General features: G+C 33.2%; 4 protein-coding genes and 4 non-coding genes across 9 annotated transcripts in view; 5 read left to right on the top strand and 3 right to left on the bottom strand.

The window, feature by feature from the left end:
• Window positions 1-2,317, bottom strand: part of LOC131596589 (uncharacterized membrane protein At1g75140) — a 2,400-nt gene extending 83 nt beyond the window's left edge. The window contains exon 1 of the mRNA XM_058869294.1: window positions 1-2,317. This exon is cut by the window's left edge and continues 83 nt beyond it. Coding sequence (XP_058725277.1) covers window positions 107-2,065 — 1,959 coding nt within the window. The 5' untranslated portion in view covers window positions 2,066-2,317 and the 3' untranslated portion in view covers window positions 1-106.
• A 6,495-nt stretch (window positions 2,318-8,812) lies between these two features.
• Window positions 8,813-10,866, bottom strand: LOC131596590 (outer envelope pore protein 24, chloroplastic). The gene is made up of 3 exons (XM_058869295.1): window positions 10,560-10,866; window positions 10,103-10,462; window positions 8,813-9,150 (listed from the first exon to the last, which is right to left on the bottom strand). Exons 1-3 carry the CDS (start codon window positions 10,758-10,760, stop codon window positions 9,070-9,072), a joined length of 642 nt encoding a protein of 213 aa, XP_058725278.1. The 5' UTR covers window positions 10,761-10,866; the 3' UTR covers window positions 8,813-9,069.
• A 4,756-nt stretch (window positions 10,867-15,622) lies between these two features.
• LOC131598624 (uncharacterized) lies at window positions 15,623-16,030 on the bottom strand. The gene has a single exon (XM_058871206.1). It carries the CDS (start codon window positions 16,028-16,030, stop codon window positions 15,623-15,625), a length of 408 nt encoding a protein of 135 aa, XP_058727189.1.
• A 3,417-nt stretch (window positions 16,031-19,447) lies between these two features.
• On the top strand, window positions 19,448-23,680 carry LOC131594184 (uncharacterized). 2 transcript variants are annotated; one of them, XM_058866270.1, is made up of 3 exons: window positions 19,448-19,975; window positions 21,154-21,492; window positions 22,340-23,679. In XM_058866270.1, the coding sequence occupies exons 1-3, from the start codon at window positions 19,688-19,690 to the stop codon at window positions 22,844-22,846; spliced, it is 1,134 nt and encodes a 377-aa protein (XP_058722253.1). In that variant the 5' UTR covers window positions 19,448-19,687; the 3' UTR covers window positions 22,847-23,679. The 2 variants fall into 2 exon arrangements, with proteins under 2 accessions (XP_058722253.1, XP_058722254.1); XM_058866271.1 differs by having other exon boundaries at window positions 19,732-19,940; window positions 22,340-23,680.
• Window positions 23,681-32,451: 8,771 nt separating this feature from the next.
• On the top strand, window positions 32,452-32,532 carry LOC131600902 (small nucleolar RNA R16). The gene has a single exon (XR_009283504.1). It is a non-coding gene; the product is annotated as a small nucleolar RNA R16 (small nucleolar RNA).
• A 68-nt stretch (window positions 32,533-32,600) lies between these two features.
• On the top strand, window positions 32,601-32,689 carry LOC131600899 (small nucleolar RNA R16). The gene has a single exon (XR_009283501.1). It is a non-coding gene; the product is annotated as a small nucleolar RNA R16 (small nucleolar RNA).
• Window positions 32,690-33,229: 540 nt separating this feature from the next.
• Window positions 33,230-33,315, top strand: LOC131600919 (small nucleolar RNA snoR20a). Its single transcript, XR_009283521.1, has one exon. It is a non-coding gene; the product is annotated as a small nucleolar RNA snoR20a (small nucleolar RNA).
• Window positions 33,316-33,393: 78 nt separating this feature from the next.
• LOC131600898 (small nucleolar RNA R38) lies at window positions 33,394-33,480 on the top strand. The gene has a single exon (XR_009283500.1). It is a non-coding gene; the product is annotated as a small nucleolar RNA R38 (small nucleolar RNA).
• The last annotated feature ends 17,769 nt before the right edge of the window (window positions 33,481-51,249 follow it).

Raw genomic sequence — 51,249 nt, forward strand, 5'->3', positions numbered from 1 at the left:
ATTGAAGCTTCTCATTAAAATTTATTTCCCTTGAAAGCTAAACACTGAGACATCAAAGGATTAAAAACTAAGGAAATCTCTTGAACTAGTTAGAGAAAAGCGCCGCTCAACTGCGATCATTTACAACTTGATTTCCTACAAACATGCCATCTCTTCTTTTCGGGAAACCGGGAGGATCCATAGTTGATGCCCTATATTTAAGCTCGGACGCTGCTCGAAAATCGGGATCAACTGAAGCTGGTCTAGGATTGTGATCAGCAGTGCCAAGTCTATAGTTACTTGCTGCTCCACCAGGAAACCTTGTAGGAGAGCCGTACCTTCTAGGCGCTGGTGGACCTCTGAGAGCTCCACTTCTAAGATCCATAACATCAGCAGAAGTTCTCGAAGAAGAATCGACAAAAGATCTTTCGGTTGAACTAGATGCCAAGGGAGCACCGGATGCTGCTGCTAAGGGATCATCTGGTCCCCATGATGTAAGTGCTTCCTTCTTCTTGGAGAAAAAATGCCATGCCCCGAAAAGGAAAAGTACGAAGAACAATACCGGACTAGTCCATAACATGGTATTGAATTCGCCTTTAAAGATAGGAAGATTGGAATGATACATTCCGACATAACCGCCTCCAAGTCCAACAATAACAAGCTTTTCGCGGTCACTAGCTATCAACGGTATCATCACTTTTGTTTCGTCATCCAAACTCGGGGAAGGATTATTCAAGAATGAGGATCTAAGTTCATCGATGCTTGAGGAGAAAATCGGCCGAGGCACCCCGACTCTCACATAATGAGGAGACGAAACATTAAACACGAAAACCTTTTTAGGGTTAACAATTAGCAAGTACCCTTTAATTACCTGCATGGCAAGAGGCTCCTCCATTTCAAACTTCTTCTTATACCTAACCCTGCATTTGAAGTTCATTACATCTCCAAGCAACAAGATATAAATCAAATCGCCGTCAGACGTAAACCCATAAGCCTTAGAACGCTCCGTGGCATCAAACACATAACCTCTAGCAAGAGAATGGTTCAACCCTTCACATTCAGATTCTCGTATTTTCATGCCCCTTAAATCAATAGATCCCGCACCAGTTTCTGTCAAAAACATTAGCCTTTGCTTCAAGAAAACCAACGGCTTACTACTCGGCGTAACAGAACCATAAAACAAACCGCTTTCCTTAAAAACCTTAATCTTCCCACTAGTATCGGCCGATAGAATGTACTTCATCCTCCTTACAAAATGAACTTCCAACAAAGTTATAGCCAAACCATTCTCATGATTTTCAGGTGACACACACTTGCCAACATTTTCCATGAACAACGAACTCCAATCTTCGCCACTCGATCCCTCCCAAACTCTATGTATCAACATCCCCCCATTTTCATGACCAGTTACAACAAAACTCTCATTCTTAAAAGCAGAAGTATACGAAACCATAGCCGTAATAGGCGAATCCAATAAAGTATCAAACTCAACCAACACATCACCATTTCTCAAAAACACATAAACCCTTCCCTTTTCATCACTAACTGCTACATACTTACTCAACCCTTCATGATCCTTAAAAGGCAAAACATTTATACAAGTTGCATCAGAATCCAATTTCACAGCAGATGCAAATTGAAACCTCTCTGACCAAAAAGGAGTATACTTGGTCACAGACATTCCCTTACCTCTCTCACCATTCTGAGTTTTCCCCTCAAATTCACCACCATCTTCAACAACTACTTTACCATTACTTGATCTCCCATCCTCACCACCACCCTTCACCTGAGTAAACCTACTTTTCTCTTGAGCAACCTTAGGAAGCTCATGCTGCAGTTGCTTTGATTCTAATCTTGCAACTATATCACTCAAATTTCTCACTAACTCTTCAAGCTTATTCAACAAAACTTGTTGATTCAATTGATCATTAGTTGTTTTGTATTCAGAAACAGATTCATCGTCATTGGAAGGTGATTGTATTGAACATGATTCAGGACTATTATTAGGGTTACTAGAAACATGAACAGAAGAGAAAAAGATAAACAAACAGAAGATAAAAAACCTGCCTTTTTGTTGAACCGCCATTGAATTTGAAGAGTGGTGTTGAGCTGTTGTTGGATCTGAAAAATATGGAATTTAGCAGAAGTCTATGTTAGATTTGGGAAATCTGAAGAAAGGGTATTGAATTGGATTTGACTTGGGTTGAAATTAGGGTTAAAAAACACGAATGGATTAACAAAGACATGTAACTGAGTTGGAGTTGAAGTGTGTAACATAGGATATGATCTGGTCAGATCGGTGTTTGATATATCTTTGTCAAATAATCTTAAAAGACAATGACCAATTTTATTAATGTCCTAGACTAGATTCATGCTCCTACCAAAATTTTATATTTTTCTAATATTCTATTTCTTTTCTAGGCAAAAAATAATTTATTGTCATGGACACTTGGTTTTTACTTTTTATTATTACTAGTAAAGGACTCGTGCGTTCGCACGGGTCACGCAAAGTCGATATAAATAATAATTAAATATATAATTATAGTTAATAAATACATATAAAAGATATACAAATTAAAAATAAAAAATATTTTAAATTATAATTGTCATATAAATATTAATTTAATCTAATTAAAAATATATACTCCCTCCGTCCCAAAATATAAGAGAAAAAGATGCATTTTTCTTGTCCCAAAATATAAGAGAAAAATCCATCTTTCATTTCTTTCAAGATAAAATTAAATGTAAATTGCATTTAACTTACATTCTCTCTCATCATTTCCATAACCAACAACCAATTAGAATTTTTTTAAAATTTTCTAAAACACTTTATTTCAAAAAAATCATAAATCAAATGAGTGTGTTATTACTTTTCTTAATAAGCGTGATTTTGTTTTTTTCTCTTATAATTTGGGACGGAGGGAGTACTTTAGTAGAAAAAATAAATGAAATAATTAAGTAGTCATCTACCTGCGTTCGCACGCATCATACAATATTGTTATAATATATGTGATTATACTTATTTAAATTGGTAACAAATACCAAACTTTTTTGTCCAAATTTTGTTTATTGTCATTCATACACCTATCTTATTATAAGTATTTGAAATCTTTTTCACTTATTTTAAATAGAAATTTCAATATATTAGATGTATTTTTTCAAAAATATAGTTAGAGATTAATATGTTCATATAAAAAAAGAAATAATTAAGTAGTTATCTATCAGTAGTAAATAAATATAATATAGTGATGGTTAAAAATGTAAATAAAATATATACAGATTAAGTAGCTTTGACTCGTCGAAAAATGTATATTTTAGTAGAAGAAAAATAAAATAATAAAGAAATCATTTACCCGTGCGTTCGCACGGTTCGTACAATGTCGTTATAAATAGTAAATTAGTATAAAATGGTGATAATAAATTAGTATAATATGATAACACTTATTTTTGTTATACCTATTTTATAGGCTTTTTTTTATTCGTTATTTTATTCGTCAGAAGAAGTATTTGGGATTGTAATTAATGTTGGTTAAAGAAAAAATTAAAATATTTATAACATTCAAATCAATTTGAATTAAGAAAATTAATGCTGCAATAAATTGTGATTTGTTTTTCATCAAGAGATTCATATATTTCCCTTATTTATCTCAACTACTTATTCTCTTTTTCTTTATTATTAATTTATTAATTATGATAAATTGTTTTTTCATCTTGCCTAGGAAGAGATTCATATATTTCCCGCCTCGGAGTATTATTAATTATTAATTAAATAATAGAGAAATTCTAAAGGTCGAGAATAGAGTTGAAAAGGAAATTATTAATTACATATATAGTTAATAGGTAAGGAAATTATGATAATATTGGAAATTGAAAAAAAACAATTAGGAGTTGGGAGAATTGATAAAGATTATTGTCATTAATTATGAAAGAATTCAATAATTATTGATGCCAGACAATAAATAGAGGTATGATTTAGGGGTTCGGAGAATTGAAAAATAATAGTTAATGATTGAATCAATTTAAAAAAAATTCCCATTCTAGGTCAAAGTAAATTGTAAAAAATAAAATAAAATTGAACTTGATAAGCAAATTAATTAATTAACTTTCTAAATTCCTTGTTCTTGTTGTGACTCTCTTAAATAATAAATTTAACTTTTTAAATTTATTTATAAAAGGATAAGTAAAATTTCAATTATATAAAATCTTACACTTTAATATGTATGTGTCACTATTATGCAACTTTCATATTTTAGCCTTTAACTTTGTGAATTATTGACACCTTTTAAGCGTAAATTTTTTTAAAAATAAATAAATCCGTTTATAATATTTTAGGATGATAAAAAATACATTAATGAAATTTGTTTCATTTTTAACTCTAAGAAATGTTTTGACGATATACATAAATAATAATAATAATAATAATAATAATAATAATAATAATAATAAAAATAAACAATAAATAAATAAATATTGTTTAATTTTATAATAATGGTCATTGATTTTATAATCAATTTAAAAGATGTAATTTTTTTTATTAAATACAAAACATTGAAATGACTAACTTTTGTTGGTAGATACAATCCACGTTGGTAAATGGAAACGCTATTTAATACAGTAAATGAAAAAGTAAATTTCAACATTATATTAAAAACTGACTTTTAATTATATAGATCTTATAGTTATAAGAATACTCAAAAGAAATTAAAAAAATCTGATAATTAATAATAATATTAATTACATAAAAAGTATTTAATTAAAAACACAATCAAATTGAATTTAATTAAATAAATAGTAAACTATAATATCACAATAAAAAGTATTTTTGATATTAATTACATAAAATTCATTAAAAACACAATCAAATTGAATTTAATTAAAAAAATTCATTAAACATACAGGTTAAATTGGAATATAAATTACAATATATAAATTATCCCGTTTAAATATATAAATTAATGTTTAAATTGGAATACAAATTATCATAAAAACTTTCTATTTGCATTTTTACATAAAATATAAATTACATGTAATTTAGCCAGAAAAATTAGAATATATATTAAATTATAATATCACAATAAAAAAAATTGTGAAAATTATTTCTTAATTGTTAGATAAAATTGAATTTGAATCAATCCAACTATAAATATATAATCCAATTATAAATACATAAGTTGAAAAATATTTAAAACTTATTTATGGGTGCTATTGATTAATATTAAAAGTTGAAAGGGTGGGATGATTGAAAGTTGTGTATTTTCAAAAAGAGTGGGTGTAGTTGAAAACCGTGTGCCTGCTAGTGTGAAGATTATGGCTGCCGTTTCAGTTTTCACGTTCCAATTCCAATGTGTAACATAAATGCATACAATAAATAGTGATAAGTAAAATAGAATTTTAGGGTTAATTAATGAATAGTAGAGGAATAATATTATTATTAATATTAAGATTTAAATTTAAATTAAATAAAAATTATTGAAATGAATTTGGTGTTGACACATAAGCATTATTTATTGCCAAAATAATGAGCACTTTAATTTTAATAGATGTATATTAGATAATTAGATTAGATAGTCACCATTTATCTATTTTTTTTTTTACCATGGTTTCAAATTCGTGGAGCTTATTCCTCCCCGTCTAATTAACAAATCCCCTCCTATATTTAATTTAATTTTTTAATGTATATTTTGTGTAATATTTACATATATTTAAATTTTACTTTATCCCCAATTTCTCTATCCCAGTTTATAAACCTGCTTTGCAGCAAATTTTTAACAGCAAGTGACTGACACTATAATGAGCAACCACTAACCTTTGAGAGAATAAAATCAACCAACCATATCAAACAATTAAATTAATGATATGTGAAAACCCTCATGAATTGGTATTAAAAAGCTCCGACCACTAACAGTAGCATAACTTGAAAATTAAAACAAAATACTAACCGTGAATCAAAAACACACTAATATGAATTTCTTCTAATAACAGTTAATATGAATAAATTTAAAATTAGAGACATTATTACAACGGAAATGAAAGTCACATAAATTTTTACTCCTTGCAATGAATATGTATATACTATGTAAAAGGAAAACAGATTAACAATATTGAAAACAAAAATCTAAAATTGAAAAATGAAAACATCGAAATCAAAATTGGATAAAGAATTATGGGAAATCAATTTGAATACTGATATATTGTAGTAGAAAGGTTTCAGAGAGAAAATTAGAATCGTAGATATGCAGAAAATTGATCTTCGTATTGGAATTAGAAGAAGAATTGGAGAGGTTGTAAGGAATTGAAATTGTTATGGTAAGAGAAAGATAAAGATGAAAATGGTGGTTTTGAAAATGTTATAGATTTAAGACATTGAATGGTGGTATCACGCTTCACTTTTTCTTTCTTGATCTACTTCAACTCATCTTAAAAACAACCATAAAAATAATGGGGATGGGATATAGAGATGAAAAAGAAGAAAACTATGAGGGATGGAGATTAAAGGGGAATTTGATTGTGCTAGCATGCTGCAAATTTAAGAAGACGAAGATCGATATATGCCGTTGCAGATAATAAGAAAAACATGGAAAAAAAATCGATGGAAAACATTCAAGACGAACAACAACAATATTGTAATGAAGGAATGGTTGAACATAATTTTGGATCTGGGTCGAAATCATATGCCATAATATATAGATTAATGAGAGATTAATGAGAGTATAATTTGAAGGGTTTTGAAGAATAGAAATTGTTTTTTGCAGTTCCAATGTGGTTTATGAAAAAGCATGCTGCTCTTTGATTCTTTCCAAAGAGTGTTTGGGTGGCTAAAGTAATGACTCTACAAATTCATTCTTTCCAAAGAGTGTTAGGGTGGCCGAAATAATGACCCTAGTAATAATAGGGTAGTTTAAAATTAAGAATAATTAGGGAGATGCAATTACCGTTATGTCCCCGATTATCACCCTCAAATTGGTGATTAGAGGGATAATAATAGGATTTCATATGTATTCTACTTTATTATATTAAAAGTAGATAAATAAATTATCATAATTATTTACTTTTATAGTTAAAATAATTTCCTAGAATATCTTATTGGGCCATTATTTTTTAATTTGTTTTTTTATATTTCTTAAAGACTAGATGCGCGTTATGTCGTACGTCATGCATGAAAAGAGTTATGGTGTGTTATACTTTAATTTTAATTTTTTTAACCAATTTAAATTTAACCTTACATTAATCAAATGATAATATCATACATTTCTCATGTCATATATATATATATATATATATATATATATATATATATATATATATATATATATATATATATATATATATATATATATATATATAAATATATATATATATATATATATATATATATATATATATATATATATATATATATATATATATATATATATATATATATATGTCATTCATAAGTCTTAAATCCATTAAAAAAGTATATGCGGCTTACTTATGTTCTTACCTTATGTATGATTTAATTTAAGTCTTAAATCCATTAAAAAGATATAAGCGGTTTACTTATGTCTTATATTATGTATGATTTAATTTAAATCTTAAATCCATTAGAAAAGTCTCTGCAGTTTATTTATGTCTTACATTAAATATGATTTAATTTAAGTCTTAAATCCAATAAAAATGTATATGCTAATATTATAAATCTTTCATGTCATATCTATATCTCTCTCTTGTAAAGACTGAAGTGTGAGACCTACTATGCATATTTTAATTTTAATTTTGAATCATCAAATTCATATGATATTACTATACATCCTTCGTGTCATATCCATATCATTCTCTTAATCATTCTATGTCATTCAATGTCAATATTTTTTGCGACACTTCAAACTCAAAATTCTTTTACGAATCCTTTGTAGTTTTTCTCCATTAGAGTAATATATATTGAATTTTGAAAATTGTCACCTTTAAACAAACAAATTTTTTTTCCAATACATTCTCCATTAACTTCATCTCAAATCAATTTTTAGTTATAGCACACAATAACCATCTTTGGATGGAGAATTGTATTAAAATTAAAATATTCCTCGATCTAAGAAGAAAAATTTATCAATTAACAATACATAACACATATAACACTTTGATTTGGATCGATTTTAAAAAAATCAATTTGAAATCCAACTTAACGTAAGAAATCCAAACACATCCAAAATTACTCATAAATTGTTTTTATGAGTTTGCCTGGATCGGCATGGATTAGAATATTCAAAAAGTAATCGTTGAAGTATATACAATTTTATATTTAATTGGTTTGGCATCAAAATATATTTCTCTTTGTTGATTAGAACCATTCAAAAAAAAAAAAACAACATTAGGTTTTATTATATTTATTTATAGCATGATTATCGTTGAACACGTTCCTTGCACTCCACCATTTGCATTTTATCGAGGAAAAAATGGTTTGAGAATGTTTCATGGCATCAATGGGAAAACTAATTCTATAGTTAATAATAAACACAACCAACATATCACAAAATAATGTGATTGAGGCTTCCTTAAGATTTCTTTTTTATAATTCTTGCAATATATTTCTCTTGCACTCAATAAAAAAAGTATGTGTCATGCTATAAAAAGTTAAATGTAATTAAATATACTCAAATCATATTTAAAATTTCGACACATTGAATGCACGTGTTCCAAAAAAAATATTTCTATAAATAACTTATTAATATGTACCTATAGTCATATTTTAAACTTCAAAAACTAGATAACCCCATGATTTTTCCAACTAGAACAAGCAATCCTTCCAATCATTCTAATGTCCATAGAGAAAAGAATGGCAACACATAATAACTAAATGAGAATAGAAGTGCCCAAAATATAGGCAATCCATTACAGGATTCTTCATTATGAGGGAAGTATCAGAACAGTTAAAAAATAAAAATGAAACGTTTAATATGGACGATCATCGCCTCCGAGTAGCTCATTACATGATCAAATCATTTTCAAGTATATAATACTGAAAAGGCAAAATATACCCCATGGTGACCACAAAAGCCATCACAACTAGATAGCAATCTATCAAGCAATTGAGCTGGTATATCAGATGGAAAGCTACATCTCAAAATTCAATGTGGACTCAACACTGAGTTTGGGAATTTTCTTTTCCTCCGCCAAATTAACGGACGCCACAACCTGCAAGAAGACATAGCTAATAGTTAGAGGTTATGTATGACAAATAAATAGATGCTACAAAAGACCTCCACAGCTACGAACGAGTTCTTTGCGCTTATTTAGGAATAAAAATGAACTACTGTTCTAATGAGACTACATAATAACTTGATTTGGTATTTAGTTGTTGAATATTCTTTAAATCATACCGATACAGAAGTTAATAACTTATTCCAAATCTACCCCCAAGTCCATTTTCAGGTAGCACAATATGAACCTCCTCAAACTCAACCAATTTCACAAAGATAAAATGCTACATCCTTACACAGTCTATATTCGTAAGTTTCCAGGTTGCGTGCAATTGAAACTTCCAATATGAAGAGATTCGTGGATGTTTGAACCCTCCAGAAAACTCACATCTCCCTCAATCTCAAACAAAGCCATCATTTAAAGTAATTAATGGGAAGAAAAACAAGTACACAATTAAAGTCTCAAGACTTGTAACATCAACCTACCATTAGCCTTATACCAATCAATGTATAATTAGTCAACCAATACTCACTGTATAAATGCTAAAAACTTCAGGCTTATGCACAAGGAGATAAAAACACAAAACGAGCCACATTTATGAGTTTCATCCCACAAAACAATTCAAACTCAAAGCAGCTACATACATAATAATAGATATCAAACAAATGTTCTAAGCAACATTATAATTCAATTCTTGAATTGCATACAAATAACCAACCATGTTGACAAATAGTTGCTTAAATTTCCTCCAACCGCCGCATTTATAGTCCAGAACTAACAATTTCAAAAATCAATCACATACACTAAAATCAACCACACATTTAAAATCTAAACATCCTACGCTTAATCTAGGATTTAATTAGCAGCCGAATTAACCTAATTGTCAGCAATTTTCCATATTACCAAATTCAACAACCCTAATTCAAAACCATGATAAAAAATATACCTTGAAGCAACCAGTTTGTTTGGAACTCCTTGTCCACTCCAACCCTAACACCTTGCTTGAAGTCTGATAAGAAGCTTTGAGAGAATCATCACCGTAAACTTTTCCAGAAACTGCAAAGTCCCAAGAATTCTTAGCAACATCATAGGTAGGTTCAATTGTAGTCAAACCCTTATGATTATAGCTATACTTCAATTTACAGTTCCCAGATTCAACAGCGTAGTTCGCTGAAACCTTGTTCGATGGGTCCCACACCAACGTTCCGTCCAAAATTGTTCTGTTATCTCCTTTGCTATGTATGTATGCCAAATTCAACGGTTTCTCTGCAACCCTAACGGTGTTCATGAACTGAAACCGAAAATCCTGCAAACGAGAAAAAAATGAAATAAACCGAACCGGTTTGGTTTGGTTTAGAAATGAACCGGGCCGTTTTTGGAATTTACAATTCGTTATGGTTTACCTTTTTGGGGACGTTGTAGTCGACACTGAAGGAGCCAGGTTTCTCTACGGCGAGGACTAGGCCGGTTAAGCTGGGGCCGCTTTTGAAAGTGGCGTCGGTTATGGATGCTCGGAGTTTGACGTCGCCGGCGTTGAAGGCGACGGTGGCGGCGCCGCTGGTGTTCTGGTCAAGGTCGTATTTGCCCTTCAAAGCGGCCTTCATTGTAAACAACGGAGTGGAGAAGGGAATGTAAATTTTTTTTGGATTTTTTTGTGAAATGAGTTGAAATGAAATTGAAGGTATATATGGTGGAGCTGATTAGCGACTACCGTGTACTTTTTTCTTCATGTTCTTGGTGCCGGCCAGCGTAGTTTTTAGAGTGTTGTGGGCCTGAAAGTTGGGTTTGGTGTTTATAGGAATTGGCCCATTTAGATGCTCAAAATAGTTTTGTCGGGGCACTCTTAAAAATAAATTTGGCAAGGCTCAATTTTTTATAATACCTAATCTTGGATCAAAAAGAGTGATGGCAAGAAAAAAATGTTTGTAGGCTTGATTGTCCAACAGAGGAGGGGTGTACCTGCAGACAATCCGATGTTAAAGTAAGTATCGGCGTAAAGGTAACAAAGTTTAAAGTATAAAAAGTGAATATGTGACCCTTTTGCAGATTAGGGTATTTATAGTGATCCTTCAGTGCTAGGTTAACTGTCTCCATTATAGGATGAATATCCAAGTCCATGATGGATGATTGCCAGGATTCCCACATGCAAGTGGGGGTCAGCAGCACGTGCTCACCATCCTGAGTCAACTGCTTTGTGATCTTCAGTGGCATTGGCGGAGTTGCCCGTTACGAAAGCTGAATCCGTCTTGCTAGTCACGCACAACGTGGGAGATAATTGATGATGTGTCCTTGATCGGGGAGCACGTGGGAAATGTGTTATTCGTTGGCTCTAGCAAATTGGGCCAGTGTTTTAGGTTGTCCTCGACGCGGACGTGGATTGGACTTTGTCCGACGGTGGACCAGCTCCAGGTCCAGTCCAAAATAATATCAAAAATATCTTTAGCTAAAAAGTGTCTAATGAAAAATTCGTTAATGTAATAAAAAATGCGGTATATAGACAAAAAATCCAGTAATCTATTAAAGAAATTTGGAATGTATTTTTATCAAATGTTTCAAAAAACTATATTTCTGTCAAAAAATTTCGATTTTTTTCAAAAGCATTAGGTAAAACCAGATTTTTACCATAAACATGAAAATATGATAGTGTTATTTTATCAGCATTTTAAAAAACTTAGTTAATTGGTTTTTTAATAACCTCTTTTAATTACTAGATTCTTTTGCGTTTACTGAAAATCTAGTAGTGCTAAATTTCAACGTTTGAGATTTTGTCGACACTTTTTTACGGTTGTGATTGCACTAACAATTTTGTGTGGTTCATATTGATTCCTAACTTATATAAATATGCATAATATATTATATTAAAATATATATTATAATGTCTCAATATTGATGTCTCGCGTATGTATATTTCAACGGCGTGAAACCTCCTGTTGATTTTAAGCTCACATAAGACACACATCTTGTTGTCCTAAAATTCAAATTGGATAATCTTGTGCACCATACCGTTAACAGAAAGGTGGTTAAGATCGAGTATCGTTCGCCTTCAATCGATAATGAAAGGAAGATTATGTTAAGTAAGTGTGAGCTAAAGATTTAAAAGTCATATGAATCATCTAGCAGTGTTTAAGTTATGTCCGTGTTATTTTCATGTTAAGTGATGTTAAGCAATTTTCAAGCTAAGTTATGTTTATCCCGCAATAATATATTGTTAATTTTCATCTAATGCAATGTTAAACTAAAGTGTCGACTATACAAATAATTATGTACAAACCCAAAATAATGCCAACAATAATAAATAATGAACAAATTAATAACATCTACAAAGAATCACCATGCAAAATATTTGTTATCTGCGATGCCAAAACACACATCTCATCATCTAGGTTTGCCAAACCTTGAGATTATTGTAAAGGAGTGTAATCCTTTGTAACCACTGTTGGTCAATCATTCCAAGTAGAGGCGGTGGAGGTGATGGATGTCATCTAAAGGTCCTCCATTATGAGAAAGTCCACCATCATTAGCAGACTGAGTAGGTGAGATGGTGTGAGGATGTGATACTGTAACATATCACTTTGAGTAACCATCCTCACGCTACCAAGGGAATTGCACATCTACTACATTATCTCTAATAGAAATGGCGTTGATGAAAATGTTATACAAAAATCTTCTACTAATGCCCTCATATGGCACAACAATGATTGGTTGAGGGATGCCCTGAATATACCCAAACAGATGCAAATAACTCACAAGCAAATATTTCGCCACTAAACCGTCTATCATAACTGGACGAGAAATGCTCGTATATCCAACACTGCACAAGAAGAAGAAATTAGACATAAAAAATGTAACACCCTAATTTTTGCCATCGGTATTTTAACAAAATCAGAGTAAATAAATTTTTAAATCAAATCATCAAAAATAGGATGTCAATCTTCCAACATATCACAAATTTGCTCAGGTATAAATAAATAAATACATAACACACTTTTGGATGAACCAACACCATTTTCAACATAGTCCTCAAACTTCAAATTCTTTATTATCGCAGCGGAAAAGAAATCACGTTCATTATTCAACATCTCAATTAATCATAACCAACATTTAACCAAATAAAAGAGAGTTTACACACTCCCACAATTCATCAAACAAACAAAAAATAACAGCTAAGCAAAACAAGCAAGCGTTCATCCCCCACGGTGTTACGTATCAGAGCATAACGCCGACTCGAAATAAACAACGGCTAACTTCATCTACTGCGAATCACCTGCACGTTACCCACGTAGAGGTAACATTCAAATAAAAGGGGTGAAATATTATAAAAATATAAACAATGATAATAAGTAGATATAATATAACACACATGATTATATTATTCATTCTTTACACATCAACACTGATCAACAATACACGTCACATACAAAATATTTACAAGTATTCATACAATTCACATCTTATTCACCAACAACATCATAAATGCCATGAGACCGACTTCACTGACTATATGCATGTGGTACCATATCACGTCGCTTTTAGCCATTTAATTAGGCCACATCGTTATTTTCCATTTAGGCCAGATCGTCATTGCCATTAAGGCCACATCGCTTATGAAATGCATGCAAGACCGACATGTTACAACAACTTATGCAATGACAATACATGCACATCGGAAACATCATCATATCGCAAACCTCATCAATTCGAGTATCATCTTCACAAACACACATTATACTAAAGCATCATATTCATATGGTTATTTCAAAAAAATCATTCCCTACTGTTCGTAATTTATTCTTAAAATAAAGTATAATTTTTCATCTTCCCCTAGGTCCAAACGGCGCGTCAAACGAACACCCGAGTCAAAAGATATGGATTTTACAAGTTTTGAAAAACTGTCAACTTCAGTGGCAACCAGTTACGACCAGACGGGTAACTCGTAACCGGTTACACTACATTACAGTAGCAAACCATGTCAAAAACACCCAGTGGTAACCGGTGACAGCCAGGAGCGTACCCGGTTACCGTCTCACATTTTCGCTCCCAGACCCCAAAAATCATTGTGTAACCGGTTACGGTCAGGAGCGTACCCAATTACATCTGTTACAAAGCCAAAAACCTGAAATTTTGTGCTACCAAAATCTTTTCCAAAACTCACACTTTTGACACCAAAATAGTTTTCTCAATTGTATGATTTGAACAAGGATATTACCCAAACTTCTCATTCATCAATTAATGACAATATCATCAATTTCAAAGAATTTAACACAAGATCATCATCAACATTCATAACATCACATACATATCCAAAAATCCAATTTCACAGAAACATGAACATACAATTATACTAGTTATCTCCACCATACCCTACCATCATACAATCCCTCATAGTGTTAGAACCCCACCCTTACCTTGGTTGATGATTCTCTAAGAACTTTCCTTGCCCTAGCTTAGTGTTCTCTTCTCTCCCCTTCATTCTTTCTCTTCTCTGGTTTCTATGATCAATTCAGCAAAATGATCTATATTCTCTTTTATTTGTCACTTTTAACCCTTAGACCTCTAATTTGAAAACCCAACATTACCCTTCTTATTTTTAAATAATTATATAATAAATCCAATTTATTTAATCACTCACTATATTGTTATTACTAAAATAATATTTACAATAACAATAATAATCTCAATAATACTAAGACATATATATTGTTCCATACTCTGGATATTTATGAAGACGCGGCCTATAGCATGGAATATGCCCATAGTTGAGCATTACGCCCTACCCGACAAACATATAATTCAGCCGAGAACTGCATGTAGGCAGAAATCAAGTACTTAACCGGAGGCCGAGTTATGAGTTGTTACTAGAGCATCTAGAGGTCAAAAGTCTGGATGATAGCCCATTGATGGAGTCTGTTACGCATAATGAATGAGGACGTTACAAGTATTTATAGACAGTTATAAAACGTTACAAAGGTGATTAATGGTCATTAGACCATGGATATCACGATAAAATGGGCTCCCGATAGAGGGATAAGCAAGACACTTCTCTTGGAACAAAGTGCATCAATCACAGCTTCCAAATCCCCAAAGCTTATCACAATAATAGCTAGTTTTCCAACTTTCCTCACCTCTGAGGGCAAACTCCATATATCTAGTTTTTTACACAAGAACATATATACATACACACACACGCGCGCGCGCACACACACACACACACCTTTATCCTTACATTCTCGTCACAACCGCCTTATACTAAGGTCTTCTACCCCACAAATTACATCATAGCACACACAACACACCACATCACATATTTTTAATTATGAAAATAAATACGGTCAAAATGAGGCGTTACAACTCCCCTCCACTTAAAATATTTTCGTCCTAAAAAATTACCTCATTCGAACAATTGCGAATAAGATTCCCGCTTCTTGCTCTCTAAATCCTACATCATACTTTATCCGGCAGCTTCTCCTCAAACCACCTTCATGAGAGAAATATCTTTACCTCTCAACTGCTTCATTTCACGGTCTTCAATCTTCACCGGTAATGTCTCTATCATAAGGTTATCCCGAACTTGTATGTTATCCATTAGAATCACATGAGATGGATCCGAAATATATTTCCGAAGTTGTGAAACATGGAATACATCATGCAAATTCGAAAGATTAAGTGGCAAGGCCACCCGATAAGCAATAGCTCCTACTCTCTCTGAAATCTGATACGGACCAACGAATCGAGGCGTAAGCTTCTTCGATTTCAATGCACGTCCAACACCGGTCACTGGAGTAACTCTCAAAAATACATGGTCTCCTTCCTCAAATTCAAGATCATCCCTTCTCTTGTCATGAGAGCTCTTATGCCTACTTTGCGAAGTTTTCATCTTCTCCCGAATTAGTTTCACTTTCTCTGTAGTTTGTTGAACTATCTTAGGTCCAAGCACTACACTTCTTCCAGATTTCTACCAACACAACAAAGTTCTACACTTCTGACCGTACAATGCTTCTGAAGGTGCCATTTCAATGATAGAATGGAAACTACTATTATAAGTGAATTCCATCAAAGGAATATAACTATCCCACGTACCTTATTATTCAAGCACACAAGCTCTCAACAATTTTTCCGACGATTGAATGGTCCTCTCCGTCAACCCATATGTCTGCGGGTAATACGCCAAACTCAATTTCAGCTTAGAACCCAACGCGTCTTGCGAACTTTTCCAAAACACATAAGTAAATCTTGGATCTCTATCAGACACAATACTCAACAGAACCCCATGCAGCTTCACAATTACTCAGATATAAATCTCTCGACCTCAATGTTAGCTTCTTTCGCCTCTCACTTAGTATGAGCCTCCACCTTAGTTTGAACTTCAGCCTTAACCCGAGTTTATATATCCTCCTGAGCATTAGGCTCTGCATCAATGTCTTTTCCCCATCCAGCTCCACCTCATTTACGCTAGAAAGTACGAGGTGAGTGAGACTAGACAACCATCCTCTTCCTGCGAGAATCGGTGGGGACTACTCCACCTGCTCGAATATGTAAATCCTTCTTTGCATCTGCCCATGCATGACGAGAGTTCTATGTGGCTCTTTCAATCTGTCTAGAAGTTATCGTCTCATATTGTCCTCTGTTCCTCACTACATAAATAAAAAACAAGAAATATGACCTACCAAATCTTTTAAAAATTCAGAAGAAAGCATTAATTATCCATATTTTTTGAAAAAATAGAGTAACAATTTGTTACCAGAATTCTTGAAAATGCATTATTCATTTTTGAATTTTTATTATATTTTTTAAAATTGTCGGTAAAGATTTATGATGATTTACCAAATTTTTCAAAAACGTCGGTATAAATTCATTTAATATACAGGCTTTTACCAGACATTTCAAAAATGTGGGTAAAAACTCATTGATTTCCAAAAAATGCGGTATGAATATTAAAAAATAGATAAAATTACAAAGTTTTAACGAAGAATTTTGACTTACTTGTTGTTTTGAGCCACCCAAATATCCAAGGTCCACTTCAACTTAAATCCATTTTACTATACCTAAGGTATAAAAGTCAGTTCACACGGAAAGCAACTTAAATTCTCTGATCTCCATTTTTCACTAAACTTTTCTTGAATCGTGAACTAACTTGGGTGTTGGAGTGCTAACCTTTCAGGCCCACCCTGCACCACAAGTACCAGAGATTAACACCACTGGTTCAAGATTATACCAACTGCATATAATTTTGGTTCTCGAACAGAACATGGGCACAATTCATGGGAATTGACTTTGACTCCTACAAAATTATTTTACCAGATCAATCTCGATCTGAAATCAAACATCTACCAGAAGTAGAAGGAACAAAGAGAGTAAATCTGGTAGTCATGTCCAAGATCCTCAATCCTTCTCCTGAATCAATCATCAACCAACTATCACCAATCGATGATTTTTGCGGTGCCGCATCTTCCATAAGTTTTCCTTTGCTAGATTGCCTTCTACGCATGACAAACACTAGCGTTTAACAAAGCAAAGGTCGATTGGAGTTAGGTTTTCGAGATCTTGAAAAGATTAATGAAATTCAAAATTTTGATCTACCTTTGGTTCTTCCAGTCACCATCGTTGATAAAAAATTGACAGGATTCCTCGTGGATGACGAAAGTTCCTACAACTTTCTTTACGTAGACACGTTGGAACTGTTAGACATCCAACAAGAAGATTTGAATCCATCTAGTGGGGGAGATATCTTAGCCTTCAACGGCTCGATGGCTCACCCTTGGGGAATGACATATATGGCATTAACAATTGGAGAAGGAACACGTGAAATGAAGGTTATCCTCAACTTCCTTGTAATCTCGTGCAAAAGTGTCTTTAGAGGTATCATAGGGAGATCCTTCTTAGAAAAGCTAGACGCAGTGGCTTTGCCAGCCCACTTGAAAGTAACTTATCACAATATGAGGGGAAGGTTGGCCACTGTTGGTGCTGAACTAAAGAAGTTAGGCGAATCAAATAACTCCTCTAATAGGACATTCTCGCATCGACATCGAGGACAAAGGAAAATATGGAGGGTACTTCTACCTTTGTTTTGGACACGCACGAGAGGGAAGTCAGACCTACTCCAAAAGGTGAGTTTGAATTTGTCTAGCTCGGCGATAACCCTATGTGGTTGGTAAAGATATGGTCGAGCTTCCCCTAGGAGTAAGGTACATGCTAATTGAATGTCTTCAAGCAACCACACGCCTCTTTGCTGTCTCTCTACATGAGATGCCTGACATTGAGCCCATCGGAGCCCGTTATGTCTCTCAACAATTAAGGAAGCAATCCTTGGAAAAGGTTGAAGCTACCGCGAGCACAGTGAAAAAGCCTATTGGATGCCATGTTCATTTCTAAAGGGAAGTATACAAAATGACTCTCCAGCGTCGTTCTAGTAAAAAAAACCTCTAAAAAGTGGAAAATGGGTGTTGATTATACAAATCTCAGTAGAGCTTGCCCAAAGGATGTCTACTCACTCCCGAACATTAACAAACTTGTAGATAACTCGGTCGTGCATCAATTGGTATCCTTCATGGAGGCCTTTTTCGAGTACAACCAGATACCTACATATGAGCCCGACCGAATAAATACAACATTCACATATTTTGAAGTGTGACTACTAATAATATTGATAGTGTTTAAGGACGACAATTTGTAAAGAAGATCAAAGAGTTATTGAAGATGAATTAAAATGTTCGAATTATCCACATATTTCAGAAAGAAAATAAATATGCATAATTATTAACTAACATGAGATATACACTTATCTATTTATGATACTTAAGTGATACATTACTCTCCCCTTAAAAGTTATGAAGGTTTTTGCTCCTGATGTTAAAGTGTTTTCTTACTTGGTTTAATTCTTCTTTAATTTTTTCTCTTGAATTTCAGCCTGTTATATAAGAAAAAAAATGAACATAATAATAAATAGAAAAATTATTAATAGGAGTATTATTATTATTAGGGTCATGCTAACGAGTGCCCCCGGGGCACTCTTTAAGGTTTCCAAATAAAGAAAATATTGTCTAAATAAATTAATCATTTCAATTTTCAATTCACTAAATACAAATATTTCCAATAAAACATAAATTTTGTTACTTAAAAGAAGTCAATTATTTCTATTTTTAATGCAATGAATACAAGTATTAATAACAAAACATACCATTTTTATACTCTTAACCAGTGCCCCTAGGGCACTCGTTAGCATTGCCCTTATTATTATAATACTAAAAACGCTAGATTTTTGTGAAGAAAGTGGCAATAATCCCAAACATAGAGGAAAACGATAAGCCGGTAATTCCGTTTCCACACCCAAATTAGGCTTCCCGCAAATAACGCCTTCAAAAAAATCAAAACCAAAAAAACGCATCCCTCACACACAAACCAAAACCCATTCTCACATTTATCATAGTGTATCTAGAGCTAGGTATAAATCAATCTATCTTGACGAATTAATCGGAAAATAAAATCTCATAACAAAATTCGAGACCACAATTGGAGAATCACATCCTCCAATCCAATGAGGAACCTCTGTCCAAATTTCGAGAAGGAAGACGGATTAGAAACGGTTTTGGAAGTTCCGATTCCGGAGGATATGTGGACTGGAATCGGAAGCAGTGGTTCCAATCGGTGGCAGAATCTTTGCGCGCTCATGAAAGCGCAGATTTCTAACGATAAATCTTCGCATCTTTCTGCTACTTCTAATAATGAATTCATCGCGTTGCTTAAACTTGTTGGTTCTCCTCTTATTCCTCTTCAGGTTCAATGCGATCGTACGTTAACTCGTCCTCTCAAAGATTCTAGCATCGTAAGCATTATTTCGCATTTATGAATTCGCAATGTTAATTAATGAATGATATTTGATTCTTTTTTTTTACGGTTAGCATTATCAATTTCATGTGTATATTTATTGACTTATTAATTAAGCTGTTGTTATGTGATCGATGAATTGATTTAGAAATATGATATTGAGCGCGTGTTCGGTGTTAAGATGCGGATAAATAATTTTGAATGAATTCATAGTGAAAATTGATTATGCTTAAAATTGAATTGGATGTAACATGATCAAAAGTGAGTTGAACGTAAATTTTTACTATAAAATTCAGGTTTAGATTCTTCCAGGAGAATCAATTATGGAAGTATATTCAATTTTACTTTTGAAGAACAAAACCTTCAAAATTAATTCTAAACTTTTTAAATTAAAAAATTAAATTGGAAATGTTATTATATTATGATTTTTTATTTATTTAATACTATCAGAAGTATTTTATTTTGGATAAAAGTGAAATATCTGGCATTGTTGCATATATAAAAGAGCATTGTAGGCATCCTTTTAAATTATGGTCCACAATAGAATGTGCGGCCGCAATTTTAGTGGTCCGCGGAATCGCAACTACCGTTGCAGCTGCATTTACAGACAAGTATCACTATATGAAAGTTTGAAACGTAATTACAACTGGACTGCAACTGCAATTTTAAATTTTTATGTCTAAGGCTCGTGAGAACCTTTGCATGAAAATTAGATGACACTTCATGTTTGAGTTGTTTTTAAATCTGATTCTGTCGGAGCTGGAGCTTTGATCCTTCGCAGTTGGTCTGGTCTAGTCTAATACCAACAGCTAGATTTAATTCAATGACTGAGAGATTAGTTGAGATTAATACTCCCAAGCCATTAATTCATTTGTTGATATTGGATTGATTAGCTATGGAAACGTAGAGAGTTTGAGTTAAATTTTACGAGGTTAAAACTTGAATGATGTATGATGTTGTAATCCTATCATTGTTACTAACAACAGCTCTAAAATCGTTGATGTTATTGTAGTATTTCCTTGTTCATATCACAATTGATCAGAATGTTAAAATGATTAGGGAGTTGTTTTATAAAGTTATATTATTAAGGATATTAGTATAACTGAGATTATTTTATTAAGCTTGTTTGTGGCTGTTACAATTGACTAAAAGCTGTTTGAATGAAATAATGTGCAGGAAGCTTCAAGTGCAAATTATATAGTGCAGCAATACATAGCTGCCACAGGAGGAATGGGAGCATTGGATTCACTGAAGAGTATGTATGCAGTTGGGCAAGTGAGGATGTTTGGGTCAGAAATGCGTGCGGGAGATGATAGCATTAAACCGATTGGTAGAGCTGAAGTGGGAGGTTTTGTGTTATGGCAAAAGAATCCAAATTTGTGGCACTTTGAATTGGTTGTCTCTGGTTTCAAAGTCAGTGCAGGGAGTGATGGGAAGATAGCATGGACACAGTCTTCTTCTAAACCTTGTCATGCTAATAAAGGACCTCCAAGACCTCTTCGCCGCGTCTTTCAGGTACCAATAGACTGACATTATTAGAAAATTTTCTATTGTTCAATCTTTACACAACCAAATGCTTACACCAGTTTTAATTTATTCTGATTAGAGTAATTAATAATGACATGTTAGGTTATAAGAGGTTATTAGTTGGTTAATTATCAGATCTTAAATCATAAATGTAAGTAAAAGTAATTAGACAAGTACAAAAGTTGTCAGCTACCAAGTTGAGAATCTGTGACTTAGGATATAGTATTAGTACTAGTCACAAATCACAATAATAAATTAATAACTTTACATGTATATGTCAACAAAAAAAAAGTACATGTAAGAAATAGGTAGGGAAGTATAGTACTAAAAGTGTTTTTACACAATCTATGAATGCAATGCTCCATTATGTTTGGTTTTCCAAAATAGAATCTGTTATCTTTGAGGGGGAAAACCTTGTACCTGATTGTGTTCTTCATACAAACTTTTTACTTGCTTAACAACTCTGTTAGCAATTTGTTTTTGAATATATAGCACCGAACCAAGCATTGAGTTGCATAGGATATTAAGGGTCACTTGAATTCTGGTATAATAGAAAATTATACCCTTATATCAAATGTGTTAATTATTGGTAGTATACATTTATTTGTATTGATTCTTTTTGTCTTCAACTATTACTTAAAAAACATGTTAGAATTCAATTATTATTGTTTTTATTTCAAAATAAAAGTTTGTGGTCTTCTGTGTTTTTCAGACCTTGTAATTGAATTTGAAACAACCGGTGTTCAGCCAAAAGTTTGAATTTATCATTGAATTTATAAAGGGGTTCGTTTAATCAAGATTTTGTTGTTAATTTTATGTATGTTGTTATTATCAGGGACTGGATCCAAGATGTACAGCCAACTTGTTTCTAGATGCTGTATGTGTAGGAGAGAAAACCATTAACAAAGAAGATTGTTTTCTACTAAAAGTAGAGACAGCACATGACGTCCTCCAAGCACAAAACACGTCTCACACAGAAATTATCAGACACACGGTGTGGGGATACTTTAGCCAACGCACAGGGTTACTTGTCAAATTCGAAGATTCCAAGTTGGTTAGAATGAAGCCGGGCAAGGAAATTGATTCTGTTTTTTGGGAAACAAGCATTGAGTCAGTGATTGAGGATTATAGATACATAGATGGTATTAAAATAGCACATGGTGGCAAGACAGTGGCCATTTTATACAGATATGGTGTAGCACATAACCATAGGCGACGAATTGAAGAGACGTGGAGGATTGAAGAAGTTGATTTTAACATTTGTGGCTTGTCAATGGATTGTTTTTTGCCTCCCTCTGATATCAAGAAGGAACAAGAAGTTGCAGAACAAATTGTGTCGTAGGAAAGAGTTGGGACTTTCCTTTCCTTTTCCATCTGTTTTGTCAACCATAACAAAATTTGTGTACATATTGTATAGAGGCAAACCATAGTTTGAATACAAAATATTTCTCAAGATCCTTGGTTTAGCGCAAAATATCAGCCAGCGTTTATATTTTTACCAGGCATTTCAGGATTTTATCTTCAAACTGAAAATGTAGATGAGTCTCCATATCTTCATTACATAAACTGCACTCCACTACATAGTAGATACTTCTTAAAAGTCCGGGAAACTAGTGTTCCACCGATCATGAGCATATAGCATGCAGTGCTCTTCCTGTCATTTGATTACCTCCTTAGTCAGAATCTGAGTAGCCATATGTCATTGTATCTCCTTTGTTATTCTTCTGGTTACACATCAAAATTCCCTGATCAATTGTGCCTCTAACATACCTGACTATTTTCTTTGCAACTAGAAGATGAATTACTCTTGGTTGTTCCATAAATTTGATCATCAATTCTATAATTTTGACATAATTTTGGCCTAGTATTGCATAGGTCACCTTAGAGAATGAATTATTTATTTGCACAGTGTAGCATCCACCAGTTCTTCATCTGCATATTTTCTCAGTTTGGCTCCAGATTCCATTGTAATTATTGTAGTTGCTCATATGAAACTTTTTTTAACACATCTTCAGCATATTTATTTTGGTGTGGGAAGATACCTTTGCATGTTGTCACAAATTATACCCCTAAAAAATATGATAGGTTCCCAATATCATATATCTCAAACTCTTCCATTATGTTTATCTTGAAGGTTTCTATCTCCTCTTCATTTTCATCAGTGATCGACAAGTCATAAACATATAGCTACAATATCAACAATTTCTTCTTACTTACTTTTCTTACATAGACTTCATGTTCTGATGCACACTTAGTGAAGCCTAACTTAAAGAGAAATGTGTCAATTCTGATGTGGTGTATTTGGTGCCATGACTTCATGCTTTACACCTTCATTCTCAGAGAGTTGTGTAAATTCCTTAGAGATATCTTCATCTTCACCATTTGTTCTAAATTTTGTTAGACTACATTCACTTAAGTTCTCAGCATATAGCTTAAATATCCTAAACATTGTGAACATGTCACTTTCTTTTTAATTAGATAGATCAACACACGTGTTTAGTATACTCATTTAAGAAAGTCAATAGATAATTGTTACCTCCGATGGATTTTGTTTCAAAAGGGCCACACATATCCGAGCTTACTATCTCTAGTTTCTTCTTTGACTTCATTTTCAAATCACCTCTTAATAACCTCCTAGCCTGATTTGTTCCACACAATATTGATTGAGATAGGTGTGATAATCCTGGATATCTTCAAGAATCGTGTTCGTTCACTTTCCGAACAAAGTATTTCGACCCTATACTTGTCTGGGTTCACGAAATCTTTGCGGGAATAATTCTTGAAGAATCAATCTGTTTCTGACAATGGAGAACAGATCAGAATGTAGAGGAAGTATATCATTTTTCGTCTTACAAATCGAGACCAAAAGACTCCTTATATAGGAGACCAACAATAGAAACGAACAGACACACCTGTTCGCTAAAACAGTTATGCTGCCCCGCACCCCGCCAGGGGCTCCGCCCCTTGGACCCCGACGGGGCGCTGCCCCGCACCCCGCCAGGGGCTCCGCCCCTTGGAACCCCGTTTCTATTATTCGTATTCAATTGTACGTTTGGCTCCACGAGCGTGCACTCCGCACTACCCTAACTCGTTTCAAGCTTAACGCATAATTGCATCGGCCTTCAGTAAATCACATTACTACCAAAATTACATTGATGATACTAAAATCACCAACAAATATTTCACACACTTCATCCTGTAGTTTGATCTAAGGCAAACCATTAATGGTTAAGAACATTGATATAAATATTGAAGGTCCTATTACTTGACAATCGAGGCTTCAAGACCAGTCTTGCATTTGGAATATAAAACTTTAGTTCTCTAATCACTAACTTCAGTAAATATTTCATCTCAAACAATTTACCCAGGCTTATCAGATTTCTTGTCATAAAAGGCGTATACAACACTTCATTGATGATTGATTTTTGGCCATCTCTCCTTTTTATAAGCACAATTCCAATCACTTATGATACAACTTAGCAGTTTTCTGAAAACCTTATATTCCTTCTCGCATAATCATATGTTTCAGACGCCACTCCTTGTGTTCATTCATGTCATTATTGCATCATGTGTCTGAGTACCACAAAGTGAATTTATCTTGATTCAGTTTCGTCATGACCATTAGAAGAACACTCCATTGCATAACGACCATACTTTTGATAGTTATAATATTGCATATATTTCTTGTCAACTTTCTTCTCGAAACTATTACTAGTTGCATTAATTGATTTCCCAACATGGTTCTTTGTGTTCTTGTTGATTTATTTCATAATCCTGCTTCTTATTTTTCCAAATCTACTTTCCTTTGTATTTTATTTAATCATCAATCTTCATATTCTTCTTTATTTTGTCCTTTAATGCTTGCTCAGTCACCTTTTTTTTTTAATTTCTTTGCTTCATTGTCAACTCACGTGCTTATAGAGAGACTAGAAGATCTTCAATCTTCGTTGCAACAAGATCATTTGACTGTCCATTTTTGAAAGACAACGTAATTAAAACTTAAAGTCAAGGTTCTCAAAACCTTCTTAACCTTCATTAATTCACTCAGAGTTTTGTGGATATATGTACTTAAAGGTACAACTATTTGCACCAGTGAGATGTTCATGACAATTTTGATGATGACAACAATATGATGCAAAGTCTTCATTAGTAAATAAGAATTAAGGGTCAAAGATAATCAATCAAATTCAAGAGGTTTTGTTTGTGAGATCAAGATATCAATCCAGATTCAATTGAGACAACACTTAATGTCAAGCGACGTTCGGTGGAGTCTCTGATGATGGTGTTTATCAAGAAAACTATAATGTTGGTGTTTATCAAGAAGCCTGATCAAATTTCACCAATCAGAAGACATTAAGTTTTAGATAGAGTGTTAAATCGGTTTTGGATCAAAGAAGAGATCTTGAAGCTTTAAAAGATTGTGAAAAAGAGGATATGTGAAAGTTTGACTGGTTCGTGTCTGAGTGATCAATATTGTAAAGATACTAGAATAATTCTTAAATTAATAAGGCAACACACACACTCACCTAAAAATGTTTTAAACTTCTATGAATTTTATAAAAACACCTTAAAACCTATAAAGGAACCATCAGATACATGTGAGCTTGACTAAGAGTGTTCTTAATTATTTAGGAAGCATTTATATGTTGCCTAATCAATTAGAGACTTAATATAGTCGATTAGAGCAAGAAAAATGGATTATTAATTGATTAAGAATACTCCTAATTGATTAAGACACATAGTTGTTGTAGAGTTTCCTTTTTGGAATTAGGGTTGCCATATTTTTGAAGCATCTAACCACACGCCTTAATTGATTATATAATTTAAAGGCCAGTGGATTTTTTTTCCTTTTTTAGACAAAATTTTCTCCTATAAATATATGGTTTCTCCTCACTTCAAAATACATCAGAAAATATATTTCTATAATACTTTCTCATTTCTAATCTCTCCATTTCATTTCTTTCCTTTTCACAAATTTGCCTTAGTGCTTTGAGAGTGAGAAATATTTGTGAGACTTTTGTTGTTCTAGTGCTATGAGAATTTTGTACGTTACTCAAGAGGGTTTGTCTCTTGTGTAATATTTTCGAAAGAAGTCATGGTTTGGTTCTAAATTAATTAAAAACTCTAATTGGTTCTTAAGATTAGTCACAGAAATTTTCTGTTTGGTTCACTAGGTAAATCCGTTAAAAGCTCTTGTTTGATTATTGAGTTTAGCCATAAATTACTTTGTTTGATTCTTGAGTTAAACCATATGTAAAAGATCTATTTGGTTTTGAGATTATCCTAGAATAAAATCTCTCGTTTGGTTTGAGGATTAGCCAATGTATAATCTTTTTTTTTTTTTTGTGTAGGAACAACCTGTGAAATACTCACACTTGATATAGTGGGAACCCTCAAGAAGAAATTCTCAAAATCATATATAGGTCAAATGGTTAGGTCAAACTTGTATAAATTTCTAGAGCATTTATCTCTTTCCTTATCTTTTTACCTTTCAGTTCTTTATATATTTCCGTTGAATTTTCATCTCTTTATCTTCCTTATTTTCATTATATTAATTTTTTTCTCTATTTTATTTATAAAATTGAGTTAAATGTTTTTATAAATCTATATTTTATAATTGGACACTGTTTTTCAACCTAACCATATGTAAAAAATCTATTTGGTTTTGAGATTATCCGGTATAAAATCTCTCGTTTGTATATTCTCATTTTTTTGTTATAAGAATGTTCGTAGGCAAAACCTGTGAAAAATTCACACTTGATATAGTGGGAACTCTCAAGAAGAAATTCTCAAAACCATATATATGTCAAATGGTTAGGTCGGACTTGTATAAATTTCTAGTGCATTTATCTCTTTCCTTATCTTTTTACATTTCTATTCTTTATTTACTTTCGTTGTATTTCCATCTCTTTATCTTCCTTATTTTCATTATGTTAATTATTCTTTATCTCTATTTGATTTATAAAATTGAGTTAAATGTTTTTATAAATCTATATTTTATAATTGGACATTGTTTTTCAACCTACAAAATTTATCCTCCTCTTCACCCTCTTGTGTGTTTTAAGTCACTTGTCTAACAAGTGAAATTAAAGTATAACTCTTGTTAAAAGACCAATAATCTTAGAAGGTAGAATGATGATTGCAAACATTTTTTGGTTTGCTTTTGACATAGATTTTTTTATGAATACACCTCTACCGTTTGATGGTTAAAGGTTTGACTTATGTAAATATGAAATAATTTTTTTTATTGAATAAAATGATTTTGAAATGTGTGAATTTATTATCAATGATCCGCTTATTCATACTTATTACATTAATAATAAAGTAGGGAACAAACTAGATAATTATTGGACCAAAATGATAAAAGAAAAGTTAAACTTGATTTTAAAGTTTAGCATCTGATGATGAGTGTTGAAAGCACGCTAGAGTACTTTTCTATTTTTAATTGTAATTCGGTCAAGAAAGTATGAGACACTCTTTAAATGATACATGTAGATTTTCCCAAGATCGAACAAGGGAGAATGAACAAACATATCCAAGAAGATGAGTATTTTGATAAGATTTAATTGATTAACTAAACTCTTAATTGATTACAAAGCTTGTTTTGGAAAGTTTTGCAAATCAACCTCTTATGGGCCAAATCACTCTAATTTCTATATGATTCTTTATGCCAAAAATATTGCTTTTAAAGGTATACACTCCTCACTTTTTATTCATCCCAAATTATTTTCTCTTATCTTGTTACTATTATCATCATTATTATGCTTCCAGTAAAAAGTCTTCGTATTGAAAAGCCTTCTTCAAAAGGCTCTTCCTTAAATGACTCTTCATCCAAAGTTCAAGGAAAAATGAATTTCTCCAATTGCCTCGTGTACATGTCCTTTTACACGAATGAGAAGTTTCACAAAGATTTCACTTCATATGAAAACATTTGTCAAATACTCCTAAAGGATTCTTCATCGCAAAATCAGAATCGTCGTATCCAGACTTGTCCAAATTTTCTACACGAACCTCGCTTTTGATGACATGTTTATTGTGTAAAAAATTAGCAAGACCAAAATTACTTTCACCATAGAGAAATTTGGGGTTATATGTAAAATACCCGCTTATGGAAAAACCTACAATGTTAATGCTCTAGACAATTTTCTCATTTCAATCACTATATTTCAGTGGGAAGTTCCCTTATCAATCCAATGAGAGATAATAAATTTCTTCTCATGATAAAATTCATGAAAGCAAGTTGTCGTGACGTGCATCACCTTGTAATCCGTATGCTACATCCACGAAAAGAAAACTATGATGAGCTTCTTTAACAAGGTGTAGTAGTTATGTGGCAGCTAACTCAATTTTTTTAAAATTAATTGGACTTATGGAATGATAAGCTACATGTTCAAGTTCCAAAATAGCAACTTAACAATGATACCTTACAAAAGTTTGATCACCAAGTTCATGATTAAAACTATGATTAATTTGGATAATGAAACCTCAAGTTCAACTTATGGGAAAATTAATTAAAATCTTTAAGTTCGGTCGAGGTCCAAGTTGGTTATGGGGGCTTAGAGTATATTCATATGAAAGAAATTGATAGCAAAGATCATCAAGAAACTTCTACTGAAGAAATGTTTACCAGTATTCTAAAAATAACCAAGAGACTACTCATGCTATTCATGTGTTGAGAAGGAATGTTGCTTTTATCAATAAGCATGCATCGGTAAAAGGATTAGTCAATAACAATGATGATAATGACAATTAAAAGTTGTCTTGCTCTTTGAGTGTTTATCGCTTTTAGTGTGTTTATTTCCAACAATTTCCCGCTTTGAAATATTTTGGATATATTTCATTAATAATAAGTATTTTTTTATGCTTATTTGAAATTCGTGATCTACATGCTTGAATTTGTTTTCCCGCCTTGTTACCTATTTTATCGACCATTTATGCCTTTTTGATAATGCCAAGGAGAGATAAGTATACTCTCACCAGAGTAGCGTATACTGTCAATTTTTGTAAGAGAGTAAGTTTAACCACTCCAATCATTTATCTATGTTTCTCTATTTGTTCCACATCCTTAAAAAATGCGTTTTCATCATCGAAAAGATAGAGTATGTTTATCTATATGCTTTCTGGTACAACTATATGCAACAATCAAATGTTCACAGTGTGTGTATGTGCTTTGGATTTCAAGCGTCACTTAGGAAACTCCACTTTAAGACCGTTAAAAGAATATTGAGATATCTTAATAGACCCCCATGGTATATCAAAACATTTATCTCTTTGTTTGTTATTCATTATGTGATTTATCTCCAAATCATTTTTTTCTAACACAATATTTATATTTGATCTTTATACCATTTTTTTTAAAGTTTAAGAAAAATACATCGACAATATCTCCCATGTCATATAACAATTAATTTTAGGCAAAATACCTTTTTTTTCCCTTAAACTTATCTTGGGGGTCCAATTTGGTTCCAACTTTAAAAAGTGTCATGTTGGTCCTTTAACTTTCAAAATGGCGTCACGATTGTCCTTCTGTCTGTTGTCGTTAGTCAAAGCTAGTAAATACATTTCAGTTGGCAATTTCTAGGTGACATGGATATAACATATAATATATGATGAAAAGTGTATTGTGTTGTTCAAAAACCTAGAAAACACTCACGAAGAAGCCCTAAAACGTCTGCTGATGCGATGGCGAATCGAAGTGAAATCAAAGATTGAACACGTTATTAAAGGCACATGGGTTGGCTTTACCAAAGAAGTGACAAACTGAACACACGTTTATCAAAAGGTTAGTATTTTTCTATCTATTTTAGGTCAAATGTTTTACGACAAATCATTGTTCTTTAAATGTAGGACATATATTTGTTATGTTTTAGGGAAAATTTAAGGGTATTGTGTTTGTGTTTTGTAATTTTATGAATTAAGGCAAAATTTTCTTCAGTTTTAGGACTTACGAATATGTTAGGGTAATGTGTGTTTTTGTTATGTACATGTTTTAGTGCAAACTCTAATTACGAGAGTGATATGAATAGGTACAATGGATGAATACTTAAAACTCCGAATTCATCACAGTGGTGATTCATTGATTAATGGCTAAGTATGTGTGAAGGAGGACTAGTAGATGATTTGAAAGTAAATGTTGACAAAATGAAGTTATTTTGAGTTAGTTGGTGTCTTGAAGAAGTTAGCTTATAGGGACTTTGAGACAATATATTACAAGGACAATACATTTGGGATGACTGCACTTGTTGATGACAAAGATGCTTTATAAATTGCATATCTTTATAGGGTGCACCAAAATGTTGATATATACATTCAACACACCTTGTCTCAACCTGATTATTGTGATGGTGATGTTCATAATGTTGATGAGGGGCCTGATGAGATTGTAGATGAGGTGGAAGAGTTGCTTAATAAACTACATGATGACATTGTAGATGAGTTGAATGGTGCTAATGTTGAAGCTGCTGGTGAAAGTAATGTTGGATTGAAGGAATGTAATGTTGGAGTTGAACAAGCAAATGTTGGGTTGGAGGATGGTAATGTTGGAGTTGAATAAGCCACTGCTGGAGTTGAACAAGGTAATGTTGGAGTTGAGGAAGGAAATGTTTGAGGTGAACAAGCCAATGTTGGAGTGGAGGAAGGTAGTGTTGGAGTTGAAAAGGGTAATGTTAGAGTTGAAAAGGGTAATGTTAGAGTGGAGCAAGATAATGGTGGAGTGCATGATGAGTTAAGTTTTGATGATAGTGAAGATGAAAATTACAATTATGATAGTGCTTTTGAAGTGTGTTTTGAGGATGAGTCTGATGGATATGATGACATTGAGGAAGATGAACTTGCTAACCTTATTGGGTATGAAAGTGTGGGTAATGGAAAAGGCAATAAACAGAAAGAAAAGTTTGAAGAAGATAAAGGGAGTGATAATGATAATGAAGACATGCAAAGTGGAGAATGAGTCTGATGGATATGATGACACAGAGGAAGATGAACTTGCTAACCTTATTGGGTATGAAAGTGTGGGTAATGGAAAAGGCAATAGATAGAAAGTTTGAAGAAGATAAAGGGAGTGATAATGCTAGTGAGGACATGCAAAGTGGATGCATAATGATGATAATAATGGAGTTCCAAGAAAGAAGTACACAATTTTCAAGATGAAAATGACATGTCAAATTACAAGTGGGAGGTTGAAATGTTTTTTAGTTCAAAGGATAATAGCTGACAAACACACTTGTAGTAGAGAGTATAATGTGAAGTAGATGAGTACAATGTGGTTGAGCAAGAGAGTACTCAACAGCCACATATTCACACATAAACGAATGTTTGAAGGTAATTAACGAAGATGACTTATGTGACATCATTTTGAAAATTAAAGGACTAACATGACACTTTTTAAAATTAAGAGGTCAAATTAGACAATGAAATAAAGTTAAGGAAAAAAAATTCCTTTAATTTTAAAAGGTATTGTAGTATTTTACATACACTATGTACAACCTATTTTTCATTTTTTTTACTTTAAAAATGATTTACAAATAAAAATAAAACCCTCGAAAACAATAGGTCAAAGAAACCGATTTGAAGGGAATTATAGGTTAGAACGACACCGTCTAGTGTAGGTTAGAACGACACCTCAAGCTTATAAAACGGCAGCTATCCCGCAAACACAAGCACGGCGCCCTAAAACCCAAACCCTAATCTCCTCTCAGCCATTATTTATACCGTTGGCTTCAGCCGAAACCATCACACTCACAGCACCCTAGCTCTCAAATTTCATCTTATTCCCAATTTCTCCCATAATTATTTTCTCTTAGATTTCGATTCAATCCAATTTTAAGGAATCTGTTTTGTTTTCTGTTGAATTTGATTCAGTGAATATGTTTAACTGCTCCATCTGTTCCCAATCTGTATTACAGTGAGCGATTAAACTGAAGCACAGATCCATAATTGTTGAATGTAAATGGCAAATGATGATTAAAATTAACGCTTATTGATATACTGATATAATAATTGTTGACAAATTACTTATCTGATGCCATTTACATTTTCCCCCAATTTGTTTATCTGTTTCATTTTTGTTTAGATCTGGCTTGTTTTTTTTTGTTAGGGTTTGCAAGTGATGTTAACAATTATTTATGCTTAACCACTGATTTAAATCTGTGAAGATAAAAAACTCCGCTTATTATCTGATGCAACCCTATCGTAGCTTTTTTTCTTTAATTTGTGTTTTGTTATTTTATACGAATTTAATTGCTTATTTGATTAGTTGTGATTGATTAATCTATGATGACGAAAAGCAGACGGGCGGACTGAACTGATGCCATGTTGATTGTCTGCCACTTCCAGCAATGGAATGTCACTGAGATTCATATCAATAACAGAATTTTTAAAAATATTTTATTGTTGTTTTATGTATTAAATCTGCTATGATGATTTTGCATCAATATGTCTGGACATATGAATTTTTAATTCTGATTATTTGCTTGTTTCTGAGCAGGATTATAGTTTCTCTGTTTAGAGTCATCTTTTCTTCATAACAATAATGTGTATATATTTTGATTAGCCAAATGATGAATCTTCTAAAATATTGAGAACTCAAACACGATTTGGGTGCTGTGAATATTTAATTTTGAATAGGAAGATCTGATGCCTGAATTTTAACAAATTTGTTCTTAATTTACTTACAGTGAATGTCTTTTAAGCATATTAATTGATTAATTGATGAATTTTTAATGTAGCCTATGATGCATACTTAATTATGGTTCAGAAATGCAAATTAAATTTTGCATTTGATGAAAATTCTGTACTAGGACGGTCTGAGGCTAGCAAAATTCATTTAAATTTTATTTGGTTACTTGAAATCAGAGATTTTAGTATTGTAATATTTTTTTGATTAAACAATAATGTGAATGATGAGATTATAAATTAACAGTTATCCCTGTCTGATACTGCTCTGCAGGTGCTGAAAATTTGTTATCTGACACAAATTAGTTCTTTTGAAATCTTTATTACTGAATTATTTGATGTAAGTTTTGATATGTTTCTTATCGGTTGATGATAATTTATAAAAAAAATAGACGTAATTGTTTTTAAAATTCATTTCACGAATAATAGCTTTTCTCATTTAGAAGAAGTAACTTTAATGTGTTACTTAGGTTATTCAACCAAGTGATGTGGGGTATATAACTCCAACCATGATGCGGACCGTACAGCAAAAAAGCTTATGGGGATATTTTGGTTGCTGATGGTTTTTATTGGAGTTTAGGAATTCTTTTGTGATACATTTTTGTCCGTCTTGTTTTTTATTATTCTGTTACATTATAGATGTTTGGTAGTTTTCGTTTTTTTAATTTCAAGCTTAGCTTAGAATATGAGGTAGGCACTGTCATGGAGGGAGTAATGAGACGCTAGATGGATTGCGGGCAATGGTCCAATGTATTTTTTATTAGTGTAAACATGTATGCTTAGCATTTGTATTCCTATCTTGTTTAATGCTTTACTTACTGTATCATCCTTTCAAATGCTGTGTTACCATCCCCTATATGAATGAAGTATTACCATTATTATAAATTGTGTTACCATCCCATTGATGGATGAAGTATTACTATTAATATAAATTAAATTCTTGATCTGTTACACTCGTAATAATTTGAAAAAATGAAAAATTTAAAGTAAAGTGTCGTGTAAGTGTTTGGTATCACCATGGATACACCTGTTTTTAGAGGTGTCTGTCATTCATAGCTAATAAATTGTCTCATATAAAATCCTTTCCAAGATTTGAACAAATGAGTATCATAATGGTTTTTACTCTAACATGGAGTGGGATTTTAAGTTGTCTCATATAAAATCCTTCCCAAGATTTGAACACATGATTATCATAATGGATTTTAGTTTTCAACAGCACCACGTCGTTCTTGGAAAAAAGGGAGGTGAATTATAGTGCTTGTTTGAGAATTGGGGTGTACTTGTAATGTTTGTACTCACGCTCATGTAAGTATATGAATCTCAATTTGTGACTTGAAATATCATCTATATATATGGGGCAGACATATAACTGTCGCTATCTTTTCAGCATGGAACGCAGAGGATCGTTGAAGGCGTTCCATGCCCATATCTCTTGATTTTGGTGAAGGCGTTCCATGCCCATATCTCTTGATTTTGGATCTATACATAAATGATTTAATAAAGAAAATTTCTTAACCAACCTCCTAATCTTTTTGGTCACCTCTGGCGAATTTATAAAAATACCTCTTGTTTTGGAAGTTCATTTCCGAAAACGTATTTTTATTGGAAAAAAAGGTGTTTTCGGAAATGAATCTCCGAAAAGGTGAATATTTTAATGAAAAATATTGATTTCGGAGATGCATCTCCGAAATAAGGTTAATTTTCAGCAAATTAGTGAATTCGGAAGTTCATCTCCGAATTCACCCCCTTGGAGGAATTCGGAAATGCACTTCTGAAATAAGGTCTGTACAGAAGAAAAATAACAAACAAGAACGATTCGCTTTATTTAATCGGATGAAGACGATGGAGGAGACGCTGCAACAGGTTAGAAAGTCCTGATCCTCTAGAAATCCATACCACATTGTAACTTACCAACATAATAAACAACAACAAAAAACTTATGAGCAAACTATACTTACATCATAGTGGTGTAGATCCTTATCAGCCACTCGCAACTGAAAATGATTAGCACCGAACTCAAGGAAGCAACCGGCGCTGCAACAGATGGAACAAACGACGCCTCAACAGGTGGACGAACAACCGGAGTTGCAACGTATGTAGGAGTAGGAGGTGGATGTCCGGAGGAGGTGGATGTCCCGGAGGAGGTGGATGTCCGGAGGAGGTGGATGATTGTTGAGAATGTGCAGGAGATGGTTGACTCCGACAATTTTCGGGATGGTTTCCTCGACCGCGGTGAGACATTGTGATGAAAGCGGTTACAAGAGAGAGAAAATGTGTGAGTAGAGGAAAAGAGTAAAGATCGAAAATAATTTTGGATGTGATTGGAAGAAAAATGGGTGAGAGAGCAGGCTTTTAAGTAGGAAAGTGTTACCACATTTCTTAGAAGGTAACCGTCTGAGAGTGGTGGGGGAGAAAGAAAAGGCACTTCGAAATTTCAAATCAGGTTGATTATAATTTTTGTCCTGTAATGGTTTTCTTACCTGATTGTAAAAAATAACTGAATTTTGATGCATTTCGGAAATGCATCTCCGAAAACACCAATTTTTTGGTGTTTTCGGAGATGCATTTCCGAAATCTAAAAAAATCTATAAAAAAAATAACTTCGGAGATGAATCTCCAAAGCAGGGGTAAGTTGAGAATTTCGTTGGGGTGACCCCATAAAGAGGTGGATAAAGAAAAAATCTTTAATAAATCTAAAAAGATGAAAGTTGCTTTTAATATGGGATGGAAGGAGTATTCACTAAAGCTTCTAGAATATTCTCTTATCAACAACTTCAAGTCATCGATTATTAGAGATAAGTGAATACAAATTTATAATTAAATTTTTTTTCATAAAATCAATGGACAATTTTAATTTTGGATTATCATACACAAATGTATAAATTAAAAATGTAATAATTATAAACAAACTATTTTTTAAAATTTTTTGTTTAATTATGTCTAAATATTTTAAATTTAGATTTGTGCCTAAGGAGTCTTCCTCACTAAAAATATTGGAACATTTGCACTGCCCCGCTTTTATTATGTAACTCTCTTAAAAAGTCTCAAAATTAATAAAAATTATTAAATTCATTTAATAATAAAAGAAAATCTCGACATTTTAATGAAAAATGTAAAATCAATTTAATAATATAAAATCAATTTCATCCAAAATCAATTATCATAGAGCACCTTCAATACAAATTTAAAAGAAAAAAAATTCTCAAGTTGTTATATTGAACAACTTTTGTAATGATAACTTGCTCAATAAAAACATATTTTTGTTACATTTAAAAAATTAAAAATCCACTTCATCTATTGCTATAACTTATATCGGTAACTAATGATTTCATATATTAATTATTGTCAAGATAAAAGAAAACATATAGTTAATTATTTAAAATATAAATATTTTAAGTTCATATTTTTGAATTTATTTAAATACACATACAAAACTAAAAACTACACACACAAAAGCCTAAAATTCTAGTTAGATTCAGCTTTGCCTTTCTCTTATCTAGCAACTTTTTTGGCAACAATTTTGCCTTTTCCTTTTTTAAAAGGACAAATTCACCTTTCCCTTTTCCATAAAAGTTAGAACATAAACAACCTTCAAAGCAAAAGAATAATTGCAGCAACAAAATCATAGAAAGTAAAAGAGACGTCAAAATATAGAACTTGTTTTCGGATTTTGTACTATTAGGGCCTTCGATAATCCCCGATGATACCAAATCCAACATCGTTGAAAAATGACCTTCCTTTCCAGAGTAACCACGATTCCGCTGTTACCAGATCGGCGTCCATCGTCGTCGAACACCACTTCACCTTCACCTTGGTCACTCCCTCTCTTTCATCTTCTATTCACTTTTTTGATCGATGATTTCTTATACATTATTGTTGTTACAAAATATACTAAACACCATTAAGCAGATTGAAGGCAAGAACAACATGGAAAAGATTTGGATGAAAAACAAATAAAACATATTGTAATAGTCTGTAATATGATAAAAACAATGAAACAGAATATAAGCATCAACAACACAATATTGTTTTCGATTAAAAATCTACTAAAAGACGATGAACAACACACAACAAAATGAAAGCAATCATTTACATTATAAGATTTCGATAGGATGAATGAAAGAGAGCCATGGAACAGCTACCTTTCAAATTCTGTTGATTTCTCCATCCCTAACCTTTTTATTCCTTGGTGTTTGATTTTGGATTGGAAAGTATGCAAGATATGCAGGCATCAAATGCTCAAACAACACTGCACATGCGATTGTTGCGAGAAAATCAAGCAAGCATGGCATTACAGCTGCAATGTGTTTAGATCATGCACATCCTGTTTAAGTGGGAAACAACTTTAACCTAATGCAGGCAAATCAAGCAGCAATGCTAGGAAGCATGCGCCAAATAAGAGATTCACAAAACTCACCATCAGAGCAGTTTCAGCATATGCAAGTGTCTAAGAGTAGGGGAGGCAATGAAATCCATTAACTCAATATCCATCAGATCCATCTACTAAATAATCCATCCAATCCATCTGTTATGTAAAATATTAGTTAATGGATTGGATTCAATCCATCCATTTAGACTCATGGATGAATCCAATCCATCCATTTAGACTCATGGATGAATCCAATCCATCCAACACATTATGAAAATCCAATGGATTGTTTTTATTTTTTATTTTAAATTTAATAGATTATTTTTATTATAAAATAATACGGAATATATTTATTCAACAAATTAAAAAAAATTATTATAAAATAATTTAAATATCTCTTAAAGTCTTACTACTCTAAATTAAATCTTCTTTATTTTGTTTATACAATTTGGTAAAGAATAGTATAGATTTGTCAATTTAATTTATTCACATTGAAATTATAAAATTGAAACAGTAAAATAACGTTTTTACTTAATTTTAAACCTTAATGGTCTTTCTACAGACACCACATAGCTGGAGATGTATTCTTAGTAAAAATAACGAGAAGTTAACAAACGAATTTCTGGGAACGTATTTCTATTTTAAATATTTAGACTTCAGTTGGGGGTTTCGTAAAGATCGGCTAATTTTTTGTTTTAGTTACATGAATTTACTTTGTTACTATTATAACAAATTGATTTTAACATACTTATATTAACCACTTACATCTAATCATATCGTTTATTAAAAAATAAAAAAAATTATGTTATTAAAAGAATAATAAAAAATTTAGTTTAGAGATATTTAAAAAAGTGTAAAATTTTAAAAATCAAATAAATTTTTGTAGAAAAATTAAATTAACTTTATGGATGGATATCCATCCATTAAAAAGTTGTTAATGGACCTGGATTGGATGGATTATATCTTTAATGGATGGATTGGATTGGATTTTTCAAAAGAAAATTTAATGGATTGTTAATGGATTAATGGATTCATTTGATCCATCCATTATCAATCCAATTCATATTCATCCAATCCATCCATTTTGCCACCCCTATCTCAGAGTAGCTGACGTCGACGCCGTCGTCAAGGACATGATCAGGGAGAAGTTGGCGCTGCTGGCCCGCAGTAGTTGTTTTATCCAGGTTCTAACTTTCCTTTCCATCTTTTATTACAATATTGTGGACAATGTTTGATTTAAGTGTGGGGAGGAACTTTATTTTTATTTTTTTGTATTTTCTTGTTTTTTAAAGTAGATTTATCGCTTTCTAGTTTCTATCATGCTGTTAGGATTTTAAATGTTGCTAGTTTAATTATGTTTAATTGAGTCATTGCATGTGTTGTCGAATCTTTATGTGTGGTTTTCTGTTGATTATTGATTTTTCCATTTTCTTTGACGATACCAAAATTATTATTTTTTTAAAATACATAGCAAACAAAGTCTGATTTGGAAAGTATATAGGATCTGAAATAAGGATAGGATAAATCAAGGAAACTTAGGAAAGTCCGACAAAATCGGTATTGTCCTAACACCTCAAGTCTCCATATTATGCAAATTAGTGAAAATCCCCCATTGAAAATTAGTCTTAAGCTTCTAGTTGTTGAAAATCCACAAAGTAGTTTTTATATCGAGTCAGGCACCATTTGTAGTCACTAAGTGGGTTGGTCGATGAATAATAAGTGAATGATTCAATTTGCAAAAAAGAATGAATAAATAAACTACAAATACGAAGTTAGGTAGCCATCACCAGGTTATTTAGTCCAATTGAAGTGGTCGAATCCTTTAAAAAAAAGGAAGAAAAATGCATCTTTGAAAATCCAAGAAAGTCAAAATTTTGAATGAAAATTTGTATGGATCATAATCACTAACAGACCGCCTGCCATGTATGATAACAGATAACGGGCCTTAATGTGACTATCATGAATTAATGTAAGAGGACTAGAAACAGATAGGAAAACTAGACTTTCTTTCAATGGAATGATCTAACACTAGTGTACATAGGAGGGGGCTTTGTATTCACAAAAGTTGTTTGTGTTGTTACCATATCCTTGGTGTCGTATTAGTACCTACCAAGTTGATTATAATTGAACCAACTTTCATCAGCTACGTACTGATAGTTTTCATGCTTATGTGTTTATGATTGTTGTGTTACATTTTAATGTTATTTGTTAGCTAAATTGCTTGAGGACATGCAATGATTCAAGTGTAGGGGAGTTTGATAACACTAAAACACACAGTTTATTTTGACATGATTTGCACATGTTTTAATTTCATTTTATCCCACTTTGTAGTGTTATAGTTGTAGTTTATGCATGTTTCAGGTACTTTGTGAATAGAAGTCATTTCATGAAGAAACCAGAAGAAAACGGAGCGAAATAGAGAAAAAATGGCAAAAACACACGAGTGGCTACCTCCATGGCGCCTGCCATGGCTACGCAGTAATGGATGAGTCAGGTATGCATGGAGCTCGGTGTAATACCATTCTAATCCCACGTATGATTTACCAATAAATTAATTAAAATAAGCCATGCAAGGGTCTCACACTTCATAAAAACATCATAAATATTCCTGCTATGTAATATGGGTTACACAATTTACGATTCAACTTCTCAAATAATACACATTCATGATGCTTATACAGCATCGACACTCATTTAAAAACAACATTGTTGCGGAATCATCATCATTATAAAATAAAACTCACTTTGACTCTTAAAACATTTAACTCGAAATAAAATAAACATAGTTCGACAAATTGTCTCCAAAATAAACAACATCATAGTTTAGGCAAGTCAAACGTCAATCCCAACCCAATGTTACATGATCAGGGAAGAAACCACTAAATAAAACAATAATAAAGGAAATATCTTCGCAACTAGTTTTCACTTACTTCAATGGAAGCTACTCCTGAGTATCTGCATGTTACCTACGTAAAGGAAACATTAAACATAAAGGGTGAGTAATCAAATACATCATATACTCACACCCTAATCATCACAGTAATTCATGCACAACTTCCATCATAAAGCTCACATATAAATCACATAACAAATATAAGTATAGCCAAATCACATAGCATCAACAAAATTATGCAATGCCACATAGAATGTTATGCAACAACACCGAATCAATGCATGTGGAATAAATTCATGAACACACGTATTTGTTTCTCTCCCTATTCCACCGCCATATGATACAGGATCCGCCACCATAGGATATAGTTCATTCATGAACCGGAGCACATCACAAAACTCATTGCTGCCACCATAGGTAACACTTCACTAATTCCCCACCATAGGAAATTACTCCCTCTGTTCCTTTTTAAGTGTCATTTTAGAAGAATTTTTTTGTTCCTATTTAAGTGTCGTTTTATAATTTAATGTTATAATTTGTCATTTATACCCTTATTTTTTCAATAACTCCACCTCAAAATTTTCAATTAGTTATTGGAAAAAGAGAGTGTATGATTGAATTTATTTGGAAAGAGAAAAATAAATAAGGGTATAATAGAAAAAGTAACTCTAATAATCCACTATCTTGGTGGAAGAGCTTTTTGCTAAAACGACACTTAAAAAGGAACGGAGGGAGTAGTTACTCGCACTCGAACCACCACCATAGGATCGAGGCCACATCATAATTAGAACCGAATTTTTGACAACATGGGCGCATGGACTATCAGCATGCAACAATAATAATAACACACTTATGTTCGACCTCTACTAGTCAAGTGTGTTATCGACAATATAATCATCATTAACATCATTAAGAAATAATCACAATATCAACATCAATATCAAAACCATAGCAATATCACAAACATCAACACCACAACAACAATATCAATCTTCATCCTCATAACAAGTCATTATAACACAATATTATCACAATAGTGTAATAACTCTTCGACGGAGCATATAAACAATAAATTTCCCTAACATATGAGACATAGATATAATACTCAAACAATTCACTCATCTATATCATTTTATTTTTCAGGGCGTTATCTTTCCAATGATTCGAACGGGACATTATTTGCACTTACAGATCAAAAGTTATGGTCAAAACAGTTTCGATCGAAAACGTAAACAGCAGCTACCATGCTGAGCTCCCCCCTCCCTTGGGCTAAGTTCGAATGCGACTGCATAATGCATATTTTCTGTGTTTATTTATCGTTGGAGGCCTACTGGACCTTCGATTTTGATTCCGTAAAAAATTCTAGTCTCAGAATTCGAAATACTACAATTATGTAACAATTATAACAGCATACAATACCTATTTAGAGGTCCTAACATCATACATACATACATACTTCATGCAATCATCAATTTCATGTTTATAACTCAAACCCTCATAACTCAAATGAAGGGAAACTTATCAACAACGAAAAGTAGAATTGTCACGTATATTGGCAACGACATTCATCATATAACAACAACATCATCATCATTTATTTCATAACATTTATTATCAATACAAAAGAACTAAAACCTTATTCTACCATTCCCTCATATCAATCCTAATTGAGAACCATTACTCGCCCTTACCTTGTTATTCTGAGCAATTTTTTCCCCAAGCTTCTATGGATGCATTGTTCTCCTTAAGCCTACTTTTTCCCTAACACTCTTTTCCTCTTCTCAATTTCACATACAAACATAATAATATTCTCTTTTCCCTATTTTCTCTTTTTATTATTAATAAATATTATCACAATTAGGCTTTTCATATGCCCTCACTTATTCTCATGCAATTACCTCATTGTCCCTTACAACTCTACACTTCAAATTCATATTATTTTCCTTATTATTTTAATTACTAATAATATGAAATCATTATTTAATTATTCTAATATATATTTTAACTCAAGGTCTTATATTCCCACCAATAATCTAATCACCACAGAAAATCACAAATATCTCATGAATAAACATAATAAATCACTAATGTTCTTGAAACTGGCCACGATGCTAAAATTAAAAAGTTGGCACCGGCCATAGTGTATGGCGCTCGCCATGCACTTCAGTTCCTTTGAAAATGCAATAGTTTTGGCCCAGTCTTCTCCCACTCCTCCTATATTTCCTCCCACGACTTCTACATGTTTGTACCTAGCTGATAAGTGCCAAAATATAGTTATTTTGTGTACCGTAGTCCACAGAGATTGGTAGAGAAAAACTGTCGTTCAACTATCTCGTATTCTAAGTTTGGTTTTGGGTGTGGAAAGTAAATGCAGGAAAAATAAATAAAAGCAAATAAACAATATATTGTAGCTTGAGAGAATTCAGTCTGGAATCGATTTCTACTCTACCCGTCGAATACATAAATTTGAAGATCTATCGCTCAACGCTCACAATACGCATCAAAATCACTGGGCATCGCTCAAGACGCAATATCAGTGTCCATTTGTACAACACCGATGAGAGCTCAACCGTGTAATTCACATCGACAATTTCTTCACCGACACAAACCACACGGAGGCATTAAACTCGATACCCATTATGATTATTAGCCCTTAATCTATGTATAGAGTTTAGAAACTAATAGTTATCATTCCTAATCAAGATCTATGATGTCTATTTCTACAACAACATAAAACCAAAACATTTAAGCAAAAAGAACAAGAACAACAACAACAATAATGATTTGTAAAGCGAATATATAAACGATCCCAAGATCGACAAATGTACATACAAGAGAGGAAAAATATACATACAAACCCCGCCATTGGAATGGGTCACAGGGAATAAGAAGAACAAATGGAAATTTCTTGAGCTTTCAAAACAATCGAAGACCACCCGCGTTCAATCGACATGATGAACCACCCAATAATGTTACTTGAATCTCTAAACTACAAAGAATGGATCAGAGCTCAACTTTGTCAAAAAAGAGATGATAACCCTAATTAAAAACAATAGTTATCTATAAATAGAAAAACAAAAATACGCAAAGCGCTTTGCGCGGTCCAGCGCGTGTAGCGCGCGTTCACTAAAAACTTAAACTGCCCTAGAGCGGGTCACGCGATGGAGACTGTCAAAACTTCTGAAAAAGTCCCAGGCCGCGCTAAGCGCAGACCAACGCGTGTAGCGCGCTACACCAGAAAATTCTTCCTTTATTCTAAAACTTGTGTTCGCAACCGTGTCTTCGACACTTTATTCATCAAGGCTCCGAATACGCAAAAACACCTACAAAAACTATCAAACGGTATAAGAGTATAAGTATTTACATAAATTCACAACATATATAAAATTACACAAAAAACGGGGAATTATTCAAACGGTATTTACAAAAAGTATCGATAAGTTCCACAAATTACATACACAAAATAACTACATTTTGGCACTTATCGAACTCTCCCCAACTTGAATTTGTTTGTCCTCAAACAAGGCCAAACACCCAAAGAATCAAAAGTAAAAATCTAAAGAATCAAGAATCAACAAAGTTTAAAAAACGAAACAATTGCACGGTTCAAACAAAAACGCACAAACAAAGTAAACTTACCACAATCCTACAATGATAACATGAAAACGAAATGAATCCTAAGTATAAAAATCATCGGTAGATGAAAAACACCGAAAGGTAAAGACTTTGACACACACCTAACAATCTTGCAAACAAAAAGACAAAATTATGCGTTCATCCAAAAATAGTGTTGAAAATGCACAACACGAATCACAAGGGCTTTCAAGGTTGTAATGCGGCTCGGTTAACAAACAAGTGATAAGTCCTAAAGCAAATCGAAACAAAAACTTGCCTAAAACTAAGGGAGTAATTACTTCCATAAAGTTTCAAACAATACAATTCCAATAAAACTTTCTTCTTCATCACAAGTTGTCAAACCAAACACAAAATTTATTAGCACAATTTTATTTCACTACTCTTTTTTATTTTTCTTTCTCAAACTTTTTCTCTTTTTTCTTTCTTTTTCTTTTCTTTTCTTTTCACATTTTTTTTGTCATTTCTTTTCTTTTCATAACCTCAAACCAACCACAACATAAGTAAGCAAGCATCCTCTCCCCAACTTTAATTCAACCACAACATAAAATGAATACTCCCTACTTTCTAAGACAAGGTAAAAATCCAAACTATAAATCATAGTTGAGGGTTCACGAAAACAAAGAATCAACATCCATATACTGTTAGAACAAGATTTGTTCTGATCAATATTCTTAGTTTTGATGATAACAATGTATATGAATTTTGCTTGAGATAATGTGGTACTCTAATCCTATGCAATTTCCATTTCAGGAAATATATAAAGAGTATGCACAAATTCAGCGCAAGAAGCACTGACTCAGAAGGTTCAAGTATGCAACATCAGAACAATCTCTCGCAAGACATCAGAAGATGGTCAAGTAGAATCAGAACATGGTCTATTGAAGCATCAGAAGAATTTGAGATCAGAAGCAAAAGCACTGAAGTTCTCATGGTATCACGCTAGAAGCACTTCAAGGTCAGAAGACAAGAAGATGCTCTGCACCAAGCTGTTTGACTCTGATGATATTCAAACGTTGTTTATACAAACATCAGATCAGAAGCAAGTACAAGATGGCAGGCTATGCTGACTGACAAAAGGAACGTTAGAAGCTATTAAAGGCAACGTCAGTTAAAGCAGGAAAAGCAAGGCTCGAGGTAGTTGACAAAAGAGTGAAACATTAAATGCAATGTTGTACGAATCATGCAACGCATTAAATGCTCCCAACGGTCATCTTCTCAAACGCCTATAAATAGAAGTTCTGATGAAAAGCTGCATACACAACTTTGCGCAAACATACAGAAACGCTGTCAAATTCTAAAAGCTCTCAAACTTCATCTTCAACCTCACTTCATTACTGTTGTAATATCTTAGTGAGATTAAGCTTAAACTTTAAGAGAAATATCACAGTTGTGATTATAGCTTTTAAGAAGCATTGTAATACTCTTGTAAGAATTTGTTTACATTCATTTGTAAGAACTAGAGGAGATCAAGTTGTGATTCTGTAACTGTTCATTCTCATAAATTAATTGCATTCTTTTTCAAATCTGCCCCTATATATTCATTTGAAATCATAACGTTAATCTTTTTCGCTCTCATTCTCTCTCTTCTTGCATGCATTTCTGCAACCTGTTTGCCCTCTTTTCTTACCCTAAACACAAAAATAAGAAGAAACACAGTAATCTCAGTAGTGCTTTAATGGCTGCTTTGTCGTCTCAAAACGTTGGTTCCTCTATTCCTCTACATCTTCAAGAAGAACAACAACAAATTGTTCCAGTTATCTCTTGCTCCATTCCCAGAAATGAGTTAGAAGTAATCTGTGAATTAACGGTGGACTTTGATAGTCTTGAAAAACACGAGTTCCATCTAAAAGAGGATATGTTGTTTCAAGGATGGACTTCTCTGTTCTCTGAGTTCTGTGGACCTGTATACCAGAACTTGTAAAGGAATTTTTGGTGCATGTTGTAGTTGCCCCTAAATCAATCTTGTCGTTTGTTCATGGAAGGTTTGTTGTTGTTACTGAGAACATCCTAAGAATGATGTTTGACCTAAGAAATCCTGAAGGTGTCTTTGAATCTGATCAGAGAACAGATTGGGATGCCGTTCTGACTGTTTTATACCCAGATGTAAAGAAAAAAAAAAGCGTGTCAAAGACATGAAGGATCTCTACAAAATCTAGACCAAGATTCTTCTAGGGTGTTTCTATCACAGAAAATCAACCCATTCCACATATTTTGTCAACAAAGAGCAGCAATATATTTTGTACTGCATTGCCACTCAGAAGAAGGTTGATATTATCTACATAATATTCAATCATATGTGGAATGCTGTAAGGGACTCCAGAAATGCATTCAGAACGAAGAAAGGTAATATTATTCCTTTTGGAAGAATAATCACCAATCTTCTGATTCATACCAAGATTGTTGAAGACTTGGAAGCTCAAGGAGTTATCAAGGATCCTGTTACTGATACAGGAAGCTGCTTGAATGCTCACACCTTGAGAAAGATGAATCTCATTCAAGCTGTTAGAGTCAATCCTCAACCTCTCCCAGGAGCAACAAGCAGAAGAAATCCTGTTCTTGCTGAGTTTGAATCATTTTTTAGAAGTGAGCTACCAGAAGTTAGGACTAAATATCTTAACTCTCTCAAGGAAGATAAAGCCAAAGATGTCCCTGCTAAAGTTAGTCGGAAGAAAGCCTCCACTTCTAAGACTGCAGTTTCAGAAGTTGCTTCAGAGTCTGCTCAAGAAGTTGTGGTTAACAAAGAAAGAAGGACAAAGCGTAAGTTTGATCGTCCTTCTGTCAGCCAGGAAAAGGAAACTCAAGAAGAAGCTGCTGCAGTAGTTGATGAGAATGCTGCTGAAAGAGAAGTTATTGCTGAAGAAAATCAGGATGTATCAGTTGAAAATGAAAATACTGATCAAGAAGGTGCTGAGAGGAAGAAGAAGAAGAAGAAGAGAAAGTTCAAGAAAAATAAGAATGTAGAAGATGGAAAGGAAGTAGAAAAGAAGAAGAAAAAGAAAAGAAAATTAATAATAGTAGATTCGGATGAAGAAGATGAAGAGATTCCAGAAGCTGTGAATCAGCAAGAAGAAGAAAATCAAGAAGGAGTAACTCAAGAAGTTGAAGATCAAGAAGCTGCGGATGGAGAGAAAGAAAGACTGGAAAATGCCAGAAGAAGAGAAATTTCTCTTGGGAAGGCAAAGACTGTGTATGAGAAGAAGAAGAAGAAGAAGAAGAAGAAGAAGAAGAAGAAGAAGAAGAAGAAGCAGAAAAGACTTGAAGCTGAATTTGAAGCTCTTCAGAAGATGTCCAAAGGTATACATATTTCTGAACCTGTCTCTGTATCTGTTTTACATTCAGAATTTGTACCAACAGAAGTTCCGGTTAACCCTCAACCAGAAATTCTACCAGAAACAACCCCAACAGAATCACCTCAACTCACCCATGTTCTCACACCTCCTTCTTCTCGCCAAACAACAGTTCTCATTCCTCCCTCTCCACCCACAACCAACATTGCTTCTGACCATCCCCTTGAAACCCTCATTCTTGATATCCAACCCCTTCAAACCCGCTTTCCACCTCACTCAAATATCTCCACTTCTCAACCTCCTCCTCATGCTAACTATGAACCCATTCCTTCTCCCTCACAAAATAATCCCTCTATCTCTGACCTTCCAGATTCTGCATCACATGAGCAATTGCTTCGTGATTGCAACTACACACCCAAGCCTCGTCCTGAACCTGAGTTAGTGGTGTTAGACTCTGAGAATGAAGCAGAATCATCTCTTTGTCTCGATAGAGATCCTTAACCCTATTTCCTTCTAAGACCAGATTTTGCCATCACCAGACTCAAATCCCGCCGGGAATTTTCTGTTGGTGTATGTTTTGAATTGTTAAATCTGAGACTGCAGACAGATTTAGAGACTTTGAAGGCAGCACATCATGCCAGGATGGATGATGTTAAACTCAGGAATCTCTGGAGGATGCTCAGAACACGGATGAACTATGAGTTCTGGAAGCTTCAGAAGATATGTGAAGCAGAAGCTCCTGGTCATCTTGGAATTCTGAGATCCTATGAAGAATTCTGGCACAGTCCCCTTGGAGGCAGGTATTGTTTTGAAGAGAAAGCTTTTGTTGATGAACTGGCAGAAGCTTCAAAAGCTGAACAAGAAGCACACTCTTGGGAGATTGTTGTGTGGAAGCCTAAGTTTCCTGTTCCGACTGAAGATTCCCAATGGCTATTCCACTGGCTTAGGGCAAATTCTTCTGAGCAGGCTCCTACCATGGTTGTTCCTGAGGTTGTCTATCATCCAGTCGATGATGCTCCTATTCCTCCAAAGAATCTGGCTGAGATTCTTCAAGCCCTGGAGAATGGAGTTTCTGATTTTCCTACTCCAGAATATGATGAAGATGCTTCTATGGAAGAAGCTGATGCTGAGAAACAAGATGCTGAGAATCAATCTTCTGAGAAAAGTCCTGTTCCGGAAACTCAAGAAGATGTTCTTACATTGGATGCTTCTGTTGGACATGATATTCCACTGAATGCCGGTGGTGAAACTTCTGGTGAATCCTCTCGTCTGGAGAAGACTTTGGAGGCTCTTCAACAGAATCAAGTTGTCCTTGCTTCTCGCCTGGATAAGCATGATGAAGCACATGAAGAATTCAGAGACTTCATGAAGAAGCAAAATGAAAGCACTGCTGGGATTCATGACATGCTGGCCAAGATTATGTCTAAGCTAGGCTAATCGTAGTCTTTGAGTCTTAGTTGTCTCTTGTTCTTGCATCTGTCTTCTTGCATTGTTTCTTGTATCTTCTGATAATTTTCTGATGAAATCAATGAATATTATCATCTTTTCTCTCATATTGTTTGTTTTTCATCTTGAATCTTTTTATGCTTTTTGATGTTATGACAAAAAGGGGGAGAAAATGTGATAAATGATCTGATTTATATTATCAGTTGCTGGGAGTAAGTCTCCACATTTCTAACAGAATTTGCAAGTTCTATGTCTTTGAGTTTTTTGCAGGATTGAAGACATTCTAAAAAGCTCAACATGAGAAGCAAAGACATAGGGAAAAGCAATTCTATATAGAAACATGCTCATGGAACTTGAAGCAAGCTGAGTACTGTGAAGCTTCATGATCAGAAGAAAGAAGGAAGAATGTTCTGATATTCTCGTGGCAGAATATGCTATAACATATTCTTATCCCTTATATGTTCTGATGCATTTTTTTATGTGTTCTGATACAATTTGTTTTGTGCTCTGACACATACTATATGCTCTGATACATATTTTGTGTTCTGATTCATTCATGCTCTGACTTTTGTCGTTTAGCTTGTTCTGAAACATTTCAGGATGTAGAGATGCTCTGATGATGCTTTGGTACATTCAACAATGTTCTGATACAATCTAGCATGCAATGATTGAAGAAGAAATTCAAAGCTCTGAAGCTGTCCTATGGAAGCAAGAAGCAGAAGCTCTGAATGTTCTGAAGTTCTAAGCTTATGTGAACGTCTCAACTGAAATGAAAAATACTCAGGGAAGTCTTTTATTTATAAATTTCTTCTAGTATTTATTTCAGGGGGAGATTATTTATCTCAGGGGGAGACATATTCACACACTATGTTTATATGCTTATGCTATAACTGTGTAATTGTCTTTAGCCGTCTGATATTCTGATTGCAAATTCATATCATTTATATATGTTTTTGTCATCATCAAAAAGGGGGAGATTGTTAGAACAAGATTTGTTCTGATCAATATTCTTAGCTTTGATGATAACAATGTATATGAATTTTGCTTGAGATAATGTGGTACTCTAATCCTATGCAATTTCCATTTCAGGAAATATATAAAGAGTATGCACAAATTCAGCGCAAGAAGCACTGACTCAGAAGGTTCAAGTATGCAACATCAGAACATGCTCTCGCAAGACATCAGAAGATGGTCAAGCAGAATCAGAACATGGTCTATTGAAGCATCAGAAGAACTTGAGATTAGAAGCAGAAGCACTGAAGTTCTCATGGTATCACGCTAGAAGCACTTCAAGGTCAGAAGACAAGAAGATGCTCTGCACCAAGCTGTTTGACTCTGATGATATTCAAACTTTGTTTATACAAACATCAGATCAGAAGCAAGTACAAGATGGCAGGCTACGCTGACTGACAAAAGGAACGTTAGAAGCTATTAAAGGCAACGTCAGTTAAAGCAGGAAAAGCAAGGCTCGAGGTAGTTGACAAAAGAGTGAAACATTAAATGCAATGCTGTACGGATCACGCAACGCATTAAATGCTCCCAACGGTCATCTTCTCAAACGCCTATAAATAGAAGTTCTGATGAGAAGCTGCATACACAACTTTGCGCAAACATACAGAAACGCTGTCAAATTCTAAAAGCTCTCAAACTTCATCTTCAACCTCACTTCATTACTGTTGTAATATCTTAGTGAGATTAAGCTTAAACTTTAAGAGAAATATCACAGTTGTGATTATAGCTTTTAAGAAGCATTGTAATACTCTTGTAAGAATTTGTTTACATTCATTTGTAAGAACTAGAGGAGATCAAGTTGTGATCGGATTCTCTAGAAAGTCTTAGAGGGTATCTAAGCATTGTGTTCCTAGAGTGATCAGGTTGTGATCAGAATACTCTAGAAGACTTAGAGGTTATCTAAGTGGAAAACCATTGTAATCTCGTGTGATTAGTGGATTAAATCCTCAGGTGAGGTAAATCACTCCAAGGAGTGGACTGGAGTAGTTTAGTTAACAACGAACCAGGATAAAAATCATCGTGCAAATTGTTTTTATCTTAAGAGTTTTAAAGCTACACTTATTCAAACCCCCTCTTTCTAAGTGTTTTTCTATCCTTCATATACAATTGAGAATCGAACGCTCATAGACAAGCATTTAGCAAAAACAATATGGACATTGACAAAAAGGCTCAAAAGGGGTTACAAATGATCACACACTCACAAGGTGAATTGATATTTGGCTATGGTAGTTGTGCTCAAAATCAAACAAGTGCCTTGATCATTTTCGTGCATTCATAAAATCAATACAAACGACATATTAAACATAATATCCAGTTAAAACAAGAAATATCGGCCACTCACATATATACACAATAGAAATCCACCTCACATTTATAGGTAAAAAGGAAACTAATTGTGATTCATGTCATGAGCTAGTTATGCAAAAAGA

The sequence above is a fragment of the Vicia villosa genome, linkage group LG4 (assembly GCF_029867415.1).
Source record: "Vicia villosa cultivar HV-30 ecotype Madison, WI linkage group LG4, Vvil1.0, whole genome shotgun sequence".
Taxonomy (NCBI): domain Eukaryota; kingdom Viridiplantae; phylum Streptophyta; class Magnoliopsida; order Fabales; family Fabaceae; genus Vicia; species Vicia villosa.

Bases quoted from the DNA above. Each gene is read 5' to 3' on its own strand.
- LOC131596590 (XM_058869295.1), bottom strand. From the start codon at position 10,760: ATGAAGGCCGCTTTGAAGGGCAAATACGACCTTGACCAGAACACCAGC. The intron at 10,463-10,559 runs GTAAACCATAAC...TCTCGTTTGCAG, and splicing joins ACTACAACGTCCCCAAAAAG to GATTTTCGGTTTCAGTTCAT. The intron at 9,151-10,102 runs GTATATTTTTTA...GTCTTCTTGCAG, and splicing joins AACAAACTGGTTGCTTCAAG to GTTGTGGCGTCCGTTAATTT.
- LOC131598624 (XM_058871206.1), bottom strand. From the start codon at position 16,030: ATGAAAACTTCGCAAAGTAGGCATAAGAGCTCTCATGACAAGAGAAGG.
- LOC131594184 (XM_058866270.1), top strand. From the start codon at position 19,688: ATGAGGAACCTCTGTCCAAATTTCGAGAAGGAAGACGGATTAGAAACG. The intron at 19,976-21,153 runs GTAAGCATTATT...AATAATGTGCAG, and splicing joins CTCTCAAAGATTCTAGCATC to GAAGCTTCAAGTGCAAATTA. The intron at 21,493-22,339 runs GTACCAATAGAC...TGTTATTATCAG, and splicing joins CTCTTCGCCGCGTCTTTCAG to GGACTGGATCCAAGATGTAC.